Source organism: Thamnophis elegans, chromosome 1 (genome assembly GCF_009769535.1).
Source record: "Thamnophis elegans isolate rThaEle1 chromosome 1, rThaEle1.pri, whole genome shotgun sequence".
Taxonomy (NCBI): domain Eukaryota; kingdom Metazoa; phylum Chordata; class Lepidosauria; order Squamata; family Colubridae; genus Thamnophis; species Thamnophis elegans.
The window spans coordinates 180,514,035-180,581,534 of record NC_045541.1 but is presented as its reverse complement, the minus strand read 5'-3'; the positions used below and the strand labels follow the sequence as shown (position 1 = coordinate 180,581,534).

The following is a 67,500-nucleotide window of genomic DNA, read 5'->3' as shown; positions in this document are numbered from 1 at the left end:
AGGAGGGAAAGAGGAAGAGGGGGAGAGAGAATGAGAAAGGGGAGAGAAAGAGGGAGAGAGACAGAGAGAGAGAAAGAGAAAGAGGTGAGGGGGAGAGAGAGAGGGAAGGAGAGAGAGAAAGACAGAGGGAGGGAGAGAAAGAGAAAGAGGGGAGAGAGAGAGAGAGGGAGAGAGGCACAGAAAGAAAGAGAAGAGAGAAAGAAAGGAAAGGAGAGAAAGAGGGTGAGAGAGAAAGAAAAGTAATAGATAGATAGATAGTGAGAAAGAGGAAGGGAAGGAGGAGGGAAGAAGAGAGAGAGGGAGGGAAAGAGAGGGAGGGAGGAAGAGAGAGGGGGGAAGAGAATGAGAAAGGTGGGAGAGAAAGAGGGGAGAGAGAGAGAAAGAGAAGAGAGGGCGAGAGAGAGGGAGGGAGAGAAAGAGAAAGAGGGGGGAGTGAAAGAGAGGGAGAGAGACAGAGAGAGACAGAGAAGAGAAAGAGAGGGAAGGAGAGAGAGAAGAAAGAAAAGGTATTCTTTTCGAAAGCAGAAGGTTGAAATGCCCATGGATCCAGGAGATTTGGGACCTGGGCAAAGGGCTCTGTTTTTCCAGTCATGCAGAAGACCCCGCATGGGGCGGGAAAGATGCTGCTCAGAAACCTTTGGACAAATGCACAAAGGCAGGGACACCCTCCCCTCCCCCTCATCCCTTGCAAAAGCTGGGCTTGTTTCTGGGGAGGGGGAGGGGGGCTCACCGTTCTTTAAGGCCCTTAATGAAAAACAGGGATTGCTTCCCTAAGTGGCCTTAAGGTCCCTTAATCCCCCAGGGATCAGCTCCTTTATCTCTTCCAGGAGCTTCCAGGGGGAAAAAAATAGGAGGCTTATAACACAAGCTCCTTCTTTTGTTGTTGTTGTTTTAACAATATGCTTTGCCTTTTCCGTCCAAGGAAAGGTGTGAAGATTCTGCCAATGGGCTAGAAAGAGTGGGAGAAGCTGTGGGGGTGCCTTCCAAGGGGGGGGGGGTTTACAGGGGTCAGGGAATTTTGGGGTGCCTTCAACTACCACAGGAGGTGAGGACTTTGGTTCTGTGCCGATCTTGAAAAGCTAAGCAGGGGATACGGCTGCTGGCAGGAGGTCCTCGGCTTCCGACCGGTTGCTTAGCAACTATTCAAAGTTCTGACGGGCCTAGCGCTTGCCACCAATGGTCACTTCCCTCCTTCCCTCCCCCCCCCAATGTCACAGGACTGAGGCCCCTATTATTGACGGCTTTTTGCAACATTCCCACAGTCGGGGGGGGGGGGGAGGTGGCATGTTTTATGACGGTTTTGGCAAAAGTCGGCATTGACGTCTGGTGTTTGGGGGTAAACGGAGCCCACCATGAACCTGTTAGGTTGCTTCACGGTTGCCCGTCGGCGCCCAGAAAAAGGCGATAAAAGGATTTACGACCGTGGTGACTTACGACCTCCGTTTTCCAGGCTCGATGAGGGTCGCAAGTGGAGCTCTCCGTGGTTCTGAAGTTTGAATTGGCCTCCAGATTTCCGTTTGAGGGAGAGAGGAAGGAAGAGGAAGGAAGGAAGGAAGGAAGGAAGGAAGGAAGGAAGGGAGGAAGGAAGGAAGGAAAGAGAGTAAACAGAGGAGAGGAATGGAGGGGGTGGAGGGAGGAAGGGAGGGAGGAAGGACGGGGAAAGAAAAGCGGAGGGATGGAAAGAAGAAAAGAAAGGTGGGAGTTTAGTTTACTTTATTGTCATTGGACATGGAGGGAGGGAGGACAGAGAGAAAAGGAAACAAGTAGAGACTATGGAAGGAAAAGCAAGAGAGTGGGAGAGGAAGAAGGAGGGAGGAGGAAGAGGAGAGAGAAGGAGAAGGAAGGAAAGACAAAGAGAAAAGAGTGGGAGATTTGGGAGGGAGGCAGGCAGGCAGGCAGGCAGGCAGGCAGGAAGGAAGGAAGGAAGGAAGGAAGGAAGGAGGGCTGTGATGGCATAGTGGTCAGAATGCGATATTAACAATAGCAGACTTATACCGCTTCATAGGGCTTTCAACCCTCTCTAAGCGGTTTACAGAGTCAGATCGCCCCCAACAACAATCCAGGTCCTCATTTTACACCCACCTCGGAAGGATGGAAGGCTGAGTCAACCCTGAGCCAGCGAGATTTGAACAGCCGAACCGCCGAACTAGGAGTCAGCTGAAGTAGCCTTCAGTACAGCACTCTAACCACTGCGCCACCTCGGCTCCTGATAGATAGATATTGCAGGCTAACTCTACTCACTACCAGCAGTTCGATCCTATCCAACTCAGGGTTGACTCAGCCTTCCATCCTTCCGAGGTGGATAAAACGGGGACCCAGATTGTTGGGGGCAAGAGGCTGACTCTGTAAACCGCTTAGAGAGGGCTGTAAAGCACTGTGAAGCGGGATATAAGTGAAAGTTTGCTATTGCTATCCAGGATTGTCCGAACATTTGCTCCTAGGCATGGACAGTCAAGAAATGGCCGGGCTGGACTTCCGTTCCTTTCCTTCCTGCATTGGTTCTTCTGCATTTGGTAGCTTTCCATAATGAGCTAATAACTAGGACCAGTTAAAGAAGAGATTTCCCTCTACTCTCTTAAACCATTCAATAAGAAGTACGGTTCTACAGACTTTCCAAAGAGAGAGAGACTCACCTTGAATAACAGAATAATTGGAAGGGTACCATGGAGGACTTCTAGTCCAACCACCTTGCTCAGGCTTAGGATGTACCACAGGTAGGGAGCCACCATGGAGAAGGTCCTTCTTCTTGGACCCACCAGGTGGACCTCCTTAAGAGAGGGATCCATAACATCTAATTTCCATTTTTTGCAGGGATGATGTTCCACAGGGAGGGAGCCACCATGGAGAAGGACCTGCTTCTTGGTCCCACCAGGTGGACCTCCTTAAGAGAGGGATCCATAAATCTAATTTCCAATCTCTGCAAGGGTGATGTTCCACAGGGAGGAGCCACCATGGAGAAGGACCTGCTTCTTGGTCCCACCAGGTGGACCTCCTTAAGAGAGGGGATCCATAACATCTAATTTCCAATCTCTGCAAGGGTGATGTTCCACAGGGAAGGAGCCACCATGGAGAAGGACCTGCTTCTTGGTCCCACCAGGTGGACCTCCTTAAGAGAGGGGTCCCATAACTTCTAATTTCCAATCTCTGCAGGAATGATGTCCCACAGGGAGAGAGCCACCACAGAGCCACCTTTAGGGGAGATCTCAAGAGAGGGCACCCATAACTTCACCCCTATACCATGGCTGTCCAGTCTCTTCTTAAAGACCTCCAGTGATTGAGCAGCCACAACTTCTGGAGGCAACTTCTGTTCCCTTGGTTAATTGTTCTCACTCTTAAGGAAGTTTCTCCTTAATTCCAGGTTTTCTCCTTGATGAGTTTGCTTCTTGTTCTGCCCTCTGGTGCTTTAGGAAAAAGTTGACTCCCATCTTCTTTGGGGCAGCCCCTCAAATATTGGAAGACTGCTATCATGTCCCCCCCTGGTCCTTCTTTTCTCTAGGCTGGCCATAATCAAACTCCTGCAACGTTCTTCATATGTTTTAGTCTCCAGGCCTTTAATCATCTTAGATGTTCTTCTCTGCACTTCTTCCTCAAAGATCAACATTTCCCCCCCGTAATGTGGTCACTAAAACTGGATGCGGTTTTAACCTCTAACCCTTTGATCACTTTTGTTGCATCTTCTCTGAAGACATTGGGTGAAGACAGGACCCCGAAAGGATTAATGAATGACTCCAGTTAGTTTGAAGCATTGAATGAATGGCCACTGGGTCTTGTCTTGTCCAAGGCATCAAGGGCCACTCAGTTGTGGGAGTTGAGAATCCCCTATCTAGTTTATTATTAATTAAAAAATATATATGTACGGCCGCCCAACTCACTCAATGTGACTCCAGGAGACGCAGAGAAACAGAATAATCTCCCACCCCCAACTGATGATGATAATCAAGCCAAACACTTGATGGGCTCCATATCACCATGGAGCTGACCAACCCAGGTCTTCACGGCCTTTCAGAAGAGTGTCAAGGTGTGGGCCAATCTTATCTCTGCAGGGTTGATGTTCCATAGGAAATGAAAGGACCCACCATGGAGAAGGCTCTTCTCCTTGGTCCCACCAGATGGACCTCCTTAAGAGAGGGGACCCATAACTTCTAATCCCCAAACTCTGCAGGGATGATGTTCCACAGGGAGGGAGCCACCATGGAGAAGGTCCTTCTTCTTGGACCCACCAGGTGGACCTCCTTAAGAGAGGGGATCCATAACATCTAATTTCCTATCTTATCTCTGCAGGGATGATGTTCCACAAGGAAGGAGCCACCATGGAAAATGACCCTCTCCTTGGTCCCACAAGATGGACCTCCTTAAGAGAGGGGTCCCATAACTTCTAATTTCCAATCTCTGCAGGGATGATGTTCCACAGGGAAGGAGCCACCATGGAAAATGACCCTCTCCTTGGTCCCACAAGATGGACCTCCTTAAGAGAGGGGTCCCATAACTTCTAATTTCCAATCTCTGCAGGGATGATGTTCCACAGGGAAGGAGCCACCATGGAGAAGGACCTGCTTCTTGGTCCCACCAGGTGGACCTCCTTAAGAGAGGGGACCCATAACTTCTAATTTCCAATCTCTGCAGGAATGATGTCCCACAGGTAGGGAGCCACCACAGAGCCACCTTTAGGGGAGATCTCAAGAGAGGGCACCCATAACTTCCCTGCCTCCCCGTTCTGGTGAGTTGGGTAGAAGTAACTGGTAAAAGAGTTTTCTTCAGATCACTGAAGGGGAAGAAGCAGAACCTTGAATTGGAACCAGAAGGAAATCCAGCAACCAATGCAGCCCACAAAATAGACGAGACAAAATTTGATTTATAAAAAAAAAAAACCCATTTTGAAGCAATTGAAGTTACTTCAAGATACTTCAAGGGCAGCCCCATGTACAGCACACTGCAGTAGTCAATTCTGCAGGTGTCCCAAAGCTAGAAGGGAGAGGGAATATTTTAAGAGGCGAATTTTGTGGTTGTGGCGAGCTGCCCAGAGTTGTGTTTAAGATGGGCGGTCCTCCAAATATTTGAATAAATGAATTACGGTATTCGTGGATATTTTTAACCTGTGTTTGAGTAGATGTGGGAGCATGAGAAGCAAAAAAAATTCATATTACAATCATTCGTGGCCTCCTTATCGTGGGACGCCGGTGGTGGACAATCAGGATGAAGTCTTGAGCTGGGCAAAACATGTATTTTGTTCGAAGATGGTGATGGGACAAAATTGGCCTTTGGGGGGGGGGTCAAACTCGGCTCCTTCACACATTCTCCGCTGCTCAGGTTTTTGACTCTGAACATCTGTTCTTTGCAGATGTTGTAGAAAGTGCCTCTGATATGAACAGAAGGAAGAACCTTTGTCGGTGGAGACTCTTAGCCATTCAAGTCATGGTTGTCCCAAAGATGGTTTTTTTTCCAAGAGGCAACTGGACGTTTGTTCTTCCTTGAAGAGGTTTCGCTTCTCATCTAAGAAGCTTCTTCAGTACTGACTGAATGGTGGAGAATGGAAGGATTTATTTCCTTGAAGTCATGTGGTTGTTAGCGCTTTTCTGAGAGTCCTTGAGGCCACTTGATGCCCCAAGATCAGTGTTTCTCAACCTTGGCAACTTGAAGATGTCTGGACTTCAACTCCCAGAATTCCCCAGCCAGCGAATGCTGGCTGGGGAATTCTGGGAGTTGAAGTCCGGACATCTTCAAGTTGCCAAGGTTGAGAAACACTGCTCTAGATGGATAAGTCTCCAACCTTTCTGGCTTTCTGGCAGACTGGACATCTTCAAGTTGCCAAGGTTGAGAAACACTGCCCAAGATATATTGACCTCCAAGTGGCCTCAACGACTCTCCGAAAGAACGCAAATGCACAGCTGTCTGCAAGGAATATAAATCTTTCCATTCTTCACCATTCAATCAGAACCGAAAAAGCTTCCCGGATGAGAAGTGAAAAGTCTTCAAGGAAAAAACAACAAGGAAGCCCAGTTTATCTCATATTATTATTATTATTAAAAGTCTGTAGAGATTCTCAGTCATCCAGATCACGGTTGACCCAAAGGTGCTTTATTTTCAGAAGGCAACTGGACTTCCTTGTTTTCTTTCTTTTGAAGACATTTCACTTCTCATCCGAGAAGCTTCTTCAGCTCTGACTGGATGGGGGAATGGAAGGAATTACCGTATTTTTCGGAGTATAAGAAGCACCTTTTTCCCTCAGAAAAGGGTTCCACCACAAAACTGCGGTAGACTAAAGCGCGTGTGACTAAAGCGTGGTGACAAAACCGCACCGTCAAAACCGCGTGACAACAGCGCGCCGACAACAGCGCGCCGACAGAAGCGCGCTGTAACATAACCCTAAAAATAACCCTAACCCTAAACCTAACCCTAAACCTTAAGTTAAATCGCGCTTCTGTCGGCGCGCTGTTGTCGGCGCGCTGTTGTCGGCACGCTTTTGACATCGCGGTTTTAGCCCCGCGGTGTTGTCGGCGCCCTTTTGACGTTCGCGGTTATGTCGTGCCACTCAGAAAAGAGGCTGAAAATCTGGGTGCGTCTTATACACTGAATACAGCATTTTTTGCCTCCCAAAACCCCGCCCCCTTCACCAAAATGGCCGTGCGGAGCCTGTAGGAGGCTTTCAGAGAGCTCCCGGGGGGCTGGAGAGGCAGACATGAGTGAAAAACGGTCCGTTTTTTGCTCAATTCTGCCCCCCCAGCCCTCAGGAGTACTCTATAAGCCTCCTAAAAACTATGCAAGCAATTCTTTTGACAAAAAAATGGGCCTCTTTTTGCAAAAAAACAGGCCGTCTTTTGCTTGTTTGGGGGGGGGGCACCCCCTAGGAGCACTCTGCAAGCCTCCTAAAGGCTATTCGTGCCTTTTTTTTGAGGAAAAAAAACCGGGCCCGTTTTGGGGAGGTTTACAGAGTGCAAAAACTTTTTTTTCTTTTTAATTTGCCTCTTCAAAACCTTGGTGTGTCTTAGACTTTTAGACTGTGTTTGTTAGAAATCCATACCGTGTACGGGTTCTGGGAAGTCGGAGGGGGGGAAGGAGGAGGGGGGTTGGGGGGGGGGGGAGGGAGGGAGGGTATATATTAGGCTAGACAAGAATTTGGTGGTAAACTAGAATTATTTTGACATACAAAAAATTGTACTTCAATGCCTTACTGATTGAGGAATGATGAAATGTTTGTCTTAAAAGAAATAAAACTTTTGAACATGGGGAAAAAAAAACCTTGGGTGTCTTATACTCCGGTGCGTCTTATATTCCAAAAAATACGGTATATTCCTTGCAGACAGCTGGGCATCTGCATCCTTTTCAGGCTTTTAGCTCCTGCAATTTGGGATGAACCCCCTTCGAATGGGGTGGAAGTAGGAATGGATTTCCAGAGAAAAATTCCAGACTACAGGAACCAGGAGGACCGTCTTCTGCCACATACCTCCCTCAGACCAATAAGATCGCACAGGATGGGCCTTCTCCGGGTACCTTCAGCGGGACAATGCCGGCTGGCGGTGCCTAGGAGTAGGGAGTAGGGAGTAGGGCCTTCTCTGTTGTTGCTCCGGCCCTATGCAATGAGCTGCCCCCAGAGATCCGGGCCCTGCCCACTCTCATGGCCTTTCGCAAAGCCATTAAAACCTGGCTTTTCCAGCAGGCCTGGGGCTGCTGACCCCTTAATGGAGGTCCAGCCCCATCCGATTGAGTGTCTGTTGTGTTCCTTTTTAATTTGCTGTGTCCCATTGTTTTTAATAATTCTTTTTAATTCTTTTTTTTCATTTCTGTAAGCCGCCCGCATAGAAATTAAATAAATGAAATGAAATGCTCAGGTGATCCCGATGACACAGATAAACCTCCAAGTGGCCTCAATGACTCTCTAATGCCATGATGGCCAACCAATGGCGTAGCGCCATAGGTGGGATGCAGAGCCCTCTCTGCGGGCACGCCAGCCGTTACCCCAGCCCACCTCCAGGTATTGGACCTGGGTACTTGAGAGACCACCTGCTGCCAATTACCTCCAACAGACCTATTAGATCCCACAGATTAGGCCTCCTCCGAATTCCATCCACTGGCCAATGCCGATTGGCTACCACCCAGAGGAGGGCCTTCTCTGTGGCTGCTCCGGCCCTCTGGAACGAGCTCCCTGTGGAGATTTGGACCACACCACCCTCCAGGCCTTCCACAAAGCCTTAAAAACCTGGCTGTTCCGACAGGCCTGGGGCTGATGAGTTCCTGTCCCCGCTCAAATGATGTGGCTGTTGATTGTTTTTAAAATTGTGGTGTTGTGTTATCCGTTGTTTTTCTTTTTCTTTTTTTCCTGTTTGTACCCCCTCCCCCTTGACTTGGTTTGTGCCGCCCTGAGTCCCTCTGGGAATAGGGCGGCATAGAAATACAATAAAATCGAAAATCAAAATCCACCGTGCATGTGTGCATGCCTCCCGCGACCAGCTGGTTTTCGGGTCTCTGGCGCGAATGCGTGTGGGGGACGGGGCGCATGCAGGGACATGGGCGCGTGTGCAGGAGGTGCTTGCATTGTATTTTGGGGTTGTGCACGGCACCGAAAAAGTTAGCCATCACTTCTCTAAAGGGATGCAAATGACCAGCCCTCTTCAAGGAATATAAATCCTTCCATTCCCCCACCATTCAGTCCAGGGTGGGTTTCTCGCCCCGTTCCAACCGGTTCGGTTGGAACGGGGCCAGCAGTGTCCTCGTGGACGCGCGTGGTGCACGCATGCGTACTAGTATCTGCGCGACGCTCCAGCTGCTCCTGGACGATCGCGCAGGCGCTGTATGCGTCCTGCGCATGCGTGGAAGCGCATAACTCGTCAAAACCAGGTAAGGACTGCGGGCGGGCGGGTTACTTACTTCCGGGTTCGGCGACCAACCAGTTCGCAGGGACCGCTGCGAACCGGTTGAAACCCACCCTGATTCAGTCAGAACTGAAGAAGCTTCTTGGATGAGAAGCGAAACACCTTCAAGGAAGAACAAAGGAAATCCTGTTGCCTCCTGAAAAAGCAGCAGCTGTGAGACCTGGAATGTTTGGAAAATATGGCCCAATGTATCTCATTCTAATATTATGACGGTTCATCGCAGGAGTCAGTCAGTGGTTCAAACCGAATTTGACATTTTTGCCGGCAATACAAAAACAAGTAAATGAAGACACAGCCAAGATTCGAGAGAAAGGAAATCTATTAGTGCAAAAAATTAACAGTTCTCTAGTACAGTACAATATATGGAGAGAAAAAAAAAGAGAAACATACAATTGATTCGATTTTAGTCAACAACCAATTCTGGAGCAAGAAGAGAAAATCGACGCAATTTGCTTTCATTTTTATTTTTAAATTCCTGCACGAAGTCTAGCTTTTGCATTTTCTTTTTTTTAGAAAACAAACACAAAATAGAGCCAGGGTGAGAAAAACCAACCTTTCTCACCCCGAATGTGAAGTTAGTGTTGGGTACCACAGCCTGGGTGTCCATAAAAATAATCTGATTTTTATTTTTTTTTCTTTTAATATCTCTATATATGAAACAGTTCCCAAAGCTTCCCAACAAACCTCAGGCATTTCCTGAATTCGGCGAATCTCAAAACTTTAAAACGACGGCGTTGCTGATTTAGGAAGGAAAGAAGAAGAAGAAAAAAAAAAAGAGAAGTTAAAAGAATCCGTGAAGAGATGCAGTTCATTTCCCCCGTTCGGGTGGGAAGGAAGATGAAGAGAAAGGAAGAAATTGTCTGGCCCAGTCCTGAACGCATTGGATTCATTGCTACTTTGGGAAAAGACGATGAGGAAAGATAAGAAAGAAGAAAAGAAAAGAAAGAAGAAGAGAAGGAAGGAAGGAAGGAGGAAGGAAGGAAGGAAGGAAAGAAAGAAGAAAGAAAGAAAAAAGAAAAAAGAAAAAGAAAAAGAAAAGAAAGAGAAGAGAAAAGAAAGAAGGAAGGAAGAAGGAAGGAAAAGGAAGAAAGAAAAAAGAAAGAAAAAGAAAGAAAGAAAGAAGAGCTTTGCGAAGAAATGATTTTAGGAAAAAGATCTCCTGAAGAATTAGCGCAGAATTAAGTTAAAAAAGCAAGACCACAAAATTGAACAAGCTGGATAGTCTATTTTCTCTGATTGGCCAGATTTTATTTTTATTTCTTTCCAGGATTTCTCAACAAAACAGTTCACCTCCCCATCCCAACAGTTTGCCAAAATAATCAAATAAAAGGTTTTTTTTAAAAAAATAATAACAATAATAAGAAGCGCGGGATATTTGCTATATAACGGACAAAGTGCTGCTTTCTAGAGACAGAACTAAGGCGTAAATTTACACTCCAAAGCATCGGTGCCGGAGAACTCTCTCCAAGAACATTTGGATGGCATGGCTACACCGCTACACGTTACACCGGTTTCGAGAAAGTCACGCAGTCGCACGCGTACACACACACACACACACACACACACACACACACACGGAAACCCCTGAGACTAATCGATCTGCGGAAAGAAGAATCTGCATATCCAAACTGCACTTCCTGGGAAATTCTAGCCAAGACCCCTGGATAGCTAAGCCAAGGTTACGTTTGGAGGAGGAGATGGGCTCTCGGTCGTTGGACTACAATTCCCATGAATCCTTGAGAGGAGGAGGAGGGAATAAAGCCAGGAGGGCTAAAACTCTTAATGTGCAAATTAAGATTTCCAAAAATTAATTTTCCCAAAAACGTCGAGCAAAAAGTGCTTGGAACGAGAGGGTGTGAGCAAAAGGCCCATTTCACTCAAATTTTGATCGTCTGTTGGCTTAGATTTCTCATTTATTACTGGCATTTAATTCCGGTCTCTTTCGATGATTTCCAAAATCAAAGGTTTGGAGGAATAGCGACAATTAATTTGTAAATCAGCCATAATATTTGTCTACCGATGGCCACATCTCCAGAACTACGGAGAGGTTCTTCAAAACTTCGTCTTGGCCTTTTATAACCGTTGTGTCCTCTTTTGACCACAACAGTTGTTGTGATGAGACCTGCGGCCTGTCTTCTTCGCTCAAGGATTCATTTTGGGCCCAATACCTGAAACTAGGAAGGCTCCCCCAACTCAAGATGCCCCCGATTCCAAATCAGGAGAAAAGGAACTCTCGTCAGATAGCACCACCGTGGAGATAGTCCAACTCTGATTCCCGAGTAATCTATCTTGGTAAGGGCAAGGTTGAGTAGTACGAGGCACCATGGAAATTGGGCAAAACATGGCTTCCTTCTTCCTTGTCGCTCCAAGGAGCGTATCCGGAAGAACCTAATGGCTTGGTTAGATTTTGGAAAGGATCTTTCCAAGTTAAAGAAGGTTGGGTCCTTTGTCCCCTAGGTTGAGGAAACCGGTAATAAAAACTGGTCAGTAGCTTCAGGTCAACTTATGAACCCTTCCCCTTCTTTGAGCAATCAGACACAACTGAGAAAATCTCAGAGGCCTCACCTAAGGGGACAATCCAACTAGACACCTCGGTCTTTCCTGATGCTCTGCTACGCTTTTAACGTCCTTCAAATCCACTTGGTCCAAAGTTGGCCACTGCTTGATGAGCTGAAGGTTCTCCCTTTCCCTTTACGGTCAAACCAGTGGGGGTTGCAGGCGGTACAGCCCGGTATGAGTGTACCGGTGGTAGCTGGAAACAGTGGCCATTGTACCGGAACGGTGACTCATTTGGCCCACCCATCGGCACGCATTCCTTACCACTTTTTGATGCAAATGGGCCAACTGTGCCTGCGCAACCTCCGTCGAGCAGCTGAGTGTCGCTGGGCGGTGGTGTGTGCAGCACGCATGCCCAATGAGGATGCCCGGCCCCGTTGCAGCGTACCGGTTGCGACGGGATCCGGAACCCACCACTGGGTCAAATGTTAACACAACAAATCTCACACCAATGGGACGGCATCTCACATGACTGGAAGAAGGACGACGTCTCGCATGGGAAGACATCAACCCTACTGTCCTTCAAAAATCAAAAGGGCACGGGAAGAAACTGGTGAGGGAAGGCTTTACCGGACCACCAAAGAGGAAGAAAAATGGAAGCCACTCCCCTACCCGACCCATGGAAGACTAGCTGATGCACATGGGTTGTGTGGTTAGGATGATCAAGCTCCTGCACTGCCTTCCTGGATCCTGAAATCCAACCCGTTGGCCACCTGGACTTTGAATGGATCCCTCGCAGACAGATGTTGCATCTAAAGCTTTCACGGGATGCGTTGTGATAGACCTTGTGGGAAATAAGTGACGCACTAAACACGGAACACAAAGTTAAGGCCATGGTGTGCTAAATATCACTGAGTTCAGTGGGGGGGGGGAGATGCTCTTTAAGCTCTTTCTGGTTTTCCACATATTTAAAAGCCGGTTCAAGTCGAGCCGGGCACCCCAAATCCCATATTCCGAGAATTTTGTCTCGAAGTCTACACAAACTCCTTTTCAGCCTGATCTCAGAACAAAACTCGGTGGTTTCTTAATGGGAGATGCGTGTCTGACCATAGACAACAAGGACAGACAGGTTCCTCCAAGACCAATGTTCCCACCCCGCAATCTTGGCCACTTGAAGATAGGCGGACTTCAACTCCCAGGATTCCTACCGGCTGAGGAATTCTGGGAGTCGAAGTCCGACCATTTCTTTTTTTAAGATTGGGGGGGAAAAACCCACAAGAATTTGGAGCTTTTCGACTTCAAAACCACCTGGATAAGTCCTGAGTGACAAAACTCTAATTTTGGGGAGCTCGACAAAACATTTTGAGTTGGGCTAGTTTATTCCAAGCTGAAAAACACTCCCATCGTTTTGTCTCATCTCATCTCATGGGACCGCTTCAAATATTTTAATCTCATCCTGCGAGTTTCTATCCTAACTCAAAGAGTTTCCCCCAAGTTTTAGTTTTCACAAAGCCCGGGGGGGGGGGGGAGTGTTTGTTTCCAAATGAAAATTCGTGGTGTTGGGTTAAAATGGGGGTTGTTAAATTCCCCCCCTTTTAAACTCTCCCCAAAATATACGAGCGTTATCTGCCACTGGACAATTTCCTCTCCTCACAAACTCCCCACCTGTATCCAATACATTGTTTAATTTTCCTCTTTTTTATTTAAAAAGGGATGCAATAGGACTTTTTTTTCAATGGCCTGGACTTTCCTAAAAGGCATCTATGGATGCAATAACCCTGTCTGATCGTGACCCGTCAAAACCGCGCTCGACTAAGCCGCGCCGATTAAACCACGTCGCTGACGTCATCAACAGGGCGACAACAGCCAGCGCGGAGAAAAGGGCGCTTTAAATAGCGCTTTGAAAGCAAGCCGATTCAACTTAAAAGTTAGGTTAGGGTTAGGTTAGGTTAGGGTTAGGGTTAGGTTAAGGGTTAGGGTTAGGTTTAGGGTTAGATTAAGGCTTAGGGTTAGGTTTAGGGTTAGGTTAAGGGTTAGGATTAGGTTTAGGGTTAGGTTAAGGGTTAGGTTTAGGGTTAGGATTAGGTTTAGGGGGTTAGGTTTAGGTTTAGGTGTTAATTTTAGGTTTAGGGTTTACAGCGTGCTTCTGTCTCTGCACTGTTGTCGCCCTGTTGATGACGTCAGCGACGCGGTTTAGTCGGCGCGGTTTAGTCGAATGCGGTTTTGTGGTGGAACCCTGTCTGATGGCAATTGGTGGCTTTTGGAAATGTTTGAATTTAAGAAGAAGAAAAAGATTTGGAGAAGCGGCCGTTCGAGGGGGCAGATGGGAACATGCAGGTCTAAATTCAGGGGTTGGGAATGACATTAAAAAAAAAAAAAACGGCAGCCGTCCCTAAGCAGTCATTGTTGGCGTCACCCCGCTGAAGGGCATGTGCGAATCCGCAACCACGGCAAACAAATGAGCCATCTTGGATTCAAGGGGAAGGGAGGGGAGATTATAATATCCGAGAACAAAAAAATAAAACCCCACTTTGCCTGGTTATGATAGAAATTTATAAATTTATAAAGGATCCAAACTGGCTTTTGTGAAGGAACCTGGTTCGTTTACAGCAGGGGTGTTAAACTCAAGGCCCACGGGGCCAGATCGGCCCGCGGGCCATCCTGGAAACAGTGAAGGGCCGGCCCGCGGTGCCTCTGCCAGTAAAAATGGGAGCTCGTGAGCTCCATTTTCACTGGCAGACAGTTGAAGGAGGCCGTCGCAGCTGAAAACCGAGCTTAGGAGCCATTTTTGCTGGCAGATTGCTCGGGCCACCACAGGATCCTGCCCCCCTCCAACATGAGTGGTATCATGCAGCCTTCCGAGGTCAAACCCAGCCCTGATGCGTCCCTCAATGAAATCGAGTTTGACGCCCCTGGTTTACCGAAAGTGCCGCAGCTATTTTAAAATCCGACGGTGATCTAGACATACAACCAATGAGAATGTCGTCCCTCTAGGTTGGACCCTTCGAGCAAGCAACTAACTTGTATCATCCTTCATCTGTTTCCCCCCTTCTCTCCCTCTCTTCATATTTTCAACCACGAAGATCAACATTTTAGAGCTCTTTATTTTAAAAAAATAAGATATCAAAAAATAGGCAATTAAAATTAGCATTTATTACATTAGCTTTTTTTCAAGGGGGTAATTTTATATACAAGAACAAAAGAGCAACTGCATTTTAAATTTATATATATTATATATATATTTTAAGCCCCCTCCCTCTGCAAAAAGTGCATTTCATGTTTTTATATGCATTTATCTCCCAAAAAAAGTTATTTTTTTTTTCTAAGAAAAAGAACCCTATCCAACAAACACGGAATGTCTTTTCTGTGCTTTTGCTCACTCAACAACAGTAAATTAGTCGTTTGAAGTCGGTTTATTATTTTTTTTTACAAGAAAACGAACATTTAGAGTGCTCTGAATAATAACAACAGTAATAATAGGATTTAAGAAAATTGGCTTTTAGCTGATGGAATCACCACTTTATCGTCCCTGTAGCTAAACAACATTTATTTATTTTATTTTAAATTTTTGGTAAAGGGGAAAAAAGAGAGTTTTATGACCCGCTCTCAGAATAAAATTCAAACTCTCTTTTGTGTGTGGGTATATCTATATTTCATATATCATAATATATATTATTAGAACACATAGCTTTAATAAAGCATTTTATTAAAGTTCTCCATAGGCTTAGAAAAAGGGGATACTTTAAACGGACACCCACCTAGGAAACTAATCTCACATGGACAGTAAGAAGAAAATATTTTTTTAAAAAAATTGGGGGGGAAACAAAACAACAAACTCAATAGGTTACATTGAAAAGGTTTCTTTCAACTTAAATAAAACTTTCGGCGTAAGCAGAAATTATAAATAGATGTGTAGCTTTGCTTTATAGGGCAACTTTGGGCAGCTAGATCTAAAAAGAAAAAGCAGGAGAAAAAAAGAAGAAGAGGAGGAGAAATAAGGAGAAAAAAGGTGAAGAATTTGAAGAATTTGAAGAATAAGAATAAGAATAAGAATAAGAAGAAGAATTTGATCATGATTATGGATGGCCAAGAGATTAGAAAAGAAAGAAGCCACGATGAAAGAACTGGATGTAAATCGACACTATCTAAGCATCTGGAGAAGAACCTGATTTAGACTGCGCCTTGTTGAAGAACCTCAACGAGACACAATGGAAGAGGGGAACACCCTCCCCCCAGCAGAAGTGGAAGTTGTCCAAAGGGTGGGCTTCTCCTTTTAAATTGGGGTGGTGGTGATGAGGATGGGAAGAAGGGAGAGAAGGAAGCATGAAGGACATCAGATTTCAAAGAGAAGCAATCCATTTCTACCTCTACGTCAACTTGCAACCGGAAGTGTCCCCAAGTCTTTGCTTCATGTTTTCCACTGCCTAGTCCAGAGCAGAGTTTCTAAATCCGGGCAATTTTTAAGAGCTGGGAATTCTGGGAGTTAGTCCACCCATCTTCAAGCGGTCCAGGTTGAGAACTCAAGCCCTTGAGCACATCCCGAAAAGCGCTATATTTTGTGTGTGTGTGTGTGTGTCATTTTATTTTGTTCGAAAAGTGCAACAGAATCGGCCCACTGAATCCAACGGGTCGACATTAGTGCAAAGAAGAGAAAGTCCTTGACAATGTAAAGGTGCCATTTTTTATTCTAATCTACCGTGCTTAAGGCTTTGAGTAGGTGAAGTTGGGTTGAGCTGGAGGAGGAGTGACCCACACAGCCTCCTCTCATCGAGTCCTGATGGGGGGAAAGAACTGGGGGGAAATAATTGACCAACTGATGTTGCTACTGGAAGGTGGGCTCTCCCGTCCCGCCATCTTGCCAGTGTCACAAGATCCTTTCCCACTCTCTGCTGGGGTCCTCGCAACACTGACTTTAATGGAGACAAGTCACATTTGCCTACAAAATCACGGGGCTTGGTAGAGACGTTGCGTTGGTTGGTCTACTCAACCAACGTTGAGCGAAGAGGGGGAGAAGATGTAAGAAGGGGTAGAACGTTGAACGAGTTGGGGTCCTCGTTTCAAAGGTGCCTACAAAATCAAGAGTCTTGGAAGAGACGTCAACTCAACCAGCGTTGGGCGAAGAGGAGAGAGACGTAAGCAGTGGTAGAACGTTGAACGAGTTGGGGTCCTCGCTACAACTGGCTTTAATGGAGACAAGTCATGTTTCAAAGGTGCTTACAAATCAAGAGTCTTGGAAGAGGCATCAACCCAATTGACCTTGGGTCAAGAAGAGAAGATGATGTAGAACGTGGTGGAACATTGAACGAGTTGAGTTTTCTCATAAAAAAAATAAAAAAAAATTCCTGGATGCTACAAATTATGCTGGTTCAACCCCTGTCAGATAAGCTCCCTTCCCACCACAAGAGAACGTTCAACCCCATTGCCCAATTTGGATCTGATCATCTTGATGGGCCAACCTTCTTGGGTGTTCCTCAGCCTTGGAAAGTCACTTTCCTTCCAAGCTTGGGGGAATCACCTCTCCCAAGTTACATTCACACACAACGGAGACGTCACCTGAGAACAGCTTAAAGGGTGTCAACAAGAGTGTGTGTATGTGTGTGTCTGTCCTTCTCGGTTGGGTAGAAGAGAAACTTTGGGGTTCTCTCCTATTGGCTGTAATGTTTCTTCAGATCAAAACTTACAACCCTTACAACCGCCACTAAAGGGAACTTTCGGATTAAGCACAATAGCATTTTTGGGGGGGAGGGAGATGCCAAGAGAGGAGATTCCTGCTTATTTTTTCAACGGAGTCAATCCCCACAATTTCAAGCACCACAATACCCTCCCTCCTAATAAACCATTCCTGATTTTTGGAAACCAATCAGTGGCTGTCAATCCTTTTGAGTCCACTGTGCTTCTCCCCACCCCAAATGTACAAAATCAAAGACACACAACGCTTGGACCAAGCACCTTGTTGAAATTCACAAATAAACCTATCCTGGGAAAACACATTCTATTACCAATCACCCTGCGAAGCGAGAACAGCTTCTTTCCTGAAATGTGGTTTTAAAAAAAGATCCACAAGTTTCTTTGGCAACACTTTACCACAACTTTAAAAACTATATATTTCTTTTCTTTTAAAAAAAAAAAAAAACCCAATCCAATGCCGTATATACAGTATGGGATTGAAAGAGGAGAACCCTGCATGCAGTCAGTTTTTTTTTTTAAATCATCGCTCGTACAAAGAGGATTTGAGATGAGTTTAAGGCAGAACGGACGCGAGAGGCGAGCGCGGGACTGAATGCGAGACAGAAATGCAATATATATATATATATATCTTTAGTGCAAACGCATCAAAGCTTGTGTTAAAGTGTTGCCGTCACTCACGCACAGCTCACTCCTGATTCCGTGTCCTCCGATTTGGGATTCCGTTCCCGTCCTGCCGCCGTTTTGATGGGGAAAAATGCCGAGTCAGTACAATATCTTTGATGAAAACTTTGCGGCCACGAAGGGACACCAAGGACAGACTAAAACTCTGGACTGGTTTTGAACCAGGGTTATCTTCCCCTCCAAGTAGTGCTGGAGTTACGACTGGCGAGGACAGGGAGGGTGGGACGGGACAGTAGCCATTTTTATTTTGCTTTTTTTTTTTTTTTTGGCAAATTCCTCGTTATAAAACTAGACACAGTTCCTCGGACGGCCTCTAGGGAGCAGGGATGATAACCCAGATTAAAACTGGATCTAGCACCCCTGGTCGGCCAACTAATCCCGCCGAGAATGAAACAGAAAAGGGGGCTGCTGAGGAAGTGGCGGGCAGCGGCTGTGCTTGGGGTTGGGTAACAGGCTCGAGCTGTACCCCAAAATCACACTTTGGTTTGCCGTGTTGCGGAGAATTTGGGAAGAGACTGCGGGCGTCCCTCGGCAAGGGGAGAACGAGGGCACCCACTTGAACGACAGCGACCGAGAGTTTAAAAATATATAGATATACCTACAAAATGCTATAATTGTGCTCATACCCAAGCGACATCCTGCCAGTCTTCTGTTTTTTTCTTAGCCAAAGAGGACTTCGCGTCTAGCTGAAAGTAGAAGCTGGATTTAAGAGAAGAAGGCATCAAATAGGCAAAAGGAATATAAAGGTGTTGGTGGGGAATTCATCGATTGTGAGGGGGCTTTAGGGGGGAAAACAGAGAGAGAGAGAGAGAGAAAGAAGGACACACAACTGCGAAAACTGTCATGGAGACGGGTGTGAAAACAACTCGAGCGAGAAGAAACCACAACTTTTGGTTACTATAAGGAATCTCATGTATCTACCTATTTACAAAGTCCACGCTAATTTTTGCATATGCAATCATTGAAAATCAGTGCGAAGCTGAGGATCTCTGTGGAAGAGAAGGTGGAGGACGGGGTGGAGGAGAGGGGAACCCAGCCGTCTAGGTCCCCGTCCCCCCCCCTGGGACCATCATCGGTTCCCCTCCCTTCAGATGGATTACAAAGGTGCAGGAGAAAAAAAAAACGACAACAACAACACAACAGAGAGGACAAAATGGACCCTGGGAACTTGACGTGTCCAAAAACTTAAAAACGGATCGCCCCCTCCCGTTCACCCTTCATCTTTTTTTCTTTTAAAAAAAAAAACTGAGTCAGAGATGTCTTCAAACTTGACCACTTTTAAGACTCGTGGACCACAAACTCCCAGAATCTCCCCCAGCTGAGGAATTCTGGGAGTTGAAGTCCACAAATCTCAAAAGGGACCGTGTTTAAAGCGACCCCTGGGCCTGGGTGGGTCGAGAAAGACAAGTCAGGAGATGCTCGGCTGGCCGCCACTAAAGGGAACTTTCGGATTTGTGCTCGGTGTGAATTTTCATGGGGGAATCAGCCGTCTCGGCGAAAAACATAAAAATGTGGGGATTTTTTGGGGGGGGGGGCAGGAGGTTTTTCTCCTGTGGCCCCGGGGTCCTTTATACATACACATTTGATGGAGAAAGGAAGAGACCCTCGATTCTCCGGGTTCGCCAATGTTTTCCGTCTTTTACGAGCCAGAAAGGAAAATCGGCAGGTTGTCAACGCAGCTGAAGATTATGCCGAGATGGGAAACCTCTCCCAACATCTTACAAGGCCTGGACTCTTAATCCTGGCCTTACCTCACTCTGCAGCGGCCAGATAAGACATCGGTTGGTCAGCCCTGCCACCGAGACGCTCCCACGACCCACAACGCACAATCCCAGCACCGGCAATGAGACATGTATACAAAACCAGAACGGCGACAAAAAGGGGAAAAAATAATAATAAACATACACAAAAAAACAACCCCCATGATTCCTGCTTAAAATTCAAGCTTCCATTTTTTATATATATATATATTGTTTTCTGAAGTGCAAACCACATTCGAGGCTTGCTTTATATATATCTGCCTAAATTTTGTGGCGTGTCACAGAATCTAATTAAATCCAATCCTCCCCCTGTTTTTGCTTCTGTTTCGCTATCGGGCCAACAAACCAAAATGGGAAAAAAAATCCATTTGAGTCTTTTTTTTTCTTCGTTCTCTTTCTCTCTCTCTCCGCAAATATATGATATTATATATACATATTTGTTTTTCTCTTACAAAAATAAATTCAATTTTAGGAATTTTTTTAAAAAAACAATAAACAACAATAAATTTCTCTCCGTAGAAGATGGTTTCAACGTGTAAACATATTTCTTTCTTTCTTTTTTTTATAGATATATAGATATATAATTTTTTTCTTTTAAATTAAGATAAAGTGATTTTAAAGTACCCGTTCCATGTCAAAGTGCTAAGACTTCTTTGTTCTAATCTTTTTTTTGTGTGTTTTATTGCTTTTTTTTTTGTATTAAATAAAACATCCATCTTTTTCCACCCAAGTCTGCGTTTTTTATATATATATATAAATCCTCTTCATACACACGCTCCCCTATTTAATTACATTCGGCCAAACGGTTCACCTTTTTTTTTTAATATACATTTATATTAAAAAGGAAATCTAAAAAGTGCTTGCCAAAAAAAAAAAAGGAAAGAAAGAACAAAAAGAAAAAGAAAATAAGACTTAAAATTCTTCTCTCTTTATATATATCTATATCTATATTTATCATTTTTAAACTGTGCATTTTTAAAAAACTCGGAAATGGTTAAAAGGTGCCCTCAGTTTATTTATCTATTTTTAGCTTAAAGGGAGCGGTGTCTTTAATAAATCTTCTTCTTCTTCTTTTTTGATACAGCTACTGCTTTATCTACACAACTGCTTCTACCGACATTAGAGGATAATAGGAAGAAATTTGGTAAATCACCCCAAAGTCAACTTTGGACCTCCAAACCTTACCGCTATCCAAATGGACACCCTTAAGTGCGAATCTGGTTACCTAAGGCTCCCAGAACAAGGGAACATATAAAAAAGGAAGAGACATAATTGGAGGAAGAAGGGTGAGGGGAATGAGCTATTTTTCCTTCCCTGAATTAACTAGGGTTTAATTTGTGCCAGGAACACATCATTTTTCTTACAAAGCCCTCAAAAGAACAAATATTTCCCCATTTGGGGTAAAATGGGATAGAGAGGTGGTGTTTAGCAAAAGCTGAAGGCAGAGAAGATGAAGGGGAGAATTTGGTACGTCTGAAGGATTTGGTCAAACCTCTGAAGTTTGGGAGGGTCTCGAATCGTTTCCCCCTCCCCCTCCGAGGTCTGGGATGCTGACTGATTCCTTGAATCAGTTCAAGGACCGCCTTCCAACGTACAACAAGATTGGGATATTTGTACCCGCCCCTGTGGGAGCATGCATCAGAGTGGGGAGGAATATCGGACGAGCTCGACGTGTGGCTCATGCAATCGAGCCAAGCCGCGAGAACTCTTCTGCAGATCTCGGCGGGCAACCAAAACGATGCTCTTTGCGGACGGGAAAAAGAAATCTCGTACTGCAACTTTCAGTACCACATATACACGGCTTCGCTTGCTCAACCCGGGGAGGAGGGGAACAAAGAACGAGACTTTAACGAGCAATTTTAAAATCCTCGCTTCAGAAGCATTAAGCACCAAAGATCTCAAGAGGCTTAACTAGTTTTTTGGGGGGGAGGGCAGGAAAAGAAGTCCACACTTGAAACGGATAGAAATCGTCCCAGAAAGAAAACTTAAATGAACTATCTGGAATTGGTAAGCCAAGATGTAGCCTTGTTTCCACGCCACAGTCTTTGCATCGATCTTGGGAATCGTGGCTTGTTACAACTGTTGAGAGCATGGTGGTTTGTTTGATCTCATCTAACACTACGGGACTTCGGATTGTAAGAAACTCGGGACACCAAATTGGGTTTTCCTTACTCCACAGGCCAACATCCTCCTGTCCCAGAACCGGACATTTGAGAGCCGTGCCCAATAAATGCTGAAACCCCTTTTTCTACAAAACACCGAAAGTTCGAAGAATTTAGGCGTTTGGTGCCCTTCACCAAACTTTTAAAAAGGGGCCCAAAATTCTCTGCCGACAACCTTTAAGAGCTGTGATTTGACTTAAGATGAAAAATTCTTCAAGAAGCTTTGTAGAAAAAAATGAGGATTTTAGAAGAGGGGAGGAGGGGAAGGGGGGGTGATCGGGAAGAAACGGGGATATATATTTTTTTCCTAGTAAAGCTTCCTCTATATTTTTCTTTTTAAGTCAGCCAATTTACTGACCCCTTTGGAACAGTGGCTTCTAAAATACCTAAAAATAAGGCCATTATAATATATATGTATGTATATATATATAGTTTTAAAACTTAAAAACTAAGACAAATTCTGGAAGCTTCGTTTCACGGTTTTGCAGACCTCTACTCGCTCTACCCCCGTTAAGCCCCGCCTCCCTCTTGACCCCCCCAGCTCAAAACCTTGATCGCTGGGTGGTCTCCTTTTCAAGACAGGGACCGGGTTTTAAAATTCATCCGGGGCTAACAAGAGTTCATAACTGAGTGGGAAGATCACAAACAGAGATACATTGTACACCTATAAGGCTATTCTGACTTTAGTTTTTGTTTCGTTTTTGTCCAAAAAAAAAGTGAAGAAACCATATATATATATTTTCTCTCTCTCAAGAGGAACCGGAGGAAAGTTATAACTAGATTTTGTGACACATTTTTTTCTTTCTTTTTGGTTTAGGAAAGTCCTTGTGTTTTTTTTTTTTTAAATCCCCCTCAGACAATCTCCCCAGCTACATTCAACTTCCCGACGCCTCGTGGGCGTTCGAATTATCTTCAAAGTGCTGTTCTAACTCGTCCTGGGGCGCGGCAGGCCCCTGCGTCCTCGGCCTCCCTCCCCCCCGCCAGGCTGCTGTCGTCGGGATTCAAACTCGGGACCGGGGCGACGGCCGCTTCCCTCACCCGTGGCTTGCGCCCCCGGCGGGAAGGGATGCCATTGCAGCCATCTTTTTTAAGGTGCCGATGCAAATGGTCGGATCGGACGAAAGTCTTGAAGCAGCTCTCGCACTGGTATGGCGGAGGCCCGTGTGGACGCGCATGTGATTCTTCAGGTCGTAGTTGTGGGCGAAGGCGGCCCCGCATTGCTGGCACAAGTAGGGCTTCTCCCCGGGTGTTTTCTCATGTGGACCTTCAGCTTGTCTTGCCTGCGGAGGAAAGAAAAGGAAAAAAAGAGAGTCAGGGCGAATTGGCTCGCTGACCGAGCTTGCTCTTTTTCTCGTCTTGGTCAAGCTAGGTATCTGCCGAGATCCAAGCCGTGTTTTTTTAAAAAACTCGGCCACCGGAAGGTGGGTGTCAGGGTGGCACGTAATGCTCCTGTGATATATAGGACTCCGAGGGAGGAAGATTCAAAGGACTGTTTATTGGAAATATCATATTGGCGAAAACCGACTCTGAGTATTCCTGCAGTTTTCACCAAGTTAAAAAAAAAACGTTTTTCCCCTTCCCCAAACTGTCAGTCACGTGGTCCAATCTTACTGTCATCCGGTTGCCTGGTAATGGCACTCCGCCTCTCTCTGACCACCTGTGGGAATGTCCTTGGTTCCCAAGAGAAAGTATTTTGCTTTGGCTACAAACCCTTCCATCTACTCCACCTTCTGTAACCCTCGGCTCCAGTGTGGCAACCCTGAAGCTAGAAAATGGCCTCGCTTAGGCCAACTTTAGAGTTGACAGTGGGTAGACTTCAACTCCCAGAATTCCCCAGCCAGCTATTCCCCAGCCAGCAATTAATTTCTTTCTTTGCTTCATAATTTCCAATGGTTGGTTTCAAATTTTTTTAGAACCTCTTCTGTAGGTGTGGCCTGCTTTGTGGGAGTGGCTTACCAGCCATGTGACTGGGTGGGAGTGGCTTGCCAGTCATGTGACCGTGTGGGAGTGGCTTGGCAGTCATGTGACTGGGTGGGCATGGCCAACTTGTAAAATGTGGTGAAACTCACTTAACAACTCTTGCTTAGCAACCAAAATGTTGGCTCAGAAACTCTGGCATTTGAAGCACACAAGTCTTAAAGCTGTCAAGTTACAAGACCCTTGCACCCCTAACCCTTTAGAAAAAAAACCCCCAGGGGTGTTCAAACTTGACGGCTTTAAGACTTGTGGACTTCAACTCCCAGAATTCCTCCTCCAGTCATGTTGGCTCAGGAACTCTGGTATTGAAGTGTGCGAGTCTTAAAGCTGTGAAGTTACAAGATCCTTGCACCCCTAACTCTTTAGAAAAAAAACCTCCAGGGGTGTTCAAACTTAACAGCTTTAAGACTTATGGACTTCAACTCCCAGAATTCCTCCTCTCGCTCTTCATCTTGATGACGTCCGGACAGGCGGGGGAGGGAGCTGGAACCGGTTCTAAACGGCACTGTAAATTTGTGGAACCTCTTCTATAAAAGAGGTTAGAACTGGCAGGAACCCACCCCTGATAATTTCCTTTGTATTTTTTAAAAAAATTAGAATTCAGCTGAATTCTCAGAAATGGTCATGCTGGCTTGGGAATTCTGGGAGTTGAAGTCCACACACACAAAGAGCAACTTTCAACTCCCAGAATTCTCAGGAATGGTCATTTTGGCTGGGGAATTCTGGGAGTTGAAGTCCACCTACTGGAAAGAGACATTCAACTCCCAGAATTCTCAGGCTGGCTGGGGAATTCTGGGACTTGAAAATCGCTCCCTGGATATATCCACATGAATGCAAGTTGACTCCCTTTCAACTTCCATGCTAACTGGGGAATTCTGGGAGTTGAAAGTCCACATAGCCAGAGAGCAGCTTTCAACTCCCAGAATTCTTAGGAACGGTCACGCTGGCTGGGGAATTCTGGGAGTTGACAATTGCTCCCTGGGTATATCCCCTTACTGCGAGAGCCCCTTTCAACTTCCATGCTAGCTGGGGGAACTCTGGGAGTTGTAGTCCATGCTTGAGAAAGGCATCCATATTGAAAAGGCACTAAATTCTTCCTCCCTAAAACAAGCTAAAGATGTTTTTCTTAGGGCCAAGATCTGCTCGGTTACCTAAATATGTCGCAACTCCTACTCCTTTTAATGACAAGCACCTTGTAATATTAAACCGAGCTGCCGAGTGCCAGCCTGGTTGCAGCCAAAACAGGACCCTGGAATGGCCCTTAAGTAGACAAAAATTAACTAAGCATTATAAAAATATAACTTTATGGGGAACAACAGTTGAATCGGAATCAGACGCCGTTCGCACAGAAGCAGGGAAAGCGAAAAAAAAAAAAACAGATTGTCTTGCGGCTTCCTCCAACCACAGGCAGTCCTCTACTTACAACGCTTCATTTAGCGACGGCCCAAAGTCACAACGGCACTGAAAAAAGTCACTGACGACCAGGGGTGGGATTTAGTCCGTTCGCACCGGCTCGGGCGAATCAGATGTTCATTTTGACTCCAGTTCACTGAACCGGTTTTTGCAAGGACCGGCTGGCCCCGCCCCAGCCCACTCCTCCTAGAAGTCTCCACGTTGCCCGTTCATCATGCCAGGTAAGTGCAGGGCCCGCGCGGAGGATCTGGGAGGGCAAAAAATGGGCCTCCTGGAAGTACCGGAAGTCTGAAAACGGGCCTGTTTCCAGCCTCTGGAGCCCGAGAGAAGCCGTTTTCACCTTCCCGGAGGCTCAAACGAAGGCTCCGGAGCCTGGGGAGAGTGAACCCCCCCCCGCAGCATGTTGCAAGAGGCCAAATAGGCCACACCCACCATGGTCACTCCCACCCACAAACTGGGCAGAGAACTCAATCCCACCCCTGCTTGCGACCCTTTTTCACACTTAAGACCATTGTGGCATTTCCGATCATGTGATCAAATTCAAGGCGTCGGGCCACCAGTTCGTATTAGGACAGTTGGCAGTGTCCCAGGGTCACGTGATTCCCTTTTCCCGACAAGCAAAATCCACCGTGTGTGTGTGTGTTTCACTGAACTAGCGTGGGGCTCACTCAATGACTGCAGTGGTTCACTTAACAACGGAGGCAAGAAAGGTGGGTCAAAAAAATTGACTTATCAACCATCTCGCCTAGCGATTGAAATCTGGAGTGCCATTGTGGTCGTACGTCGAGGACTACCTGTCGGCCGGGACTGCCGTTTGAAACCCTTTTCTGGCTGGCACAGCCCCCAAGATGGGCAATGAATCTCCAGCAATGCAGAACGCGGCATTTTTATGGAGACAGCCAGGGCGTCAGACTGCTCTGCAGAGTCCGCGAGAGAGGAGGCTAATCCAATGTTCCTGTTTTGTACCGTCTTATGTCATTCCAGGCATCGAAAAATCTTTTTAATGGACTCTGGATGGCTCAGAGTATTCCCCTGACTGAACGGGCTAAAAGCATCATAAACCAAAGCCGGGAGAAGGAGTGGAAATTACCATATTTTTCAGTGTATAAGGCACACTACCGCCCCCCCCCCCAGTTGTCAAAAGTGGGTGGAAATATCTGTGTGTCTTATACAGTGAATGTTGCCGGAGACCCGCCCACCTGCCGGCCCCCACCCTTCGGCCTCTGCCTCCCAGCAATTTGCCTCCTTGCAGTAAACCATCCTGATCAGCTTCAGCACAGCCTGATTTAGCACGAAGCAGCTGATTGGCGGTTGAATCTGCCTCCCAGAATACTGCCTCCCAGCTGTTCCAGGCTGCGGGGATCGCTGCCACCCATTGCCACTGCTGCCACCTATTGCCGCCTCCGCGTGCCCCATTTTCGGCACGTTCCAAGTGGCGGAGATCACCACCACCGCTGCCGCCTGTATCCGCCGCCTGGAATGGGCTGAAAATGGGGCACATGGAGGCCAGAAATGGGGTGTACGGAGGCGCCTTCTGTCACCCTCTATCCGCGCCGCGTGGAATGGGCTGAAAATGGGGCACACAGAGGCCAAAACCGAAGTGCACGGAGGCACCCTCCACCGCCGTCTATACCCGCACCTGGAATGGGCTGAAAATGGGGCACATGGAGGCCAGAAATGGGGTGCACGGAGGCCAAAAATGAGACACACGGAGGCCGAAAATGGGGTGCGCAGAGGCAGCAATAAGTGGCAGTGGCAATAAGCGGTGACAGTGGCGATGGGCAGTGGCAATCCCCGCAGCCTGGAACAGCTGATCGTGGGTATTCCAGGAGGAATCAGCTGCTGGTGCTAAATCAGGCTGTGCTGAAGCTGACCAGGCTGTTTGCTCTAAGGAGGCAAATTGCTGGGAGGTAGAAGCAGACCCCCCCCTTCTTTTCTTCCCCAAAATCTAGGTGCGAAAAATACGGAACTTCTCTACGTGAGTTGATTAAGTCTGTTGCTTGCACTGCAACTCGGTGCAAGTCTGGAGGGGAGCTAGAAACACAGCTTTGGGGGTGGGATGGTGGGATGGTGTACAAGGATAAGCGTCTCCCATCCTCCTCCTCATTCCCTCCCCCCCCCCCAAAAAGGAGGTCTTTTGCCAAAGGAAATCAGCTAATCCTTAATTTTAGCTGTGCAATTTGGGATGAACATCCTTTGAAAGGCCTGAGAGTAGGAATGGATTTCCAGAGGGAAAAAAATAGTTTTAGTTTAGTTAGTTATTGGTTTTGTATGCAGCCACTCCCGAAGGACTCCGGGCAGCTTACAATAAAAGGGGAGGGGGAATAAATACGACACTACAAAATTTAAAATACAACAACATTCACAATTAAAGTGGGGCTGGACATTTCAACAGCCCCAGGCCTGCCGGAACAGCCAGGACTTAGTAGCTTTACGGAAGGCCGGGAGGGTAGTATAAGGGTCCGGATCTCAACGGGGAGGTCGTTCCAGAGGGCCGGAGCTGCAACAGAGAAGGCCCTCCCCCGAGGAGTCGCCAGCCGCTAGTGGCTGGCAGATGGAATCCGGAGGAGGCCAAGTCTGTGCGATCGAATCGTCTTTGGGAGGTAATTGGCAGGAGGCGGTCTCTCAGGTACCCAGGTCCGATGCCATGCAGGGCTTTAAAAGTAAAATTGCAGACTGCAGGAACCAGGAGCGCCACTCAGGTGACCCTGAGGACACAGATAAACCTCCAAGTGGCTTCAACAACCCTCTAAAACAGGGGTGTCAAACGCAAGGCCTGCGGGCCGGATGCCGCCCATGGTGTGCTTAGATTTGGGCCATAGGGCCATCCTGGACCGGCCCATGGTGCCTCCGCCAGCAAAAACAGAGCTTAAGAGGGCTGCGTGCAGCCCTTTCAGGCTCTGTTTTCAGCCGCGATATCCTCCTGCAGCCCTCAACCAGCAAAAACGAGCTCCCTTTTTTATTGGCAGAGGGCTGCAGGAGGCCGTTGCAGCCCAAAACTGGACCTGGGAGGTTAATTGTCCTCACTATTAGGAAGCTTCTCCTTAATTCTAGCTTGCTCCTCTCCTTGATCAGTTTCCACCCGTTGCTTCTTGTCCTACCCTCAGGTGCTTTGGAAAATAAATTGACTCCCTCTTCTTTGTGGCAACCCCTGAGTTATTGGAAGACTGCTATCATGTCTCCCCTGGTCCTTCTTTTCGTCAGACTAGACATACTGAATTCCAGCAATAATTCTTTATATGTTTGAAGAAGAGATTGCCCTGCCGTTTGTCAGAATAGCAATAGCAATAGCAGTTAGACTTATATACCGCTTCATAGGGCTCCCAGCCCTCTCTAAGCGGTTTGCAATAGCAGTTAGTCTTATATACCGCTTCATAGGGCTTCCAGCGCTCTCTAAGCGGTTTAGAGAGTCAGCTTATTGCCCCCAACAACAATCCGGGTCCTCATTTTACCCACCTCGGAAGGATGGAAGGCTGAGTCAACCCTGAGCCGGTCAGATTTGAACAGCCGAACTGCAGAACTGCAGTCAGCTGAAGTAGCCTGCATGTTGCATTTAACCACTGCGCCACCTCGGCTCTCCAGAAATGGTGTAGGGTCTCCTGCTTGGGCAAGGGGTTGGACTAGATGACCTACAAGGTCCCTTCCAACTCTGTTAATCTGTAGTCCATCAAACTGTAATGTTTCAGCCTCCAGTCCCCCTGATCCTCTTCGTTGCTCTTCTCTGCAACTCTTTCTAGAGTCTCCCATCTTTTTTACATCGTGGCGACCAGAACTGGATGCAAGATATTCCAAGTGTGGCCTTACCAAGGCCTTGTAAAGTGGTATATTAACCCTTCACGTGATCTCGATTCCATCCCTCTGTGTGTGCAGAATTTTTATTTGGCACCTGGGAGAGCAATGCAACCTTCTGCAGCGCATTCAGCCTGCTTGGAAGCTCAGTTTTCATAATGCATGACAGGGCTTGGAAGAACAATTTTAATGCAAAGGGAGAGCCCCCGCCCCTCGCTCCCAGGAGAGAGAGAGAGAGAAAGGCTCTAAGAACATTAAAGGGGGTGGGTGGGGATGGGAAATAATTTGCGTCCTCTACTTCAAGGTCACGAGGAACCGGCTGGCCTCCTGCCCAGAAGATCCTTCTGGAAACCCCCCCCCCTCCCAAAAGTCCTCCATGGAGAAACAAAACATCCTCCTTTCTCGGCCATAGTGCTTCTTTCTCCATCACTCACTCCGAGACTCCCCCGCAGGCAGCCGTGGTGACTGAGTGAATTTGGTTCCTGGATTTGCACAAGGAGGGACTCGCCGAGCAAGCCAGGTTAGCCCAACTTGCTCGGCTACACCCCCCCCCCAAAAAAGGAGCCCAGCCCTTCCCAGGAGTAAAAACTGGTCCAACTTGTGTTGTGTGCCGAGACGCTAGAGATTTAACCGATGGGTTTAATGGGTCTTCAAGTCAATCTATTTATCCAGAGTCTCTATTGGTAGCGTTTATCAAAACTTGGCAACTTTGGAGAGACCTGGACTTCAACTCCCAGAATTCTAGTTGGCTGGGGAATTGTGGGAGTTGAAGTCCAGGGGACTTGAAGTTGAGAAACTGCTGAGGAGACTTTGGATTTTCAGTTGAGAATATGAGTTTATGAGTAGTTTATTTATATGCCACCCTTTTCCCTGGGGGGACTCAGGGCGGCTTACAACTCGAAAGGGGGGGGGGAAACAAACATTTAACACATAAGACAGAACATCATTAAAAGCACAACATTCATACTATTTGGGTGGGTTACAGTCTTTAACCCCAGGCCTGACGGGATAGCCAGATTTTAAGGGCTGTGCGGAAGGTCTGGAGGGTGGTGAGGGTCCGAATCTCCACGGGGAGATCGTTCCAGAGGGTCGGAGCTGCCACCGAGAAGGCTCTCCTCCTCCGCATGGTTGCTAGTCGGCATTGACCGGCTGATGGAACTCGGAGGAGGCCTAATCTATGGGATCTAATTGGTCGAGTGGAGGTGATTGGCAGTAGGCGATCTCTCAAGTACCCAGATCCACTACCATGAGAATAGTGATTACTATTAAAGAAAAAAAACAGAACGACTTTCGTTTCTACTTGGAAACCGCTTCTAGAGTTTATGCTCGAGTTGGGGGAAAATTGGCTGGGGAATTTTGGGAGTGAAGTCCAGGGACTTAAAGTTGAGAAACACTGCCGTAGAGAATTTGCATTCTCAATTGAGAATAGTGATTACTATTAAAGAAGAAGAAAAAAGACTTTTGTTTCTATTTGGAAACCGCTTCTGGCCTTTATGCTCGAGTTGGGGAAAAGCTGACTGGGGAATTCTGGGAGTTGAAGTCCAGGAGACTTAAAGTTGAGAAACACTGCTGTGGAGACTTTGGATTTTCAGTTGAGAATAGTGATTACTATTAAAGAAAAAAACAGAATGGACTTTCGCTTCTACTTGGAAACCACTTCTGGACTTTGTGCTCGCGGTGGGGGGAAAAAAAAACACAATGACTTTTGTTTCTACTTGGAAACCGCTTCTGGACTTTGTGCTCGAGGTGGGGGGAAAATATATGAAACTTTGATTTTGGGGTTTACTGATGAGATAGATTCGTTATTGGCTAGTTTATACCATTACGTAAAAGTAAAAAAGTTGAGGTTTGATGCCATTATCTTATTCTACTGAACCAAAGGGAGTCAAATTTCAATGGCTTTTCTTTCTTTTTCTCCTTTTTCCTACAATTTTCCTTCCCCTTTTTCCTGTTTTCTTTTCTATTTTATTATAATCTAATTTTAAAAAGAGAGGTTGCAGTCTCTCCAGAAGGAGGCAGCCTGGACCCACAGATATATTTGGGGCTATCTCTGCCATCAATTTCACAAACCGTCCATAAAAAGATTGTGAAATTTGGAGGCGCAAATATCTGGAGAACACGGTCTCGAGGTCCGTTGGGGTTGCTAGAGATCATCTATCCTGTTCAATTGTGGGCTTCTACAAACACCCATGGTTGTCTCCTGCCCAGCCTGTGATCCACCTTGTCTGTTTTGTAGAGAGTCCTCGTCTTACGACCATTTGTTGAACGACAGATCGAAGTCACAAACCAGCTCAGAAAAAGTGACTTAGGACCAGTCCTCAAAGCTACAACCACGATCACAATTTGGGTGTCACCCTTGTATTTATGACAATTGTGGAATTCTTAACGGTCCCGTGGTCACAAGCTTCCAATCCGCGAGATTCACTTAAAGACCACATGATCTTGACGGTGGGAACCATTAACCGGTGGAACGACTTGCCTCCAGAAGTTACTGGAGGTTTTAAGAAGAGACTGGACAGCCATTTGTCTGAAATGGGATAGAATTTCCTGCCTGAGCAGGGGGTTGGACTAGAAGACCTCTGAGGTCCCTTCCAATTCGGCTATTTTGTTATGTTTTGATTTGCTTAACAACTGCAATAAAAATGGTTGTAAAATAGGATCCGGTCAGATGAGGACTTACTTAGTGACAGAAATCCCAATTCTAATGGCATTGTAAGTTGAGGACTATCTGTAGACCACACGGCCTTTCTTGGCTATGCAGCACATAAAAATATGCACACTCTGATCTTGATAAAGTGGCCCAGTCAAATTTGGAAACATCTTCAACAACCTCCTACTTCCAAAGCGTAGGAACCAAATTAAACAACCCTCTTCAAAATCAGACAGAACATGGCCCGACATTCTCCATAAGGGAGGATAAATGAGTAAAGTATGAGTAAGTAAAGCTAAAGGATTCCCTGTCAGTCATGTCCGACTCCAGGGAGCGATGCTCATCTCCGTTTTTGGCTGAGAGAAGCGACGTTATCCGAAGACCATTTCCGTGGCCAGCTAACGGCACACAGAACGCTGTTACTTCCCCACCAAAGTGGTACCTATTCATCTACTCGCCTGTGCATGTTTTTGAGATGCTAGCTTTGGTAGGAGCTGGACCACGGAACAGGAGCTCATCCAGTCACGTGACGCTAGGGTTTCGAACCCGGGATGTCACCTCTTCAGCTGACAAGCTCAGTGTCTTTACCCGCTGAGCCACCGGGCATCGAGCAAATGAGTATTGTCTTAATGATGAGGGTATAATCGAAATGTTAAAAAGAAAGAAAATGGGGGACGTACAGCCAATCTCAGTTCAATTCTGAGGATTTTAGCTATGTTGTCCCTGGGACTGGTCTAAATACAGGTAGTCCTCGATTTAATTGCTCATTTAGTGACCGTTCAAAGTTACAACGGCACAGAAAAAAGAGACTTACGACCGTTTTTCACATAACCGTTGCAGCATACCCGTGGTCACATGATCAAAATTCAGACAACTGGCAACCGGCATCTACTTATGACGGTTGCAGTATCCCGGGGTCATGTGATTCCCCTTTTGTGACCTTCCTACAAAGCCAGATTCACTTAACAACTAGTGATTCATTTAACGACTGTGGCACAATTGGTTGCGGCTGTCTTGACTAGGAACAGAAATTTTGGGTCCCTCTGTGGTCGCAAAGTTGCGGACTACCTGTTTCGGAATTGCTCGGCAAAGGAACACCCTCCCCCCCCCACCCCTTTCCCCTCTGCGCTTCCCCGCTTACCTTGTAAACCGAACTTTGCAAATGTTACACTCGTATGGCTTCTCGCCGGTGTGGGTTCGAATATGGCGTGGGAGCTTGCCGGCTCCTTGGATCACTTTCTCGCAGATGGGACATTTCTGGAATGCTTTTGCCGGATTTTCTTCTCCACCTTCTGAGACCAGGACGGATATTCGCCGCCCTCCTGGAAGTGCTAAAATAATTCAAGTAATAATCCATGACTCCGTCGTCGTCCTTGCGGTCCTCGTCGGCCAGCTGTTGCCGTCCCACCGAATTGATCATCTGCTGCAGGAGCGCGCTGGCGGCCAAGCCGTCCACTTCTCGGGGGTCGTCGTCTCGCTCGGGTCCTCCGGAAGCAAATGCCGGAGAATCTCCCACCTCCGGCTGGTCCAACTGAATGCCTGCTGGTACGTCATCCTCCCCCAAGGACACCGGCAGGCCACGCCCACCAAATTGTCCATTTTGAGAGGCGGGGAACAAGGGTCCCTGGCCCTCACCTCGTCGTCGTCCCACATGCCATGCTTGGCCTCGGGATCACAGTCGTTTGCCTTTGGTCTGTCACTGAGAGCGGCCTGCGAGTAGAGGTCCATGCCGTTGCAATCCGGCTCTTCGTCCTCCTCTCGGCCACGGAAGGTGAGCCTCTGAAGGTCTCTCAAGTCTTGATTGGTCCATGAAAGTTGCCCTGTTGGCCGTTGATGGGATTACTCTGGAAAAACTCCAGGTATTCTTTTGCTCGGAGATGGTTCCTTTGATCAATTTGATCTACTTTATCCATCTGGTCCGTTTTGGCCAGAATCTTCCGGTCCAGGAGATCCGTGCAGACGTCCCTCACCGCCTCGATCTCTAGCAGCTTGGCGGCGTTGAGGATCTCGCCGACGTTCGAAGTGCTGACGGTCAAAGTGGCGGTGTAGGCAAATTCCAGCAAGGCAGAGAGGGCGTCGGCATCCACAAAGTCGATCTCGTACACGTTCTGTTGGTCGACCACCAACCCTGAGGTGAAGAGCTTCTTGAAGTATTGGCTGCAGGCTGCCAAGACTGAGCGATGGGTGGGGAACTCCTGCCCGTCCACCAGGATCACACGTCGCAAAGCAGTCCATTGTTCCTCTGCTCGTTCAGGCTGCTCAAGATGTCGCTGCTGTGGTCGGGAAAGGGGATCCCAATGGGGCCATCCACACCGCCCTCCATGCTGGCACCAGAGGGCTGTGAAGACAGAGGCAAGACGCACAGGTCAGTCAAGACACAGCACTTTCCCTAACTCTCAATTTTGTACAGCTACAAACAATATTCCCCCATATATGAGAGTCACACTTAGCGTCCCCAAAGTTGGCCACTTTAAGACTTGTGGGACTTCAACTCCCAGAATTCCTCAGCCAGTCAGTGCTGGCTAGAGGACTTTAGGACTTGTGGGACTTCAACTCCAGAATTCTTAGCCAGTCAGGTGCTGGTTAGAAGACTTTAAGGCTTGCGGGACTTCAACTCCCAGAATTCTCAGCCAGTCAGTGCTGGCTAGAGGACTTTTAGGATTTCAACTCCCAGAACTCCTCAGTGTGGATAGAGGACTTGTGGACTTCAACTCCCAGAACTCCTCAGTCAGTCAGTCTGGCCTAGAGGACTTGTGGACTTCAACTCCCAGAATTCCTCAGCCAGTCAATGCTGCTAGAGGATTTGTGGACTTCAACTCCCAGAATTCCTCAGCCAGCTCTACTGGCTAGGGTATTCTGGAGGTGAAGTCCACAAGTCTTAAAGTGGCAAAGTTTGGAGACACCCACCCCCCACCCGGATTAAAGAATAACCAGATCTTTCAATCTTTAATAGCGATGGGGAAAATGCGCTTTGGGGCTTCTGCAAAATGGCTGCTGTGGTCTCTGTGGCCAAATTATGTGGTATTGCTGAGACCCATTTTCTTTGTATTTTAGCATAACTGGTAGAAGAGAATATTTATACAATAATACAATAGCAGAGTTGGAAGGGACCTTGGAGGTCTTCTAGTCCAACCCCCTGCCTAGGCAGGAAAACCCTATACCGTTCCAGACAAATTTGAAGGTCAAGGTTGAACTGTGGGGGGTCCCTGGTGCTCTCTGAGCTTGGTGGCTTTCTTGTAGACATTTCATTACCCAACTAGGTAACGTCATCGGTGCTAGAAGGCAGTGAGGTTTGTTATACTGTTTAGATATACTAGCCATTTAATGGCCTAATCAAGGAACCATCAAGAACACTCCCACCAACACTGACAGGGCCAGCCAATGCTATATAAACGAGAGAAACCTCACACTCTTCTATCACTGATGATGTTATCTAGTTGGGCCACGAACGTCTGCAAGGAAACAAACCAAGCTGAGAAAGCATCTCTTCCTCCTCTCCACAAACACCCCTCCCTCATAGCACTGATGATGTTACCTAGTTGGGTCATGAAATGCCTGCAAGGAAAACAACCCAATTTATGAGAGCACGAAATATTCTTCCTCCTCTTTCTCTTCTCCACAAATCCCCATCCCCTCCATTCCGCTGATGTACCCTAGTTGGGTAACAAAAATGTTACCAAACTGAAACAACCCCCACCGAGCAGAGATCACCAAGACTCCACTTCCTTCCATCCTCCTCCTCCTCCTATCAACCAATCCCACCCCTTCCTAGAACTGATGAAGTTACCTAGCTGGGTCATGAGACGTCTGCCAAGAAATTCACCACACTCTGAGAGCACCAAGGACCCCGCAGTCTGTAACTTTATTAAACCACTCACTCCCGTACGGTTTGGGTAGCTGACAAATACAATAAGAAAAACCCACACAACCTCTCGGAGTTAAACCACAACAAATTAAGATGAACTGAAACAGGGAGGGGCTAACCTTTTTCTCCACACGTGCCAAAGCCACGCATGCACACGTGCCCAACCATAATGCAATGCCCCCGGCCCCCCTGCACATGCGCACACGATCCACGCGTTCTCCCCCCTACTCCCCCCATGCATGCACGCGACCCCCTGTGCCTCATTTTGTGCCTCCTGAAGCCTCTGGGACCAAAAACAGGGCGTGGGAGGAGGGCCTCGCCCCACACATGTGCATGTAAACCCTCCCCCCACTCATGTGCATGTAACCCCCCCGACACATGTGCACGTGTCTCCCGCAAGTGCGGCAGAGACGCGGAAATCGGCTGGCCAGTAGGAGGGGCATGGCATGCGCGGTGGCGCTCAGCTTGGCCAATGCTGGCGTGCCCACAGAGAGAGCTCCGTGTGCCACAGGTTTGCCATCAAGGAAATAAAACATTAAACTAGAATAAATCCGTGGGGCCTCGTAAGCACATCATTCTCCCAGTAAGCCTTTTGACAACTTCCAAGAGATGGGACTGTCCTTATCTCTAGGGGTGCGCTGTGTCAAGGCTGGGGGTCACCACAGAGAAGGCCTGGTCCCAAAAGAGGTTCCCCAACCGTCGTTAAGTGTGAAAACCAGTGAGATTAGCAAAAAAATCTCAGCAAATGCCTCCTCCAATGTTAGGAAATGCGAATCAATAGACGGAACATATGACTCCTTACGGTGACGGGTGAGGAGGCTGAAAAGGATTGGAAATGGATTAAAAATTGGCTAGAGTCAATAACTGGAGTTCAAAATAGATTGGACGTTTTTCTACTAGGCATAATGACTGGCGAAATATAAAAAAAAGAAATCCAGTATTTAATTTTACACATACTGTAATTATGGCGGCGAGGCTTGCTTCGCTCAAAATGGGAAAATAAAAATAATTAATACCAAGCGAAGATGAAATAGTAAGAAAGGCGATGGACTATATGCCGAAATGGACAAATTACCAAAAGAAATCCAGGGAAAAACAAGAAACAGAATATTACCAGATATGGGATAAATGGTAGTTGGAGGAAACTACCAAGGATTGAACCAAGGATGAATGGATGAATGAATGAATGAAAGAAAGAGAGAAAGAGAGAGAAGAAAGAAGATAGATAAATAGATAGATAGATAGATAGATAGACAGATAGACAGACAGACAAACAGACAGACAGACAGACACACTCAAGAGTGTTTTAAATTTACTAGAGGTATCACCCAATATAGCAATAGATGAATGAAATTAGAGGGTTAAAAATGGTAAAATGCAAATGAAATATACCAGATGGAGAAATAACATAAGGAGAATTTTATCGATTTGTAAATTGTTATTAGAAGAACAGGAAGTTCCTGTTCGCACTGTATTGTGTAAATGTAGTGTACGTCTAGGTTTTTTTCGTGTGTGTGTGTGTTTGTATGTTTGTAAATAAATATAAATATATAAATAAATAAAAAGTGTGGAAAAAAGGGTCACAGACCCTTTTTCCCGCACCGTCCATAAGTTCAAACGGTCACTAAACAAACCATTGTTAAGTCCAGAACTCCCTCTATTTATTCAGGGATCACGGGGATAAATCCCAACTTTTCAAGCTCCACAGTGTTTCTTCCTCGCATTACTGCACAAATCACACCTGTGTTGTTGTTGTGTGGCCAAACACCACCCTGGTGTATTAAAGAGCAAGTTTCACAACAGGAAAGGCCACCTCTCCGCTAATGTAGGAACACAGATCGGCAAACTCTGATTAACCTAAACCACAGTTTATGGACGACAATCCACCCAGGATGCTGCAGAAACCACTACATAACCACCAACCGGGCCAGCTGCTTGAAAAATGAGCCTCTCCCGTAATAATTACATTGTAAGCAATCAGGTTCGACATGTCATGCTGCTAGTCCTCATGTTCTTGTTCCTACGTTCCAAGAGCGAAATTGTTGCGATGACAGCCACCATCGGGGCGGTGTTTTCTGTTGCCAAGCAAGGCGGGTGATTAAAGTGAGTTCTGCTCCAATTTGGGGGACCTCGTTTTGTGGCGGGTTGTTAAGCCAACCACTGCCGCCGTTAACTGAATCACACGGTTGTCAGGAACACACGTTGCTTTAAGTGTCTGAATTTTGTTCATGGGACCCATGGGGACATAAGTGGGAGGACCAGTCGTAAGTCACTTTTTCTTTCCAGGGCCACTGTAACGTCGAGCCGTCACTAAATGAATCGCTGTAAGTCAAGGACTAGGCTCGAGGAAAGACGAATGGGAGATAATTAGTAGCCCTCGACTTATGAGCCTTAAGCAAGACAGCGAAGTGAATTTTGCCCTCTGTTATGACCCTTCTTCCAGTCGTAAGTGAATCGCTGCAGATATTAAGTCAGCCACTTGGTCGTTAAGTAAATCAGACTTCCCTCATTGACTTCCCTTGTCAGAAGCCGCTAAAGTGGATGACGTGACCCGGAGATATTGCGGCCGTCATAAATTACCCCAATTGCCAAGCTTCCGAATTTGGATCACGTGATGGTTCAATGCGGCCCGGCTGAGGAATTCTGGGAGTTGAAGTCACGAGGGTTAAAAGCTGCCCAGTTTGGAAACCTTTGGGGAAGGAGAATGAGGAGCCATGGATCACCTCAATCCTTTTCTAAGGGTCTCTTCGCATGGCTGGCCGGATGCCTCTTGGCCACAGGCCCGGCCGCCATGCTGAGTGAGGAGACCGTGGGCAGTCCTCGACGTGCAACGTTTCAGGCCAAAATTCATGTCGTTAAGCAAGACAGTTTGTAAGGGAGTTTTTGGCCCATTGTACGACCTTTCTTGTCACAGCTGTTTAGTGAATCACTATAGCTGCTAGTTAGTAACGTGACTGTTAAAAGAATCTATTCTATTCTGTTCTATTCCATTCCTTTCAGCCTCTGCTTTGCTGCTGCTTCGGCTGCCATTGAAACGGGGAGGGGGGGGGCATGGTATTTGGGAGGGGATTGTTAATTGTGCTGGAGGAAGATTCTGGAGTTTCTGCTGCCCGTCTTACTGCGCATGCGGAGGAGGTTCCCGCCAAGGCCAACGGCACCGACATTCCATCTTGGTGATGCCTTTCGAAGTTATCTCGCACCTGACACTTGGGAGAATTATGATTGGACTGTAACTGGGATGCCAAGGGGTGGGGAATGGGTTATTCTATATATCATTTGCTTTCGCGCCTAAATAATCAGTCTTTCGCTTTGCTACAATTCCATTCTATTAATTCTATTCCATTGCTATTATATTCACTTATTATTATTATTATAATATACTAGTATTATATTACATATTACATATTACAATTTCTATTCTATTCTATTAATCTATTCCATTCTATTCCATTAATTCCATTCCACTCCTATTATATTCACATATTATTATATTATACCAGTATTATATTACATATTACATATTACATATTACATATTACATATTACAATCTCTATTCTATTCTATTCTATTCTATTCTATTAATTCTATTCCATTCCATTCTATTAATTCTATTCCATTCCATTCCTATTATATTCACATATTATTATTATTTTATTATTATTATTAATATTAATATATTATACCAGTATCATATTACATATTACAATCTCTATTCTATTCTATTAATTCCATTCCATTCCATTCTATTAATTCTATTCCATTCCATTCCATTAATTCCATTCCATTCCTATTATACTCACATATTATTATTATATTATACCAGTATTATATTACCTATTACCTATTACAATTTCTATTCTATTCTATTCTATTCTATTCTATTCTATTCTATTCTATTGAGCAGGGGGCTGGACTAGAAGTCCTCCAAGGTCCCTTCCAGATCTATTCTAATTCTAATTCCAATTCTGGCTTTTCCATTGACACTTTGGAGTGTCTATCGCAATTCGGACACTGCTATCCCTCCTTCTTGCCTAGATGGGGGGACATTCTGTTGTGGCCTGCCAGCACAGCTGGCAGGAGAGTCGGACACTGAGGAGGCTGGGGAGGAGCATGGGCCAATCTTGGAGGATGGGGAAGGCTCGGACGAGGGCTCTGCGTCGGAGGCAGAGACAGGGCCGAGGCCGTCTGCCAGTGATCAGGTGCTAGACAGGAGTGAGGCAGAGGAACAGCTGGAGCCTGTTCCAGTGTGCGCATGCGCAGAGTTGCCAGAGGAAGGGAACAACTCAGGCATCAGGGTCGACTTGGGGGTAAAGCCACAGGTGGACGGTGAATGGCCCCTCCCATAGGACATAAAAGAGGAGTGGGTTTTTGCAGGAAACAATTGGTTCGTTCGGTCGTTAGATTCGTTTCAGGAGTGCGAAGATCTGTCCGTGAATCTCAGGGACTCTGTGCCAAAGTCTTTCCCTGCACAGCACCACATTTGGAAAATATTTACATGGCAGCTTTCCAAGATAGATAAGGTCTGTGGTCATAAATACTCCTTTGAAAGACTCTTTGCCAGGCCTTTGCTGAATGCGAATGAGAGAGATTCACATTCGTTTAATAAGAGGCTTCGTTGGGACCAGGTCTCTGCCTCGTGCTTTATGGGGAAGCCTAGATCAGAACCCCATCCCAAAAGATCCCCCCTCCCCAAAAAACCCTCAAAGACCCTCAAATGCCCAGCCAGAATCGTAGGTCTCAAAAAGTGGAATCCTTATTCCATTCTGATTTTCACAAAGATCGTTTCATCCCCATCTTTTCTCCGGGGGGTGGGGGGGGTTATTGGTAAAAAACAGCAATGGGGGAGGAGGGGGCTAGCTTTCTTCTCAACCCCCCAAGCGGGGAGGCCGAGACACAACCTTCTGCCCCTGGAATGCAAACCAATATCTGTCGGATACTTACAACCGGAGATGGAGGACATCTCATGATCGGAGGGGGGGGGGAACCATCTGCGCGTGGTGCGAGAATTAAACGGCAAGGGGTCACAGGACGGGAGTGGAAAATTGCGCCCTTTGGGCGTACAATTTGCACGCCCTCTCAATGCATGGCTTTGCGGGGCGAAGGCAAAGGGCCCATTTCGCTGGATTTGACAAGGGAACAAAAGCCATCCGGGCCAAAGTCAGTGTCTCCCCCCCCCCCCTCTCCCCAAAAGAGGAAGGGAGGTGTCAACCTCTTCTCCAAAGCGCCAGAAGGCAGGACAAGAAGCAACGGGTGGAAACTAATCAAGGAGAGAAGCAACCTTGAACTAAGGAGAAATTTCCTGACTGTTAAGAACAATTGATCAGTGGAACTACCTGCCTCCAGAAGTTGTGCTGCTCCATCACTGGAGGTTTTAAAGAAGAGTCTTGATAGCCATTGGTCTGAAATGGTCCAGGCTCTTCTGTCTGAGCAGGGGGTTGGACTAGAAGACCTCCAAGGTCCCTTCCATCTATTCTATTCCATTCCATATTCTACAGAATATTCTACATTCTATATGCTATATCCTATTCCCTTTCAATCCATTCCATTACACTCCACTCTATTCTATTTCTGTATTATATTCCATTCTCTATTCTACAGTATATTAGGTACATTCTATTTCATATTCCATTCTATTCCATTCCACTCGCTATATTATATATCCTATTTCATTCCATTCCATTCTATATTCTACTCCATTCACTATTCACAGTATATTATATTGTACATTCCACATTCCTCTCTGTTCCATAGTCTAACTCCTATTCCATTCTGTCCTTTCCTATTGTATATTTATTCTATATTCTACCCCCGCAATGGCAAACCTATACCATGTGTGCTACAGGTGGCACACAGAGCTCTCTGTGGTCACACAAGTTGTCACCTCAGCGCAACTCCACCGCGCATGCACCCATACTTCCCATCAACCAGCTGGTCTCCGACTTCTGGTTTAGCCTCCGGAGGGCGAAAAAACAGCCTCAAAAGGCGGGCGAAGTCAGCTGGCCGGCGTGTGCCATGCGTGCTGGAGCTGACAGGGCCACTCCTCGCGTGCCCTGACATGTATGCCATATGTTCACCATCATGGGCCTGGGGGGGCGATCTGCAGGGGAGAGGTGGCTGATGGGATTTGTAGACCAACTATCTCTCCAGACTACTAAGCCCAAACCTTTCAGCATCTGGCTCGCAGGGAGGTCTGTGGGCTGGCGGAAATTTGGGGCGGATGTGGGAAGCTATCGACCAGCTGGACTTCCGAATCCCGATGGACCTCAGCTGGGTCCTGCAATCCAATATCTGGAAACCTTCAGAGATTCAGGAGGAGCCCAGTTCGAGGTCAAGCAGGAATACCTCCCCCTTCGGTCCAGCTGAAACGTGGAAAGCGGGGGGAAGGGCTGTTGCAGACCCCCTCCTCCTCCACCCCCACATCCCTGCCTGGCACACCAGAGGTCTCAAGGAGGACACGGACCATGCCTGACCACGTTGCCACCATCCACCACGGCTGCAACATGTCCCAACACTTTGCTTTCCGCCTGGGGAGTGGTCCCAGCAGGGTGGGTAGGAACCACTGCGGAAGGAAGCCGGGCAGCAGCATTAAACTGCAAAGCCGAGACAAGTCTGGGGGTTATGTGGGCATGCCCGTTTTTTCCAAGTCAGGAGTGGCAGCCAGCCAATGGTTCACCGACAAAAGGGCGAACGACAAAACTGCGCCCGACTAAACTGCGGTGACAAAACAGTGTGTTCTAAAGCACTCCGACGAATGAGCGCTGAATCGCGCCAACAATAGCGCGGCGACAGAAGCGCGCTGTAAAACTAAACCTAACCCTAACCCTAATCCTAACGCTAACCTAACCCTAAACCTAACCCTTACCTTAACTTAAATCGCCCTTCTGCCGACGCACTGTTGTAAATCGCCTTTCTGTCGACGCGCTGTTGTCGACGCGCTGTTGTCGGTGCGTTGATGACGTCACGGTTTTAGCAATAGCAGTAGACTTATATACCGCTTCATAGGGCTTTCAGCCCTCTCTAAGCGGTTTACAGAGAGTCAGCATATTGCCCCCAACAATCTGGGTCCTCATTTTACCCACCTCGGAAGGATGGAAGGCTGAGTCAACCCTGAGCCAGTGAGATTTGAACCGCTGAACTGCTGATCTAGCAGTAGCCTGCAGTGCTGCATTTAACCACTGCGCCACCTTGGCTCTTGGTTTAACCACTGCGCCACACCTTGGTTTTAGCGACGCGGTTTAGTCGGGCGCGGTTTTGTCGTTCGCCCTTTTGTCGGGTCATGCAGCCAATCACAGGGAGCCCGTGATCTCCCACTCCATTTCTGGATCCACTTAACAACCGCACAATTCACTTAACTGCATGATTCATTTAACAAGTGCCTGATTCACAACGATTGCCTGATTCGCTTAATAACTGCCTGATTCATTTAAGAACTACATGATTCATTTAATCTGCATGATTCACTTAACAACTGCATGATTAACTTAATCTGCATGATTCACTTAACAACTGCATGATTCACTTAATAACCGCATGATTCACTTAACAACCACATGATTCACTTAACGACCACAGCAATTTGCTCAACAACCGTGGCAAAAAACGGCCATAAAATCAGGCACAATAAACTTAACAACCCCTGTTGCTTAGCAATGGAAAATCTGGCACCAATTGTGATCATAAATCAAGGGATACACACACACAAACACACACACCATTTTGGATTGCACCTGACATGCACCTGAATTCTGGGAGTTGAAGTCCATAAGCATGGCTGCCTGGGGAATTCTGGGAGTTGAGGTCCATAAGCATGGCTGCCTGGGGAATTCTGGGAGTTGAAGTCCATAAGCTTGGCTGCCTGGGGAATTCTGGGAGTTGAAGTCCATAAGCATGGCTGCCTGGGGAATTCTGGGAGTTGAAGTCCACCAGTCTTAACGTTGCCCTGTTGGAGACCCTTGCGTTAGGCTGATTAAGCAGATTAAATGTCAGTTAATGGTTTCATCGAGGGATCATTTCCTCAGGCTTAATGCTTCTTCCAGATGGGAGGCCGTTCCAACTTCCATGAAAGGAAATTCTCCTTCGAGCCTGCCAGGTTCGCAAATACCTCCATGTGGTTTTTTCCTAGGAAAGCCAAGCAGAAGTGGACAGCCCTTTCGGCCTTACTTCGCCTCCCAGTCTAATTGAAGGCTTGCAGATCTCCTGGTGGCTGCCCATCCAAGGATGACCCAAGCAAGAGTGACCTCTGTTGGCATCTCCAGGAACTACACCCTCCGAACCATAAGAGGGAGGGAGATCCTCTGTCAAAGATGCCCCCCACCGCCCAAAAGTGTTTTCTAAGCTGGTGCTACTCAAACAATTGGGGGGGGGGGAGCAAGGGGGCTTAAATGGCATCAGTTCATATCAGAGACCAATCTGACAACTTATTGGGGGTCTGGATTCAAATCAGGCACTTTCCTGCACTTCTCTTAACGCCTGCTTCTGAATGACTGAGGACTAGAAACTTTTATCAGACGGAGAGGCAACAGGAGTTGCCAATAGGGTACCAGTAGTCCTTGACTCACACACCCACTCGTTTAGTGACTGTTCGAAGTTACGACGGCACTGGGGGGGGGAAGCAACAACACTTTGTCACACTTAACGACCGTTGCAGCCTCTCCATGGTCACATGACTCAACTTTGGATACTTGGCAACTGACTTGTATTTATGACGGTAGCAGGGTTCCGGGATGTGTATGTCCTCTGATATTCTGACAAAAATCAACAGATTTGCTTCACCATTATGTTGCTCACTGAACGACGTCAATGATTCACTTAACAACGGTGGCAAGAAAGGGTCGTAAAAGAGGGGCAAAGCTCACTTGACAGCTGTTCTAGCTTAACGACGGAAATTCCGGGCTCAAATGCGGATGTAAGTCGAGGACTACCTGCATTCCTGTCACGGAAGGACTGCTGCGCTCCCTCCGGCGTTGTCTCACTCAGCAACGGAAATTTGGAGCTCACTGTGGCTGTAACTTGAGGACTGCCTCTATCGCAGTCACAGAAAGACTCTTGTCTCCTCAGCATGGTCTCACTCAGCAACCGAAAATTTGAGCTCAATGCTGTTTGTAAGTCAAGGACTAACTGTATACGCTTTGGGGGGGGGCTTTGGAAGAGTCCCCAATCCCTTCCCGACCCCCTGGGGTTTTAAGAAGGGTCAGCAGAGAGAACCACCCAAGTAAATCCGACCAGAGCGGCTTCTCGTCGTAATCCCTGCCGGGGGATGATTGACAAGGTGACTGTCCCTGGCCGGAGATGAGCTTTCCGGCTCTCAGGACACAAAATCCAGCAAGCCACCTGTCCTCATGGAGGCAAATATGTCTTCTCCGTACCTTTCTTTTGCTGGGAGGACGAGGAGGAGGAGGATGGGGGGGGGGGGGCTCTCAACTGAAGCAAAGGGTGTGTGTGTGTGTGTGGCGGGGACACACACGCATTTTGGGGAAGTGAACAATTTCACAACCTCCAGCTGAGAAACAGAGAGAAACACACTGCAAGATGGTGGCAGAGAAACAAGAGAAACGTCCAGGGAACTGGAAACAAAGGAAGCCGGCAAAACATTTACGCTCCGATGAACCTGCGCAGCGCCCTTGCACTCCGAATGATGGATCGGTGTTTCGGACGATTCAGATGCAAAACTGCTGAGCAGGGCCTGGTTTTCTGTCCCTTTTCTATCCTCCAGTGACATTTTTTTAAAGTCTCTTGGGTTAGCCCTGAGAGGTAGACCAGACGAATCCGTTCTACTCAATGTCAGAGTTCCAAGTAATAGATCCACACTGCAAGCAAAAACTCCGAGGCCGGTAGATTCCTCAAAGAATCACTTGATTGGATATTGCAGTGTTTCTCAACCTTGGTCACTTGAAGATGTCTGGACTTCAATTCCCAGAATTCCCCAGCCAGCGAATGCTGGCTGGGGAATTCTGGGAGTTGAAGTCCAGACATCTTCAAGTGGCCAAGGTTGAAAAACACTGGGATATAGTATCATACCGGCACCGATCTGGTGCAAAACCAACTCTGAAGTTTCCTGCAGTTTTCACCAGTGGTGGGATTCAGCCAGTTCGCACCGATTCAGGAGAACCGGTTGGTAACTTTCTAAGTAGTTCAGAGAACCAATTTTGGAAGAAATCTAATTTAGTTTCTTTCCACTTTACAGGGCTGATCCCTGTAAAGGAAGGCAGGAAGGAAACATTCTGGTGTTGTTTCTAGCCTGATCTTTATTGCCCTGCTTACAGAAACTGCCTCTCCGGTTAACCCTTATGACATTGTAACAGGTAAGGCGAAGCGCCCATCGACATGAGTGACCTTGAGTTGGCCACGCCCATCCAGTCACATGACCACCGAGCCCCGCCTACCCAGCTGCTCATTAGGGCAGAGAACCAGTTGTTAAATTATTTGAATCTCACCACTGGTTTTCACCTAATTCAGAGTAAAACTTTGTCACTTTCTCAAAAACAATCAGATCCCATGAGCCCGTCACGGCGCTGTGCTGGGGAATTCTGGGAGTTGAAGTCCATCAGTCTTAAAAGTTTGCCAAGGTTGGAGACCCCCTGGTCCAAGGGACATTTTCGGACGTTTCCAGCTCAAATGGGTTTAAAGTGAAATGTTTCCCATGCTTAACACAGAAAGCGAAGACATTTTTTAAAAAATATCCTGTTTCCCTGAAAATAAGACCTCCCCTGATAATAAGCCCAATCGGGCTGTTGAGCTCATGCACTAAAATAAGCCCTCCCCCCAAAATATTTAAATGTATACGCAGCCGGTCCCCGCCATTGAGGGTCGAACAAGAAGCAATGGGTGGAAACTAATCAAGGAGAGAAGCAACTTAGAACTGAAAAGAATTTCCTGACAGTGAGAACAATTAATCAGTGGAACAGAAGTTGCCTCTGGAAGTTGTGAATGTCCCAACACTGGAAGTCTTTAAGAAGATGTTGGATAGCCATTTGTCTGAAACGTTATAAGGTTTCCTGCCTAAGCAGGGGGTTGGACTAGAAGACCTCCAAGGTCCCTTCCAACTCTGCTATTGTATTATTGTATTTCCTCTGGTTGCTGGCCGCGCAAACAACATGAGGTGAGGAGGTGAGGCCAGAGGGGGTTGGGAGGGGGGGGAACATGCCCCAAGCGCCTCTACCTAACAGCCGCTCCCGCGATCCTAGCCATCGTGCCCCTTCTGTCACGCTACTGGCCGTCGCAAAAAGAGCAACAGGGTTCAGCCACGCGACTCGGTGCTGCAACAGCGCAACACGGCCGCAGCGATGAGGTGACCACGCTCGCCACCTCCTGCACCTGAAAAATAATAAGATCTCCCCGAAAATAAGGCCAAGCGCTTATTTCGGGGGTAAAAATAAAATAAAACCCTGTCTTATTTTCGGGGAAACACGACACTTTATTGTAAGGTGGCAACAACAGGTTAGATTTCGTTACGAAGATATAAATAATTTGAGTCAGAAGAGAGGAGATGTGACAAAAATAAGGAAATATTAATGTATACTCCGGTGATTATTAAGTAAAAATGTTAACATCTCTTGGATTGTCTTAGATTTTTAATGTCTATCTTATTAACACGTAACTAACCGATTTGAGATTAAAAGACCTATAAATCTTATTAATAAATTTTTGTTTAAAGATGGTTATAAAGGTATAATCCTGTGTAGGCCTGTGGAGAGGAGAGGTGAGATAAACAGTAAATAATTCTTAGTCAACTACAATAATAACAAAGAAATGTAAATGATAATATTGAGGCCCTGAGTCTCTAGAGAGTGGGCGGCATACAAACTTAAATAAATAAATTAATGATACATACAGGTGTGCTATGGGGGGGGGAATGCTCAGATATCTTACTTAATTGAATTTATTTCAGAATATGTCATAAAGATGTAATGTTATTGGAGATTTATTGAAATTGCAAAGGAATGCCAGTAGGTGGTTGTGTCTTGGAATACAAACGATTCTAGATAAAAAAAACATGTTTAAATAACCGTAATTAAATGAGAATTGCGGTTCAGGGACAGTAAAATACATAAATTTTCTTTTTTTGATTTAAAATGTACAATTCAAATTTGAATGAAGCATATGTAAGGATTATGGAAGAAATGCACGGAATGTATTGGTAACCAATTGATACCCTTTCTGCAAGATGTAACGAAGGATGATGCTTTGTGTGTGTGTGTGCTTTTTTTTGTTTAATCAAAACAATAAAAAAATTTCTAAAATAAAAAAAATCTGAGACTGCAATTCTCCTGCCCCCCCCTCCCCCCTTTTACAGCCTGAGATTCCTCCCAAGTGTCTTTCTCCATTTGTTATGCAGCACAGGGCTATGCAGTCCTCTTATCCATCTATTCTCTAGATCAGTGTTTCTCAACCTTGGCAACTTGAAGATGTCTGGACTTCAAGTCCCACAATTCAGCATGCGCTGGCTGGGGAATTCTGGGAGTTGAAGTCCAGACATCTTCAAGTTGCCAAGGTTGAGAAACACTGATCTAGATGGATAAGTCTCCAACCTTTCCGGCAGACTGGAGAAGGGAGGGCAGAGGAGATGGTTGTGCGCGAGTGGTGAGGAACACGTATGTGCAGCTCCATTTACACAGGCGTCATACAAACGGGGATGCATGCATGCACACGCTCGGTCACCCCCTTCCGCGGACCGGTTCTGAACTCCTTAAGGCTTGGTAGTGGGCCACAGCCTGGGGGGTGTGAGTTGGAGATCCTTTCCCTAGGCAGTATTTCTTCCCCCACTTTATAGCCCAAGAAACTAGGGAGGGTCCCTTCTAAGGTGCATTTTCCACCGTTGTACAGCAAAGGGCTATACGGCCTCTTATCTGATTGTTCCTTAGGCAGCACCTCTCCCCTCCCTCCTCTACATCCTGAGAAACCAGGGAAGGTCCCTTTTAAGCTGCTTTTTTCCGCCGTTATGCAGCAGAGGGCCATGCGGCCTCTTATCTGACTGTTTCCTATGCAGCATCTCCCCCCCCCCCCTATTCTTTACATCCCGAGAAACTAGGGAGGGTCCCTTCTAAGCTGCTTTTTCCACCGTTATGCAGCAAAGGGCTATGTGGCCTCTTCCCTAGGCAGCATCTCTTCTCCCCCTTCCTCTCCATCCTGAGAAACTAGGGAAGAGAGATTGAGATTGAGATTTGTTTTATTTATATGCCGCCCTATTCCCAGAGGGACTCAGGGCAGCGAACAACTCAAGGGGGAAGGGAAGACAAAAGTACAATGCGAGCATTTAAAATAACCAACAGCCACACAGCCACACAGGTCGAGAGGGGAAGGGAACTCATCGACCCCAGGCCTGCCGACACAGCCAGGTTTTAATGGCTTTCCGGAAGGCCTGGAGAGAGGTGAGGGTCCGAATCTCTGCGGGGAGTTCGTTCCAAAGGGCCGGAGCAGCCACAGAGAAGGCCCTCCCCCGGGTAGTAGCCAGATGGCATTGGCTGGTAGACGGAACCCGGAGGAGGCCAGCCCTGTGTGATCTAATGGGTCTTTGGGAGGTAATTGGCAGCAGGCGGTCTCTCAAGTACCCAGGTCCAATACCATGAAGGGCTTTATAAGTGACGACTAGCACCTTGAAGCGTATCCGGAGACCGATCGGTAACCAGTGCAGCTCGCGGAGGATAGGTGTAACGTGGGTGTACCGAGGTGCACCCACAATCGCTCGCGCGGCTGCATTCTGGATGAGCTGAAGTCTCCGAATGCTCTTCAAGGGCTGCCCCATGTAGAGCGCATTACAGTAGGAAGGTCCCTTTTAAGCCTCATTCTCCATCCTAGGCTAGGCTATCTTGTATCTGACCATTCTCTAAGCAGCATGTGTTCCCCCCCATCTCCCAAGGTCGATGCCCACATACTATTACACCTCCGGGAGACCCCCTAACTGGGGATACAACCGATGGATGGATGAATGGGTGGGTAGGTAGGTAGACTCGATGATAAAGAACAGAAAAGAATAGCCGAGTTGGAAGGGACCTTAGAGACTTTCTAATCCAGTGGTGGTGAACCTTTTGGGCATGGAGTGCTGAAAAGGGAGTGCACACTTCACAGACACACTCGCCCGGGCCGCGACCCAGAAGAAGAACCGCCCAGGGGGCATGTGCGCACTGGAAAATAAACTTCTAGTTTCCGGCACACAGGCGTGTGCCAGCCAGCTAGACGTCCAGTTACTGGCACGCATGCACGCGTGGTGATCAGCTGGCCGGCACGCCATGCTCATGCCAAAAAAACGAAAGGCCAGCTCTTCCACTTTCTGACACTGCCTCAGCACAAAGGCCAGCTGATTATCGTGCAAGTAGGCGTGCCAGAAACCCGGAAGAGGAACGGGCAACGCCGCACGTACCAGGCGACATGGCTCGGCGTGCCACTTCGGCACGTATGCCATAGGTTCGCCATCATGGTTCTAGTCCAACTCCCTGCCGAGGCAGGAAACCCTATACCAGTGATGGTGAACCTATGAGACGCGTGCCAGAGGTGGACACAGAAAGCCATCTCTCTGAGCCCCGCACCATCGCCAGCTGCTCTTCCAGTTCTGGAGCTCCCATGCACACAAAGACTAGCTGCTCTTCCGCTTTCTGGCATACACACACACACATTCTAGTTTCAGTGCCGAAAAGGTTCGCCAACACTGCCCTATACCATTTCAGACAAATGGTTGCCCAATCTCCTCTTAAGAACTTTCAGTGTTGAAAGACAGATGATAGACCGACAGACAGATACGATATAGAAAGATAAACAGACAGTGATAGATATTGTAGATAGACGGAAGATATAGGCAGACAGATGGAGATATGATACGTAGATAGATGGTAGTTAGCAACCACACTGATCGTGATGTCCGATGCTTCCTGCCAACTTCTCCCAAGCAAAGTCAGTGTATGCCAATTAGTGTACATTCAACTTTATTCTATTCTATTCTCTCTTCTCCTAGTCTATTCTCCTTTTCTATTCTATGTTCTATTCTATTCTTTTCTATTCTAGTCTTCATTCCAATATTGTATTCTATTCATTCCAATATTCTATTCTATTCTAAAGTATATTCTCTTCCCTCCCTTCTTTATTCCTTATTCTATTCTATTCTACATTCCAATATTCCTATTCTATTCTATTCATTCTGATATTCTATTCTATTCTTCATTCCAATATATTTTATTCTTCTATTCTAGTCATTCCAATATTCTATTCTATAGAAAATTCTCTTCTCTTCCTTCTTTATTCCTTATTCTATTCTATTCTCTTCTCTTCCTTTATTCCCTATTCCATTCTATTCTTCATTCCAATATCTGTTCTATTCTATTCTATTCTTCATTCTAATATATTCTATTCTATTCTTCATTCTAATATATTCTATTCTATTCTATTCTTCATTCCAATATATGTTCTATTCTATTCTATTCTACTCTAATCTTCCTTTGTAAATTTGACTTGGGACCTTCCTCTACACTCCCTGCTCAGAGGTTCTTCTCCTGATAAAATCCCTCGCATTGGATACACAGGTAGTTCTCAACTTACAACGTTTGGTTCGTTTAGTGACCGTTCAAAGTTACAACAGTCCTGAAAAAATAGGGACTTTCACATTTATGACCGTTGCAGTCTCCCCGTGGTCACGTGATCAAAATTCAGACGCTTGGCAACCGACTCGTATTTATGACGCTTGCGTGTCCTGGGGTCACAGGATCTCCTTGGGGGTCCGACGAACAAAGGAAGTGGGGATGCCATTCACTTAACAACGGTTTAATTTAACAACTGCAGTTTCGTTTAACAACGCTAAAATGGTGGCCAAACTCACTTCACGGGTAACCAGTTCGAGGGCGTGGCAGGCTTGGGACGGTTGCCGGTTCCAGCCACCCAGGCCGACAGACCACTTCAGCCGAAGCGGTCCAAACCGTTAGGAATCCACCACTGTTATCGACCGTGAACGGAAAAGGCCTTCCAACGGAGGGGCAAAATTTCCTGAGCAGCAAAGAGATATTTCAGCTGCGGTCGTAATTTGAGGACCCCCTGTCAAAGAAGGAGGAGTTTCGGGGGGTGGGGGGGAAACCTCCAAGATGGGTGTTTGCGTACGACACGTGTTGGCTTCAGGACGGGGGTGGCACCCCCACGAGAATGGGCCCTTCTCCTCTCCTCTGCGGGACAGGTGTTAGGCAGGGCTGTGAGAACCAGTCGGGCAGCTCAACCCAGCGCCAGGCTGCTTCCCCCAAATAAGCACATGCCAACATGAAAGGCACAGCCGTGCCAACCGCCGGGTGAAATCCAGACGAGCCGGCTAGTCCGCTTAGAGGGCACTCGGATGGGGCGGGTCTCCTCTTCACCCCCTCGAGCCTTCTGGAGAAGGCGAGCTTGCCACCCACGTTTCTTCCTAAAAGTAGGCCACGGTACAGAGCTGGGTGTCGCAACAGCAGCGGCTGCCCCGAAACAGGTTGCCACCCCGCCCAAAACCCGCCGTACCAACCTCTCCCCGGTGTGTCAAAGGAGACCACACAGGGATCTGCTGGGAAACGCACAATGGCCAGCTGTTGAAAACGCAGGACTATTCCTCGAGGAGTGTCGATTCTTGAACCCGTGTCTCTTCGGACACGCGAGTTAAGGACGGAGGCGGACGCGAAGGGCAGGCACAGGCATCGCGTTAAGCCTCCTAAAAGGGGCTTTGGCTCAGTGCAGGGGGTCCCAAGGCTGGTTGAAAATATGCCTGGATAGATACAGATTAACAGAGTTGAGAGAGGGACCTTGTAGGTCATCTAGCCCAGCCCCTGTCTAAAGGGACCCGACACCATTTCTGACAGATGGCAGCCGTGTCTCTTTTTGAAAGCTTCCAGGGACGAAGCTTCCCGCAACTTTAGTTCCATTGGTGGATTGTTCTCACTGTCGGGAAATTTCTCCTTAAGGGGATGGAAGAAACCATGGTTAGGTCAGGCCGACTGGCCCTCAACCAGGCTGCGGTTCGATTTACGTTTGGTACAGATAGCCCGAAATTTAGGATGCTCAATGAAGGCCCAGTTGTTAAGTGAATTGTGCAGTTGGTTGGGAAACCACGGTTAGGTTATAAGCAGACTGCACCCAGTCATTAAGTGAATTCTGCCCCCCTGTTCCGACACAATTTGCACCAATTCTATGGACTTACAAATAGCGTTGGGAGATTCTGATGAGACGCCTGTAGTGGCAAATAATTGTCGACAACAAGTTGTGTACAACCACAACAGTGCCCAGAGTTGTTAAACAAGACAGCGGTTAAGAGAGTTTCGCCCCACTGCGTGAGTTTTCTTGGTACCGTCGTTAAGTGAACCACAGCCCTCGTCCAGCGAGGAACCCAGTGGGTTGTCCATCTGAGTTTCCCCGTCGATTCCACTTGTCCGAAGGTCGCCAAAGGGAATCATGTGACACCCCACCCCACCCCGGTTGTAAGTATGAGTCACCTGCCAAGCGTCTGGAACTGGGTCACGCAGGCCACGGAGGCGCTGCAACGTTCGAGTGAAAACTGGTTATCGGTCACTCTTTTCCAGGGCGGAAAACTGGTGACACTGAACGGTCACTAAACGGTCGTATGTTGAGGACTACTGTGCATTCATGGAACTGGAACGTGGCGTGTTTTACAGGAATTCCTGAAGGAGAGAATGATGGTGTCTGTGGCACCGGCCCATTTGGCTGATCCCGGATAAATGAGGAATAAGAGCTGGCGTTTGTGGTAGGGGTGAAGTGCCGGCTTCATTCGTCCAGGCTCAAAATCAGCTCGCCTCAAATCTGCCCTTAAATCAGACTGGTGAATTGGAAAAAAATGCTACTTGGATTCAGAATAGAATAGAGCCGGAAGGGACCTCAGAGGTCTTCTAGTCCAACCCCCTCCTCAGGCAGGAGACCCTATCCCATTTCAGACAAATGGCTGTCCAGTCTCTTCTTTAAAAAAAGACCTCCAGTGTTGGAGCCTTCGCAAGTTCTGGTGGCAAGCTGTTCCACTGGTTAATTGTCCTCACTGCCGGGAAATTTCTGCTTAACGACAGAGCAGGGGGCTGGACTAGAAGACCTCCAAGGTCCCTTCCAGCTCTATTCGGATTGACTGGTTCTTAAGAAGAGACTGGACAAGCCACGTGTCCGACATGGGAGAGGGTCTTCTGCCTGAGAAGGGGGCTGGACTAGAAGACCTCCAAGGTCCCTTCCAGCTCTGTTCCATTCTAATTCCAGATTGCTTCTCTCTTTCACTTCTTTCCATCCATTGTTTCTTGTCTTCTTTTCAGGTGCTTTGGAGAATAAATGGATTCCCTCTTCTTTGGGGCAACCCCTCAAATACAGGAATGATGCTCTCATATCCCCCCCCCTCCTTCTTATCTCTAGACAGAAATTCCCGCAACCGTTCTTCACATTTTCTAGCCTCCTGCCCCCCCTACATCTGTAGGGATGGCCCAGAAGGTCGCTATCCAAGAACATAAATCAAGGACTAGCTGAATTCCTAAGGTAAAGCCTCTTTGGTGAAAAGACTTATAAACTTTATAAACTTTTTTGTTTAGATCTTATTATGAAGGTATAAATAATTTGGATCAGAAGAGAGGAGACGTGATATAAATAGCAAGCAATTGGGTTTTTTTTCCCCTCTCTTAACTATAATAACGAGAAGGAAATGTTAATGCATACTTTTGGTGATTATTAACTAGAAATGTCAACATCTTTCAGATCGTCTTAGATTTTAAATTAATAGGTTAACACCTTTTAATAAATTTCTGTTTAGAGACCGGTTATAAAGGTAAATCTCTCTTGGGCCTTTGGAGGGGAGAGGTGAGAAAAATAGCAAATAATTTTTAGCTAACTACAATAACAATAAAGAAATGTTAATGGACAATATTTAATGACATATACAGGTGTGTTGTAGTGATAAGAGTAAAATGGACAGAAGTGTTAATCTGTGAGTTTGTGGGGGGGAAGGAGAGGGAATGTTAGACATCCTTTTAATCGACTTCCTTTTAGAATATGGTATAAAGATGTAAAGTTATGGCAGATTCATTGAGACTGGGGAAAAAAATGCCAGTAGGTGGTTGTGTCCTTAAAACCCTAATTAAATGAAAATTGTGGTATAGTGATAATAAAATATATAAATCCTATAATGTACAACCCAAACTGAATGAAATATATGTATTGATTGTGGAAGAAATGCACGAAATATACATGTAACCAATGGATACTCTTTCTACAAGATGTACTGAAAGATGGATTTTTTCTTTTGTGTTTCTCTTTAATAAAAACAATAAAAACTTTTTTAAAAAAGCCTCTTTGGTGCCTTCCATCTCGCTTTAAAAACGCACAAAACTGACAGCAGGAAAAAAAAACCCGGTTGTCCATCAATGTTTTCTTTTTTCATTAATTTATTTTTTTACTCCCTTTTTATTGTAAAAAAAAATTGCCAGAGGATAAAGGTAAAGGTTCCCCTCGCACATATGCGCTAGTCATTCCCGAACTCTAGGGGGCGGTGCTCATCTCAGTTTCAAAGCCAAAGAGCCAGCGCTGTCCGAAGACGTCTCTATGGTCATGTGGCCGGCATGACTCAACGCCGAAGGCGCACCGAACGCTGTTCCCTTCCCACCAAAGGTGGTTCCCATTTTTCTACTTGCGTTTTTTACATGCTTTTAAACTGCTAGGTTGGCAGAAGCCGGGACAAGGAACGGGAGCTCACTCCGTTAAGTGGCGCTAGGGATTCGAACCGCCGAACTGCCGACCTTTCCGATCGCCGAGCTCGGCGTCTTAGCATGTTTCTTTCACTTCGTCCCTGAATCTCTCCGAGTTTCTCCGAAATGGGAGACAAATGCAGCATTTTTTGTCCGTCTCCACGTAGCTAGTCTATACAGTCCTCGACTTACGACAATTCATCGAGTGACCGTTTAAAGTTACAACGGCACTGGAAAAAAGAGGAGTTACGACCGTTTTCACACTTGCAATATCCCCCCCCCCAGTCATGTGATCTAAAATACAGAGCCTGGGCAAATGACTCGTATTTACGACGGCTGTGCCGTCCTGGGGGGGTCACCTGATTCCATTTTTTGTGACTGTCTGACCAGGCAAGGAGGAAGCTAGATTCGCTTAATCACCGGGAGACTAACTTAACCGCTGCAGGGATTTGCTTAACAGCGGTGTCAAGAAAGGTCGTAACACGGGGCAGAGCTCACCACGCCTATATCCGACTCAGGGAAAACAATGTTTGGGCTCGGTTTGGTCATGAAGGCGAGGACTTACCTGTGTTTGGCGGGGGACTGGGAATTTTGCTAGGTTTGTTTACCAGGTTGAATGCACTACTTAGCCATTACTACTAGGAGGAAGGTGGTAGTTTGTCGCTGTGAGCAGCCATCCCGGATTCTTTTCCCACCCACAGGGAAGGGCCGAGCAGGAAGTCCCTTCGATGGTTTTACAACCAGCCAGGAAAGGAGACACAAACCTCCCTGGGATCTAATTGCAGGGAAATAATTATGCTAAGACGGGCTTTCGCAATCGTGCCAACTTGCAGTCCGCCCATCTTCCACTTGTCAAGGTTGAGAAACTCTGTGCCAACCGCTTCCCTACGGGGTTAACCCCGGCGTGGCCACGCGCTCTCCTAGGAAAGCTTTCTGAGTGCTTTTATTTCGCTAACGCTTTTCGATTACGAGTGGCCGTGCGATCCAATCCGAAACGTTACGAAAGCAGAGAAAACGGTGGAAGAGTGGAAGGGATGAGGACAAAAGCAGAATTATTATTGTTAATATTAATATGAATAATAATGAGGGAGAAGGGGGAGACGAGAAGGAAAAGAAGAAGGAGAAGGAGGGAGGAGAAGGGGGAAGAGGGAAAGAAGAGGAAGAGGAGGAAGGAGGAGGAGACGAACAAGAGGAGGAGAAGGGAGGAGGGGGGAGGGGGGAGGAGGAGAAGGTGGTGTAGGAGGGAAAGAAAAGGGAGACAAGGAAGGAGGCGGAGGATAAGAGGAGGGAGGAGGAGGGAGGGAGGAGAAGGGAGGAAGAAGGAGAAGAAGAAAAAGAAGAAGAGGGAAAGAAGAAGAGGAAGAAGGAGGAGAAGAAGAGGAGGATGAGAGAAGAGGTGGGGAAGGGAGGAGGAAGAAGAAGTAGAAAAAGAAGAGGAAGAGGGAAAGAAGAAGAGGAAGAATTAGGAGGAGGAGGGAGGAGGGAAAGAAGAGGAAGAAGAGGAAGGAGGAGGGAGGAGAAGGGAAAGAAGAGGAAGAGGAGGAAGGAGGAGGAGGAGGGAGGAGGATTAGGGAAAGAGAGGAGGAAAGACAAGAAGGGAGGAGGGGGAGGAAAAAGAGGAAGGAAAAGACGAAGAAGAAGGAGGAGAAGACGGAGAAGGAGAAGAAGGAGAAGAAGAAGGAGAGAAGGAGGAGGAGAAGGAGGAGGGAGAGAAGGAGGAGGAGGAGAAGGGGGAGGAGGAGAAGGGGGGAGGAGGAGGAGGAAGAGGAGGAGGAGGAAGTACTTGGTTGATATACCAAGGATGCTGGCAGCAACCCGTATCAACCATCAGTGCCAGTCAATGATATTTGTGATAGATTTTTAAGTGTTCAGTTGATGGAGTTGCGTGTTTAATGAATAAAAGAGATAATGATAATAATAATAATACACGTAGTCCTTGACTTATGACCGTTTATTTAGTGACCGCTCAAAGGCACCACTGCACCGACAAAAAGTGACTTCTCTTTCTCTCACACTTACGACCGTTAACAGCGTCGCAAATAATCATGTGATCATAATCCGAGCGGTTGGCAACTGGCACATAATTTATGCGGGTTGGAGTCTCCCGAAGTCACACGCTTCCCCTTTTGCGACTTTAAGACAAGCAAAGCCAAAGGGGGAAGCCAGATTCGCTTAGCGACCAGGGTTACTAACTTAACACAACTGCAGGTGACTCACTTAGCAATTTACTGTGGCCGGAAAGCACACGCAATGGGGCACACTTCGCTTCACCGCGACGACTCGAATAACAACGGTGGCACAACGAGGTCATAAAACGGGCCGTAACTCGCTTAACGACGACGGCCCTGCTTAGCAAAATAGAATTTGGGACTCCTTTGTGGTTGTTAAGTCGAGGACTGCATGTACGAGTATTGAAGTGTTCCTGGGAGGAGACGGGAATGAAATAATACACCTTTGACTGGAAACACAGAGAGAAACAGGTTTCACCTATCATGGTTAAACCGTGGTTTATTCAACCAGGGATTTGCTGAACAAGCTATGGGGAGGCACCCCATACCTTCTGCCTCAATAGCCCTGGTTCAATAGCAGTAACTGTGAGAGGGATCTTGGAGTCCTAGTGGAAAATCACGTAAATATGAGCTAGCCGTGTGCGGCAGCTGCCAAAAAAATACAATAAAATCCTGATTAATTAAATCCTTATATAAATATAATTTACATAATATAAATTGCAGAAGTAATTTATTGACTGATTTGTCTCGTGAGCTTATCAATAAAGAAGGACATAGTTTAATTTTAGAATAAGACAAATATTTTTATTATTTGTATTTCGTTTTTATGTTCCCCTTTTTCCCCCTTTTGAATTGTTCGCCGCCCTGAGTCCTCCCGGAGAAGGGCGGCATACAAATAATAAAATTCTATTCTATTCTAAAGGTAAAGGTTCCCCTCGCACATATGTGCTAGTCGTTCCCGACTCTAGGGGCGGTGCTCATCTCTGTTTCAAAGCCAAAGAGCCAGGGCTGTCCGAAGACCTCTCTGTGGTCATGTGGCCGGCATGACTAAACACCAAAGGCGCATGGAACACTGTTACCTTCCCACCAAAGGTGGTCCCTATTTTTCTACCTGCATTTTTTTAACGTGCTCTCGAACTGCTAGGTTGGCAGAAGCTGGGACAAGTCACGGGAGCTCCCTCCGTTACGCGGGTGCTAGGGATTTGAACCGCCCAACTGCCAACCTTTTTGATCAACAAGCTCAGCGTCTTAGCCACTGAGCCACCAGTGTGCAGCAGCTGCCAAAAAAGCCAACACAGTTCTAGGCTGCATCAACAGAGGGAGAGAATCAAGATCACGTGAAGGGTTGATGCCACTTTATAAGGCCTTGGCAAGGCCACATTTGGAATATTTGCATCCAGTTTTGGTCGCCACGATGTAGAAAAGATGTGGAGACTCTAGAAAGAGTGCAGAGAAGAGCAACAAAGATGATTAGGAGACTGGAGGTTAAAACATATGAAGAAGGGTTGCAGGAATTGGGTAGGTCTAATGTTTAATGAAAAGAAAGACCAAGGGAGACATGATAGCAGTCTTCCAATTCTCAGGGGTTGCACCTGAGGGCAGGAGAAGAAGCAATGAAGAGAAACTAAACAAGGAGAGAAGAAACACAGTTCTAGGCTACATAAATAGAGGGATAGAATCAAGATCCCGTGAAGTGTTAATACCACTTTATAAGGCCTTGGTAAGGCCACACTTGGAATACGGCATCCAGTTTTGGTCACCACGATGTAAAAAAAGATGTGGAGACTCTGGAAAGAGTGCAGAGAAGAGCAACAAAGAGGATTAGGGGACTGGAGACTAAAACATAGGAAGAACGGTTGCAGGAATTGGGTGCTAGAATCTAGTTTAATGAAAAGAAGGACTAAGGAAGGGCAACACGATAGCAGTACAGATAGTCCTTGACTTACAACAGTTCATTTAGCGACCGTTCAAAGTTACGACAACACGGGGGGGGGAGTGACTCACCACCCTTTTTCACATTCACAGTCACGGCAGCATCCTCCCAGTCGTGTGATCCAGATTCAGAGGCTCCTCAGGTGGAGTTCGTATTTATGATGGCGGATGCGTTTTGGATACGCGACGTCAATGAGGAAGCCAGATTCACTTAACAACCCGGTGACTAACTTAACGACGGCAGCGATGCACGTAAACAAAGCGTGGCAGAAAAAAATGGGGTAAAAACCCATGCACGTCTCGCTTAGCGACATACACGTTGGGCTCAGTTGTGGTCGTAAGTAGAGGATGACCTGTATATCCAGTATTTGAGAGGCTAACTCAAAAGTCGGGGTGGGTGGGGGGTGTCCACCTATTCTCCAAAGTGCCAGAAGGCAGGACAAGAAACAATGGATGGAAACTAATCAAGGAGAGAAACAACCTGGAATTAGAATAACGCTAGAAGGGACCTTGGAGGTCTTCTAGTCCAGCCCCCTGCTCTAGCATTAAGAAGAAACTTCCTGACCGTGAGGACAATTAACCAGTGGAAATGCTTGCCAGTAGAAGTTGTGAATGCTCCCATCGCTGAAGGTTTTAAGAAGAGCCACTTGTCTGAAATGGTATAAGATCTCCTGCTTGAGCAGGGGGCTGGACTAGAAGACCTCCGAGGTCCCCTCCAAGCTCTATTCTGAGTTCAAAGCAGAGAGGGTGCTTCTTTAGAAATGTCCAGTTCTGGCTTTGGGGCTCTAACTTCCAGGAAACGTCTCTGGATCCTTCCAGAAACACGTCAAACATCTGTTTCACATCTGGCCTGTTGACCAGGAAATCTGCCTAACAGGCCCTTCTAGAAAGCTTAACGTGTCCTTGAGAGCCTACGAGGAAGAGGCCACCACCTGCTCCAAACTGAACCTTCTCTAGCCCGATGAACCTGGAAGAATCCTTTCAAAAACCCTTCGGGACTGTCTTCAAGGACAGTCTCGTGTGGGGACATTGCAGTAGTCCAGCTAAATGAGTAGGCCTGGAGAAGGGAACACAGGGGCATCCGGGGAGCAGCAGGCCCTGCCCGTTGAGCAACTTTCCCTGTTCTGAGAACGTAGAGCAGGGGGTGTCAAACTCAAGGCCCGTGGGCCAGATCCGGCCCGCAGGGTGCTTGGATCTGGCCCACGGGGCCGCCCTCGAAACACTGAGGCACCGGTCTACGATGCTTCTGCCAACGAAGCTGGGGAGGCCGCGTGAGCTCCGTTTTCGCTGTCAGATGGCTGCAGGAGGCCGTCCCAGCCTAAAACGGCGTTCAGGAACCTGTTTTCGCTGGCAAAGCGTTACGGTCACCCCAGGCGCCTCCCGACACGGGTGATGTCAAGCTGGCCACACCCACCCTGACCCCCGCCCCGAGGTCAAACACAACCCCGATCAAATCAAGTGTGACACCCCTGACGTAGAGAGCAATGAGCCCTCGGCCCCCAAGGACGGTATCGGTCCGTCGCGCTGCGAGTCCAAACGGTCGAAACGCCGGCCTGCGATCTCGCGGCGCCTCTGGGGTAGCTTTTCTCCTCCCCCTTAAAAAATGCACTTAATCCACTTTCGGCAAATTGGGGCTTGTGTCCCCCCGCCTCGCCTGGCCCCACCCGCCCCAGAGAGTCTTTCCCACAAAAACAAATGAGAGAGAGAGAAAAAACGCCCTTTCAGCAGCTGCGGTGCCAACCAACACCCCGCGGGGTTGCCAGCCTTGCTGGCAAGAATCCACGGAAGGACGTTTGGTATGTACCAAAGGGGGGGTTAGGGTGGGTGGGAGGGTGGGAGGAGGAACAGATCACCGAGTTGTAAGTTTCCACCGGAGTCGAAAAACCAGGCTGTGAATCACAAGTGATGGGCTGTGTTGTAGTGTGTGTGTGTGTGTGTGTGTGTGTGTGTGTCTGTGTGTGTGTGTTTCAACCCCTGGCACCCGAAGGAGGAAAAACCAGTTGCTTCGGTCCTTCCCGTGTACCGCTTGGGTTGAATACAATCCAGGCTCGGCGACTTAAGAGAGTCTTGCGGCGTGAATTCGCACGAGCCAGCATATAATTTCACCGGCCAAGAACTTGGGGCTAGCCAATCGGAGGGCTTGAAAGGGAGGGGAGTTCGCATTCCATCTCCCAGCCACCTTGGGAACTCCCTGCCACCGCTCACAGGCCGCCGGCACTGTTCGCGAAGGCAGGACGCCTCACCAAAAAAAAAACAATCCGACTTTCTCTCTTACAGGCGAGATTCTCACCTGGGGTTACCAACGCCGATGCTTCGGCTTTTTGGGGGGAATAGCAGATTCTATTATTCTAAATGTCACATAAATAATAAAAATATAATAAAAATAAGGCTGTTTGGCATCTACAAGCCACACTTCTGTCCAGCTGGGGACACACACTTGTATAAACCACTGTTGTCATAGGCAGTCCTCGACTTACGACCAAGAGTGGAGGCCAACATTTGTGTTGCTTAAGGGAAAGCTTTGTTCAGTGACGTTTGCCCCATTTTTCTGGCCACGGTCGTTAAGCAAACTGCTGCGGCTGTTAAATCAGGACAACACTGTATTAACAGTCGTTAAGCGAATCCGCCATCCCCCATGGACTTGTGCTTCTGAGAAGGCCACAAGAGGGGATCATGTGACCCCAGGACGCTGCAACCGTCATAAATACAAGTCAGTTGCCAAGCGTCTTTTTGATCAGGTGACTGTGGGGACGCTGTAATGGTCGTAAGTGGGGGGAAAGTTCATAAGTCACTTTTTTCAATGCTGTCATAACTTTGGTCACTAAATGGACTGTCATAAACCGAGGACTGGCTGTATTCAGAAAGGAGCTGCTTGAAATTCGACTACCTTTTAAAAATCCCTTTGCATTCAGACTGGACCAATTTTTTTCCCAATACAGTGGTCCTCGATTTACGACAACAACTGAGCCTAAATCTCAACATCTGGATGACTTTGGCCCTGTCCTCTACCTCGCCCCAACCCACCTCGAAAAGCTGTGGTTCCCTGTCATTAAGTGTGACAGAGCTTGGCCCCATTTTACAACCTTTCTTGCCACCGTTGTTAAGTGAATCCCTGCAGTCCTTAACTTAGTTAATACAGTTGTTAAGTGAATCCGGCTTTCCCGTCGACTTTGCTCATCAGACGGTCGCAAAAGGGGGGAATCACGTGACACAAACACACACAGAGGACACACTGTGACCGTCGTAAGTACGAACCAGTTGCCGTGCGTCTCAATTTTGATCCCCTGTACACAGAGAGAGCGGCTGGGCGTGGTCATTAAGTCTGAAAAATGGCCCTCGGTCGTGTTGTAACTTTGAACGGACATTAAGCGAACCGTCGTTAAGTCGAGGACTACCGGTGCTATCCGAGGGCCAATTTTTTTGCAATGTTTCACACAATTGAACCAACGCACAATGTAACACAAAGTCTTAAAGGCACAATGCAATTTAACCCCCTTTTTCCGGATTTAATCCATTTCCCGGGTTGACCCAACACCCCAAACGTTCAAGGGAGCGAAAGAGGCTGCGGATTATCAATTCCTTCCTGCGAACAGATTAGGATTACGGCTGCCCTGGATTTAACCTAGTTAAGCAGAATAGCAATAGCAATAGCAGTAGACTTATATACCGCTTCATAGGGCTTTCAGCCCTCTCTAAGCGGTTTACAGAGAGTCAGCATATTGCCCCCAACAATCTGGGTCCTCATTTTACCCACCTCGGAAGGATGGAAGGCTGAGTCAACCCTGAGCCGGTGAGATTTGAACCGCTGAACTGCTGATCTAGCAGTAGCCTGCAGTGCTGCATTTAACCACTGCGCCACAGACAGACAGACAGACAGGGGAATAATCTAAACCCTGAATCATTTGAAAAAAGAAGGAAGCTCAGAGGAGTTCAACGAAATGACCAAAACACAAGTCGCTTTCTAAAGTCACCCACTGTTCCTTTACAGATATAGTCCTCGGTTTATAACAGCCTGTTTAGTGACAATTTGAGGTTACAACAGCACTGAAAAAAAGCGACCCAGGACCAATTTTTCATACTTACGACCGTCACAGCCTCTCTAGTGGTCATGGGACCGATATTCAGATGCTTGACAGCTGATTCACACTTATGACGGCGGCAACGTCCCGGGGGGGGGGGTCACATGATCCCCTTTTGCGACTTTCTGACAAGCAAACCCGGATTTGCTTAACAACTGTTGGGCAATTTAATTGAAGAGTGGCAGTGATTCGCTTAACAAATGCAGCAAAAGAAGTCGTAAAGTGAGGCAAAGCTTACTTAACACACGTCTCACTTACCGACCTAAATTGGGGTCTGTACCTGTAGTATAAACAAGACGTTAGACACATTTAAGGAACAAAGCCGACACACACACTGCACGTCAGTAACTGGGCCTTGAATTAACTATATAGGGAGTCCTCCACTTACAACCAGAACCGAGCCGACCAGAACTAAGCCCCAAATTTCTGTTGCTAAGTGAAATAGTGGTGAAGTGAGTTTGGCCCGCCTTGCCAACAGCTCTTAAGTAAAATCAGGGCAGTTGTTCAGTTAGCAATAGGGTCGTTAAGTGAATCGGGCTTCCCCGTTGACTTCACTTATTAGGTCGCAAAAGGGGACCACGTGACCCCCGCGGGAGCACTGTGACCGTCATAAATAGGAGCCATCGGCCAAAGGTCTGTATTTTGATCACGGGGATGCTGCCAACGGTTGTTAAGTGTAAAAAATGTCCCTCAGTTGCTTTTTTCAGTAACTTCAGTCGCTAAGTGAACGGTCGTAAATCGAGGACTAACTGTAACCCTCAGAATTGACCAATGGCTCATTCCTGTGGTTATTCCGAAGCATGCCACCGTGTCTATTTTACAGATCGCGCAGTGGAAAGGAAGGAAATGGAAAAACAGAATGACAGAGTTGGAAGGAATCTCGGAGGTCATCTAGTCCAACCCCCGGCTCAAGCAGGAAACCCACTACCAATTTCAAACAAATGGATGTCCAATCCATAGACATTCAAGTATAGGGTCTCCTGCTTGAGCCAGGGGTTGGGCTAGCTGACCTCCAAGGTTCCTTCCAGCTCTATTCCATTCCAGAGAGTTGAAAAGGACCTTGGGGGTCATCTAGCCCAACCCCTTGCTCAAGCAAGACATCCTATACTCATTCTGGACAAATGGCTGTCCAATTTCTTCTTGGAAATCTCCAGTGATGAAGAACCCATAACTTCAGGTGGCAAGTAGTTCCACTGGTTAATTGTTCTCGTTTCTCCTTAGTTCTATACCATTCACCATTAATCACCACATTGTTAGGTGCTCCGAGTCCACCTCAAATAGCAAATTTATTTCTAAAAAAAAAAAAAAAAAAAGATAAGCCAATCCAAAGGAGTAGCCTGCACAGGGCGGTCACTTCAGATATTCAGAGAGACTGCTTCTGTCCAAGGAGGATCATCATTTCTCAATCAGCATTTAAGAGGTTTATTAGGATAAATTCCCGCCTCCTTGCTTTTTCCCCTCCCCAATTTACCTCAGTTGGTACCAGAAGTACTAGATCAAAGAATGACCCAGTTAAATACTACAGGTAGTTCTCAACTTACAACCACTCGTTTAGTGACGGTTCACAGTTACAACGACACAGAAAATGGTGAATTATGACCGTTTTTTAACACTTATGACCATTGCAGCATCCTCGTGGTCGCGCAATCAAAATTTCAATGCTTGCCAACTGACTTCTATTTATGACGGTGGGATTCTGACAAGCAACGGGGAAGGATTCGCTTAGCGACCGGGTAACTATCTCAACACAAGTGCGGTGATTCACTTAGCAATTTACTGTGGTGGGAAAGTGAGGCAACGGGGGGGAAAATTTCCTTCACTGCGACGATTCGAGTAACGATGTGGGCACGACGAGGTCGTCAAATGGGCGGTAACCCACTTAACGGAGGAGGCCCTGGCTTAGGAAAAGACATTTGGGACTCCTTTGTGGTCGTTAAGTCGAGGACTGGATGTCTTGGTAATGAACTGTGATTCACTTCCCAACGTCCGCAAGAAAATGGATCCAAACTCACTTAACAACGGTCTCGCTTAAGAGAAATTTCGGACTGAACTGTGACGCAGGGCAACTTCCAGCCCATTGCCAGACTTTGAAATAATAAAATGGCAATACATTTAAGAGGAAGGAAAAAAAAGAAGATATCTCACTGACGGGGTGAAGAAGATCCTGGCGTGTCGGGGACCACATTTTAAAAAGTTAAAAAGTTGTGACTTTTGCGTGAAGTGCGCGAGCTTCCCAAAATCAGACGGAGGGGGGGGAGGGAAACCCAACCCAACAACGAGAAAAATGCAAATTGCAATTCAGGCGGAAGCGAAGGCAGGACGAAATTCCTAGGAACTCGGCCCTATTATTAGGCCTCCCGCCCTCCCCTCTCCTTCCTGCGGGAGACAAAAAAAAAAAATTCGGGAAATGGAGCAAACAAGGATGGGAAGAGACGGGGTTTTTCCCCCCCCCCCCAAAAAAATAAATAAAATAAAATAAAATTGGAGGAGCGGAAAAATAGAGGGGTGGGAGAGATAAATTACTCGTACGTTGAAATTAAACTTCGTACAAGTTTTTTTTTGTTGGGGGGGGGGAAGGAGTAACGAGGGTTCCCACAGCACAAAATACCCAAGGATTTTCCTGGCCAGCTGACCAACGGCTGAGCTTTGCAACTGTCTCTTTTACGGATGGTCTTCGGCAGGAAATATGTTTGGGGGGGGAGAGGGGGTGGGAAGGCCCATCTTTCCAAAAAATGTGATTTGCAGTGTGGGGAATGGTGTTTACAAGCCAGGACCACCCACTAAGAGGGCCTTGGCGCAGCCGGCGGGACGAGAATATTATGCCCCCAGTGAATGAGACCCTTTCGGGGTAGTGTTGGAGGCGCTGGGCCTAGAAACCAGGAGGCGGTGAGTTATAGTTCTGCCTTAGGTGGGATAGCCGGCTGAGTGACTTTGGGCCAATCATTGGGAGATGGTGAGTTCTAGTTCCATCTCAAAGAGGAAAGCCGGCTAGGTGACCTTGGGCCGATCACCAGGAGACAGTGAGTTCTAGTTCTGCTGTAGGCATGTCAGCTGGCTGGGTGACTTTGGGCCCATTGCCAGGAGACAGTGAATTCTAGTTTCATCTCAGTGGGGAAGCTGGATGGGTAACGTTGGGCCAAACACTAGGAGATGGTGAGTTCTAGTGTAGGGACGACAGTCAATTACCAGGATATGGAGAGTTCTAGTACAGAGATGACAACCAGCTGGGTGACTTTGGGCCAATTGCCAGGAAACAGTGAGTTCTAGTTTCACCTCCAGAGAGGAAAGCTGGCTGGGTGACTTTGGGCCAATCACTAGGAGATGGTGAGTTCTAGTCCTACTTTAGATCTGAAAGCTGGCTGGGTGACTTTGGGCCAACCACTAGGAGATGGTGAGTTCTAGTCCTACTTTAGATCTGAAAGCTGGCTGGGTGACTTTGGGCCAACCACTAGGAGATGGTGAGTTCTAGTCCTACTTTAGATCTGAAAGCTGGCTGGGTGACTTTGGGCCAATCACTAGGAGATGGTGAGTTCTAGTCCTACTTTAGATCTGAAAGCTGGCTGGGTGACTTTGGGCCAATTCGGCTGCAGGATTTTGAGTTTGGCTTTTCTAGGTGAGGACCGGGTGTGTGTGTGTGTGTGTGTGTGTGTGACATGATAGCAGTCTTTCAGTATTTGAGGGGCTGCCTCAAAGAAGGAGTGGGGGTCAATTTGTTTTCCCAAGCACCAGAAGACAGGATAAGAAACAATAGAAGGAAACTCATCAAGAAGAAACTCATCACTCCAGAAGACAGGCTGAAGATACAGAAGGATCTTGACAAACTTGAACATTGGGCCCTATCTAACAAAATGAAATTCAATGGTGAGAAGAGTAAGATTCTACATTTAGGCAAGAAAAACGAAATGCACAGGTACAGTATAGGTAGTACCTTTCTCAACAGTAGTAACTGTGAGAGGGAATTTTTGAGTCCTAGTGGGCAACCATTTAAATATGAGCCAGCCGTGGGCAGCAGCTGCCAAAAAAGCCAACACAGTTCTAGGCTGCATCAACAGAGGGAGAGAATCAAGATCACGTGAAGGGTTAATGCCACTTTATTAAAGCTTTGGTAAGGCCACACTTGGAATACGGCATCCAGTTTTGGTCACCACGATGTAGAAAAGATGTGGAGACTCTAGAAAGAGTGCAGAGAAGAGCATCAAAGATGATTAGGGGACTGGAGACTAAAACATATGAAGAACGGTTGCAGGAACTGAGTATGTCTAGTTTGATGAAAAGAAGGACTAGGGGAGACATGATAGAAGTCTTCCAATATCTCAGGGGCTGCCACAAAGAAGAGGGAGTCAAACTATTCTCCAAGGCACCTGCAGGTAGAACAAGAAGCAATGGGTGGAAACTAATCAAGGAGAGAAGCAACTTAGAACTGAGGAGAAATTTCCTGACAGTGAGAACAATTAATCAGTGGCAGAAGTG

General features: G+C 47.1%; 1 protein-coding gene across 1 annotated transcript; it reads right to left on the bottom strand.

The window, feature by feature from the left end:
- Positions 1-22,444: 22,444 nt before the first annotated feature.
- Positions 22,445-33,821, bottom strand: ZBTB7A (zinc finger and BTB domain containing 7A). Its single transcript, XM_032236389.1, is given in 11 exon segments — positions 22,445-22,535; positions 22,538-22,614; positions 22,616-22,808; positions 22,811-22,900; positions 22,903-22,934; positions 32,625-32,754; positions 32,757-32,810; positions 32,813-33,115; positions 33,118-33,294; positions 33,297-33,701; positions 33,704-33,821. Coding segments are annotated over 11 exon segments (1,593 nt in total). The 5' UTR covers positions 33,807-33,821; the 3' UTR covers positions 22,445-22,506.
- Positions 33,822-67,500: the final 33,679 nt, after the last annotated feature.